This window comes from Dryobates pubescens, chromosome 5 (genome assembly GCF_014839835.1).
Source record: "Dryobates pubescens isolate bDryPub1 chromosome 5, bDryPub1.pri, whole genome shotgun sequence".
In the NCBI taxonomy this organism is placed as follows: Eukaryota; Metazoa; Chordata; class Aves; order Piciformes; family Picidae; genus Dryobates; species Dryobates pubescens.
The window spans coordinates 28,716,257-28,781,453 of NC_071616.1; the positions used below are offsets into that span (position 1 = coordinate 28,716,257).

At 43.0% G+C, this 65,197-nt stretch overlaps 2 protein-coding genes across 2 annotated transcripts; one reads left to right on the plus strand and one right to left on the minus strand.

Moving 5' to 3' along the window:
• The first annotated feature begins 791 nt into the window (after positions 1-791).
• On the plus strand, positions 792-22,477 carry ASB2 (ankyrin repeat and SOCS box containing 2). The gene is made up of 9 exons (XM_009907287.2): positions 792-1,036; positions 3,034-3,138; positions 7,823-7,989; positions 8,653-8,808; positions 9,909-10,154; positions 11,775-11,946; positions 16,498-17,059; positions 20,746-20,899; positions 21,563-22,477. The coding sequence occupies exons 1-9, from the start codon at positions 792-794 to the stop codon at positions 21,697-21,699; spliced, it is 1,944 nt and encodes a 647-aa protein (XP_009905589.2). The 3' UTR covers positions 21,700-22,477.
• Positions 22,478-27,862: 5,385 nt separating this feature from the next.
• Positions 27,863-28,732, minus strand: FAM181A (family with sequence similarity 181 member A). Its single transcript, XM_009907290.2, has one exon. It carries the CDS (start codon positions 28,730-28,732, stop codon positions 27,863-27,865), a length of 870 nt encoding a protein of 289 aa, XP_009905592.1.
• Positions 28,733-65,197: the final 36,465 nt, after the last annotated feature.

The following is a 65,197-nucleotide window of genomic DNA, read 5'->3' on the forward strand; positions in this document are numbered from 1 at the left end:
TGGAAATACCCATGTATTTTGGATTGCCTTTGCCTTTTTTTGAGTTCACACTGCAGTGATGTTTCAGAGTCATTCTGAGACTGATGACCATGCCCTGATGTTTCCCTCTTCTTTCACAACCACTAGTTTTTAGACTCATGACCTTGAACTTCTTTCTGTGAAAAACAAAAAATCAGAAGTGAAACTGAGCAGTCTCATGTTGCTCTCCTAGCTGAGTGAAAGAAAGAAAGTACTTCAGGGAAGAGTTTTGCATGTTGCTTAAGGTATCTCCAGATAAGGTGGAAAAAAACCTACTCCTTGAAGTCTCTTTACAATTCATTATGGAAAAGCTGCTCTTGGAGAAAACCAGTAAAGAGACAAACATTTTTCCTTAATTTTCTGCAATAAAGCAAGAAATAAACCAAAATTAAACAACAAATGTTGCATCATTAATTTCAAAGCTGTATCTTTTTATCTTGTGAGCTGTGTTAACCAGAATAGATAAAAAACTGTGCTGCTTGCAGCATTTCCCTTCCCTTTAAAAAATACTGTGTAAATGAGTTACTCCTCTGTGATAGGGAGAAGTTAATTCATTGGGTCTACATGTAGATTTTAGTTGACAGTATTCTCTCCCTAGGGAAGGATTTCTGAAGAGTTTTCTGGTCACTCTAATCAAGAGGCAGAGCTGAAGGAAAACCACAAGATAGTTGAGTTTGGTTTTTTGTTTGGTTGGTTGGTTTTGTGTTCCAGATTTTGATTATCACTATTTTCTTTTACAGGAAAGAAGCGGGGGAAAAAGTAATAATCAAAAAATGGCTACAAAGACAGCAAACAGTCAAAGACAAATTATCGGCTCTGAGGAATACAGTCTGTACAGCAGCTTGAGCGAAGATGAGCTTATAAAGATGGCCATCCAACAGAGCTTAGAAGAGGACCCCATGGGTCAGCCAGCTGCCCAGAGCCACCAGAAGCCAGTGGTGGCTGGTTCCAGTGAGGTGGCCACCCCTAGGTGTGCCAGCAATCACCACCCACCCTACCACATCTACCCTTGGCAAAGGTGAGTGAGTGCCTGCCTGAGTTTCACCCTCTCAACAAACACCCTGCCTGGGAAGAGAACAACAGTTTCCCCTGTCAAAACACACGCTTTTGAGTTAGCTTTACTGAGTAGCTGCTCTCTGAGTCTGTCATTAGTTTTAAAGCTGGAGTCTGCTATAAATCCAATGAAGTCAACAATTTATACCCTTGTAGCAAAATGAGAATTTGTTTGATGTTATTTGTTTTAAACAGTAAACAAAATAAGAGGGGCACTGCTACAAGACCTATGAGGAGAGACTGAGGGAGCTGGGGTTACTTAGCCTGGAGAAGAGGAGGTTCAGGGGAGACCTTCTTGCTGTCTACAACTACCTGAACGGAGGTTGTAGCCAGGTGGGGCTGCTCTCCTCTCCCAGGCAACCAGCACCAGAACAAGAGGACACAGTCTCAAGCTGCACCAGGAGAGGTTTAGGCTGGATGTTAGGAAGAAGTTCTTCACAGAAAGAGTGATTGGCCATTGGAATGGGCTGCCCAGGGAGGTGGTGGAGTCATCATCACCGGAGGTGTTTAAGAGGAGACTGGATGAGACACTTGGTTTAGTCAATTAGATGGTGTTGAGTGATAGGTCGGACTTGATGATCTCAAAGGTCTTTTCCAGCCTGGTTAATTCTATTCTATTCTATTCTATTCTATTCTGAACGACAATAGCCCTGTAGAAGCAAGTGGCTCCTTTTTCCCATGGGGGGGAACATTGTACACTGAACTTAGGTTTCACCAGAGAGGGACCACAGCATCTGTTACAGGAAAACATAAGAGAGAGGCCTAAAATAGGTATATAAACTGGTATGAGCTGGCACCTTTAGATACTGCAGTCTTTAAAGGATGCAGTTATTGCAGATAAAGGTCTGATCTCAGGCACCCTGCTTTCAGCCAAGAGTGTCTCCAGATACCAAAGGGTGGTGGCATCCTCCTCCCCTGCAATGCTGGGCTGTGGGTTACAGAGACCTGCTGACAGTTTCAAACCCATTGTTCTCCTTTCAGTTTTTAAAAGGCAGATCTCTCAAGAAGGGAGGAAACAGGTTTCAAAGTCACCCCAAAAGAAAAGAAAAATATAATTTTAAACTAATTTTATTTTAATAAGCCAGGAGTAACTGAAAGGTTTTTTTCCCACTGCTTTCTCATAATTCCACTGTCCTCTGATGCCTCACTCATTACCTCCTCTGGCTCTTTGGCTTCCAAGGCTGGGAAATTGGGGACAATTTGATGAGCAGTAATCATGTTTCATGGATGCAGAATCAGGATGCTGTACAATAGGCAGCCCTCCTTCCACCAAAGGGTGTGGCTTCTCCGTGTCATTACCGTGGACCAGTACTGTCAACTCTGCCACGGGGACCATGGATACAGAGAACAATAAGGGCTTCTCTCTCCATTTGGTCCTGTTCTCCCTGGGGGGGCTTTGACACCTGCTACTTTGGCAAAAGGCATTATCTGCACTTCTGTGCATGAACTTGTTCTGCCTTTACCTCAGCCCAGCAGCTTTTGACCTCCCAGTGCAAGGAAAGCCTTTGCAGCTTGTTGCTCCAGATCAGTAGCATTGCTGAACTGTTCTGCCACCCGGGAGAGCTGAGCTGGAAATGGAGCTGGCACCTAGGGGACCCTGAGTCTTTCTCTGCCCTTGCCTCTGACCTGCTTGTGTGGCACTTTGGAGGTGATGAATGTCACCCCACCTCACCTCACGCCTGTTTCCTGCGTGGTGGTGGTAGGGTTAACCTCACTGTTGTCTTATATGGTCATTTGAATCCCCTGACGCTTCCTCAGAGGGCCAAAAATAATCTTGAGCCGAGCAAGCAGCTGAATCCAGCACAGAGCAAGCTGTGGCCATCTGCTTTTATTCAAAGCCCTGACCGGCAGGGTTTCTCACTCTGTCTCTGTGGATGTGTGCCTTTGTTTCTGCCTCAACATGACCTGTTTCTCCTACTCGGAGTATTTCTCTTTATTTCATTCATGTCATCGCCGCAGCAGAATGGCAGCCCAGCCGAGAGGCCGTGCTCAGCCATCCAGCTCAGGGACGGCCTGGGGGGTCAGGCGAAGGTACGACGGCAGCCCGTTCAGCACATCCCAGCCCATGTAAGTGCCTCTCTCTCCCTCTCTTGCTTTCCCCTGCAGTCAAAACAAGACTCTCTACCCACTCTTCCCCTGAGCCAGTTCTTCTGGGTGGCAATGGTGTTTGATGGGGGGAAGTAGTGTTGTTCATCTAGAGGTGGTCTTGCTGACACCTGCACCACAGTCTCACTGCCTTTCTGCCCTTCATTCCAACCTCCCAGCCACCCTGGACCATGCCCAGGCTCTTGAGAGCGATCCACCTCAAACCTCCCTTGCTCCCTTTCACCCCCTTTTTCTCTCTTCATCCCTCCAGTGCGCATGTCCTGGGGACTCTGGGTCATGCAGTAGCTGAGGTGACACAGGCAGCAGGAAAGGGATGCCTGTGCTGTGGTTTATTTATACAGATTGCCTCCTGTATCAACACAGTTGATGAGGCAGTCAGCTACTGGTAGTACCTTCATCAGTATTATCTTATAAATGTTCCCAATATGGTGTGCCTGATCTCAGAAATATCTGCATTGTCCTGCCACACTGAGGAGGGCTGCAGGGGGACTGTACCCTGTCTTGCCTGCCTAAAGAGGAAATCAGCTTGACTGACTTTGACCAATCTGGACATATTTTGCTGTTGGTAGGGACTGTAAATAAGCTCAAGTGAACACATTTGTGGATGAGGAAAACACACAGGCAAGAAGGTAGACAGAGTGCTGCCTTTAGGTAGTGGAAAAGTGTGGACTGTGATGAGTTTATTTCAGCTCTCTGTGGGGCAGAGTAGATGCCTGCACCTTCCTTTAACAATCACAAGAAGATAGGGAAATGCTGTAGGCAGCACTTCTCTGTGTCCTGCAGAAGACACATCCCTACGCCTTTTTTATCTACCCAGTCCAAATTCACTTTGTTTTATCAATATTACAAGTCCCTTCCTGGATGCATCATTGCAGTGACAACCCCTCCATCATTCTTTGTTCCATCCCTCACCCATATGTACAATCTTCCCCATCACACCCTGCATGTCTGCAGGCTCTGTCCCTGGCTCTCTACTGATGTTGCCCTCCCTGCCATTATGAAAACCTCTTTCTGCTGAAACATGAAGCCTTCCTCATCCCTGACACCTGCCTGCTCCCTCCAGCCACAGAGAAATTGCATCCTCATATTAAGTTCTCTCCACACCTTAGATACCCCTTTGCTGTTCTGCATTCAATGACTGGAGGGCAGGCTTTGCTTCTGCTGAGCGTTCAGTCAACAAGAAGGCTGGGATAAGGCTGATAAACTAGCCCTTCCCTTCTGTCAGGTGAGAACCAAAATGTGGCTAGGAAGCCACAGCAGAGCATGATGGCATCACTGTTTTATGTTCTCGGTCTCAGAGCCAGGCAGGGGTGATAGTTGGCTTCACCTGGGCCAAAGCTGTTCCTTCACACTGCCTGCATCTCACCAGGCTGCCAAGAAAAGAAGAAGCTTGCTGACCCTTTCTGTGTTCCACTAAACTTTTGCAGAACTCAGAATTGACCCCACCATACATTTCATCTGTGATGTGTATTTATTATCTTGACTACTGGCATTGGAATGCATTAATTCTTTTGAGATGCTTAAAAGTTTAAGATTTAATCAGATCTTCAGGCTTCCTCCATCATTTTAATACTAATTTTCTGTATATCTGGTGAAATACAATCCGAACAATGTGTTGGGTTTTTATAACAGCCAACTATGAGCCAGGCAGAAAACAAGGATTTCACATTGAGAGTCATTAAACTTTCTGTACTGATCTGGAATTTGCTTGGCTAAAGCATCTACAGCCTGGTCCAGCAAACCTTCTCATCTTACTCAGGAATCATTTAAGGTCAAGGACCCCAACAGTAGTTTGCTTCATTCAACATCTGAGGGCTTAAGCAGAGTAGTAACTGATTTCTCACACATTTTTAACCCTGCCAGAGATCCAAGGGACCCTCTGCTTTCACTGAGGTCTCAGATAACGTGATTCACCTTACCTTTGCTGTGTGCCAGCCCCATGCACAAACTGTTGCTGTTAACTAACTTCAACAAAATGCTCAATTTCAAATGCCTATATGAAAATCTCTTACCTACATGAAACTAGCAATTTTAGGTTTAGTTCCAGGGTATTCTAAATAATGTGGAAATACAGCAGTGACCTTGGGACCTCAGCCCAGCAGTTATCAGAAGGTCAGTGGATTCCTACTGGGTGGGCTGTGAACAGAAAGGCAGCTGCCTGCTCTCGCTGTTGTCTCCTCAGGAAAAATGCCTTGCTTTGTGTCCCATATCTCCCTTCATTCCAGTGTTGCTATTTTTGTGACTGGTGTCCTGAGATCACTGCTTCCAGCTATAGAGAAGGAGTAAGTGGCACTAAGTACTTTTTTGCCTATGAAATGGTGTCTTTTCCCATTCCTTGGCACATGCTTTGTTCACCTGTTCTGCTCCAAGCCCTGAGTTTAACCTCAGAGAAGCAGCTTGGTGAATTTTCTTTCAGTACAAATATCAGTGTTTATGGTATAGATTAGGTATCTCTGGGCAAGCCAAAACCAATGATAGATGTGTGAGTTTCAGACTGCTGGTCTGTTCAGGCCCTGAAAGGCAACGGAATCCGGTGCAGCTCCTGTAATTTGCAGCAAATGCAGAGATTGTACCAATGATCTGCTTTTTAAGATCTCCTGTGCTCAGCTGCTCATATTTTTCTGTCTCTGACATCACTCTGTTGTGGCATTTTAGACCTTCTGCCATAATCATAGTTTCTGGCTGTTCCCATTGTCACTGCCCTGCATGACCTTCACCACATGCTTTATTCCTCTCCTGAGACACAGACCTCCTACCCCAGTCTACCTACCATCAAGGCTGCAAGATTTTATCTTTAGAGCTAGTTCAAACCACAAACTCTCCTGTTTTCAAGTTCCCATTAGAACTAGAAAAATACTTCTTCATTTGTAGTGTTTTCTGTGCTGGAGCTTAGCCATTTAGTGCCTCAGAGTAAGGAAGGAGTGGTTGCCCTCTCCTAGCACAGATCAGCAGGAGCACAAACATGCTAGCCCTGGAAAGCACAGGAAACCACTATGAACAGAGCTGCTCCACCACAGGCAAGGATGCTGCCTGCACCAGCTGCAGGGTTGCAGCTGCCTGCCTCCGCTGCACTGTCTGTAGTGGCAGATAGTGGGAAGAGTGAGGCAGGGCCCTGCTGTAGGCACTGCTGATCAGTGGTATGGTGACTGTAAGGCAATGTTGTGATTCCTGCTGTGCAGGGACTCCCACAACAACTCTCACTGTTTCTCTCTGCAGGACTGGTATGCCTAGGTCAGCCCTGCTCTGCAGTTGCTTTTGCAGAGCTTGGAGAAATGGGTTGCTGTCCAGACTGCATGCTTGGAAAAGAGAAAGTTTGTCAGAACAAAACTCTCGTACACTGTTCCTCATGTCTCACTACCAAGTGGCGTGGAGCGCACTTCATGCTTTTTGCAGATGCTCACACTGAGCTTCTTTTTGAAAGGTTCAGAACTAAGCAGCACTAAAACCAGCTGACTTTCACTGAACTACTACTTTAATATTTTCAGTGATTCTACACATTTCAGTGATCTTCTACTCCGAAGAGGCTTTAAAATATTTCCTCCCTCCGTAATGTTTTTTCATTCCTTTAACTCCTTGCACTCCTCCACCTTGTGGAACCTGCCAGGGGTTTGCAGAGTTCAAACTCACTGGAGCACAAACCACTTCACCAGGTCCCAGTTGTGGTTCCAGAGGCCCCTGACTGTTGTAGTTACTTGGGAAATGCTAACTTGGCTAAGAGGTTCACAAGAGTGTATGTCTCAACAGAGCTAATGGGGCTGCTCCCAAGCAGTCTTCTAAAGACTCGATTTTCACAGGTATCCAACACCTAAAATGCATTACTGGGACACTGAAGACATATTTTTGAAAGTCTAGAATGTCAGAAGTGCTTAGAATTTCTGGACATTTAAGTCCTCAATGCTGAAATAACAGCTGGGGATCTCTGGGGCATGGTCTTGCAGGATAGCTCAGAATTTCATTTGGGTGGGGGGATCTTTTTTTTTCTTTTTAAGCCTCCCTGGCTGTAAAGAGGACCTCTAATGTTCACATGGTCTAAGTAAAGCTCTCCTTTCTTCATAGCTAGATTGGCTAACTTATGAACACAGGCTTGAGGAAGAGAAATAGGAAGCATATTTAAAATACAAGAACAACATTTTTTGAGAATTTCTGCTCTAGGGCCAAGGCACCTGCAAATCCAATTTCACATTTTCTTCAGGGATGTATGGGGCAATTCTCTCCAAACCTGACCTTATTTAAGAGATTTCATATGGAAACCTCTTGCCACATAAGACAGTAAATGGCAGGGTGATTTAAGTGTCACAACTGTGGATGCTCATGGCAGTGTACAGAGCAAGGGTGGAACAAGTTTCCTCCAATTCCAGATATCTAAAATAGAAGTGTTTATGTCAGAGATTGGTCATGCCTGCACTTCTCTTACACTCTGAGGAATGAGATCAGCACCTCCAGAGAATCAACTGATCTTTTGTGAATGGCAAAACTGGAGCCATAGCTCCACAGGCCTTGTAGCAAGACACCTTAGGGACACAAATACTTATACAGACTGCAAGGGTTCACTGTTTTGGTCAAATGATACAATGCTGCTGCTGCACAAAAAGATGATTCTCAGTAATGTAGAATGCAATAATCAAGATTTAATCTTGTTTTAAAGAGAACTTGACCCTGTAGTGGCAGCAATCAAGGATGGAGATGAAAAGGCAGTATGCAACATGATGAAATCAGGAAAAGACCTTTCTGAACCTAATAAGGATGGCTGGATACCCCTCCATGAAGCAGCATACTATGGCCAAGTGGGCTGCCTGAGCTTGTTGCAAAAAGGTCAGTGAAGTCAAAACTAAATAATTACAATGGAGAAAAGAAGAATATGAATAAAGTAAAAAGCAGTTAGAAGCAGTCCAGTCCTCTTCTGAGACTGCATGTGAAGCTTTTTTTTAACCTCTCTGAGTGTACAGTAATTTCACCTTCTTTTTGAGAATAGATTTCCAGACTGAAATCTCTAAAATATAGGAAATTCAGGAAAAAGCAATACCTGAACAGATCTTACCAAGCCCTGGATTTCTCACAGAAAAGCCTTGGAGCTCAGCTGTCAGCTGTTGTGATCTGTTTGGCTGCCACAGCAGAGAGCAATTACTTTACTTTCTATTAGCTGGAGATCCTGGCCAAGGACCTTTTGCTGGTGCCTGAAGGTGGTTAATTATTGTAGTTTGTTTTCAAACTGCTACTGAGGAAGAGTGGCTCAGCATCGTTCTGCACCACTACTGGCCGTAGCTGAGTATTTTAATCTAAACCAGTGGTTGATTTAAATACTTAATCAGAGTCATAGTAACTTTATAGTATATTCTTAGCTTACTTTGCTCATGGAAAAAGGAAACAAGTAAACAAAAACTCACCTAAAACTCCAAGGATTTTGAAAGGCGATGATGCCACAGATATTTGTGCACTACATGTCATAATGACTGTGGCCTCAACATTTCTTCACAGCATACCCCAGCACAATTGACCAGCGCACCCTCAATGAGGAGACAGCTCTCTACCTGGCTACCAGCCGGGGCAACCTGGACTGCCTGCTCACCCTGCTGCAGGCTGGAGCTGAGCCTGACATCTCCAACAAGGCCAGAGAAACACCACTTTACAAAGGTCAGTGCCTACTTTTACAGGGGTGTATCTTTTGACACCACAAAGGCAGAGCTGCAGGATTGCTTGTATAACATAGGGCTGAAACTCAGTGATCATCTCCCATTTTCTACCTCCCTCCAGCATCCTCTCTTTCCTATGTCAGATCTACTGTAGAATCATAGAATTGTTTTAGTTGGAAGAGACCTTCAAGACTGTCAAGCCCAGCTGTGAACCCAACACTGCTAGATCACCACTAAACCATGTCCCTAAGCATCACATCTTCACATCTTTTAAATATATCCAGGGATAGTGACTCAATCACTTCCCTGGGCAGCATGTTCCAATGCTTGACAACCTTTTAGTGAAGAAATGTTCCCTAATATCCAATCTAAACCTCCCCTGGTGCAACTTTTATCCTATCTCTGGTTACTTGGGAGAAGAGACTGACTGCCACTTCACTACAACCTCTTTCAAGGTAGTTGTAGAGTGATAAGGTCAGTGATAACCCTCAGCCTCCTTTTCTCCAGGCTAATCAATCCTAGTTTCCTCATCTGCTACTCATAAGACTTGTACTCTAGGCCACCAGGTTTGTTGTCCTTCTTTGGACACCTCCAGCACCTCAATGTCTTTCTTGTAGTGAAAAAAATATTTTCTTGTAGTGTACTACTATACTTGCCTACACAGAGCTTTATCTGCAGTCCGAGGGAATAAAACATGGATTTTGCACAGAATTTGGAAAGAAAGTGTTCATGCCATGTGATTTCTGTAACATGTTTGTTCTTCATAAATTATTTCCCACACTTTGTCAACTCCCTGTGTCACTGTGGTGTCCAGTTGGTGCAAATGTGACAGATTCCCCTCAGTACCAAGCTTGGCACAAGTCCTGCAGAGGACACTTAGCCTCTCTCAAGACCTGTGGCTTCACTGTCACATCCTTTACAAGCTCTAGACAGTGTCAGCTGGCAACAGCCTTGGCCTTCATATTGACCAGGTTGGACTTTTCGTCTCACTCACTGTGGCTTAATTGTATTATATTGCCTTAAGCTACATGAAATTGACACCACAACACATAGAATCTTTTCCAAAGCTCATCCTAATCACTTCTCTTTTTTCCAAAACAGCTTGTGAGCGCAAGAATGCAGCGGCTGCAAGACTCCTGGTACAGTACAATGCTGATACCAACCATCGTTGCAATCGAGGGTGGACTGCTCTCCATGAGGCTGTCTCTCGAAATGACCTGGAAATTATGGATATCCTTGTGAAAGGAGGTGCCAAGATTGAGTCTGCAAATGCCTATGGGATCACTTCTTTATTTGTGGCAGCTGAGAGTGGGCAGTTGGAAGCTTTGAGATACCTTGCAAAATGTGGTGAGTACAGCTGTGCCATTACATACTTTTATTTATTTAGCCCTTAATATTTCAAAGCTCCCATTAATTCTTCCTGTCTCATTTTTTCTTGTCACTGGAGACAAAGCTTACCTGGCAGAGGTGTCGAAATCCTGTTGCTCCAGGTGGCTGAATTGTGTAAGGTCTTTCAGAGAGCACGGTCTAGACGCATGTGCTTCTTCAGCATTTATTCATGGTCACCAATTATGGGAAGTAATATGGTGCTCTCTAACTGCATGCCTGTAATAGCCTAAAATCCAATCAGTCACAGAAGAAAACTGCAGGTTGTAATATATGGCAATAGTTGAATGTTAGCCAACCACATCTGCTCATGAACAGATGCAGTGATGGGCAAGGTTAGCTATCCTCCAGTAATGAATCCTGATGAAAACAGAGAATGTACTATTGTCTAGTTAATGGGTTTACACCAAGGAGAAGCAGACTCACTCTCCCCATATGTATATGCTTAAACATATAAACAGCAAATTTTATTCTAGTTTAAACTAAACCTACCATTTACTGCTCCAGTCATGTAAAACAGCTTTACAATAAGCACAACTTGCTTAACTACTATTCTGAAGCATATTGAATTTTTACTGAGGGCTAATGTCTTTAGTGTAGGCAAGAGATGGCTGCTGCACTTGTGACACAAGAACTGAACACTGATGAAGAAAACTTCTAAAGCAGTTAGTATGCCTAAGAAAGATGTGAGAGTTGGGGAATAAAAAATGCATTCTACTGTCCAGCTACCATTGCCAAGTCAGTTTTATGTGACCAGTTAGTCCATCATGTTGCCTACAATTTTAGAAGCTAGGCCAGAATGTGATTTCTGTTTCAACTTAGATAGATACTGAGATTTCATTAAAGTTCAGTTTTGAGAAACATACACAGGAGAAAATCCAATAAAACTGTCCAATTGTTTCAAGCTCTAAATAGATCCTCTGAGAATCCCAGCTGTGATATCACTGCATTGCTACAATAAGCAATATTCATCATAAAAAGGGTTTCTTTTTCATTTCTTTTTCATTAGGAACATAGTCCTGTGTTATGTTTTGTCACTGCAATTCTCCTGATGTTTCCAGCTACAACATTTTCAAAGGGCCAAATACAACACAGCTGGTTTAGTTTAGGGTGAGAGCACAGGGAAAATGTTCTCCTTGTCAGGGAGTTTTCATGATCAAATGGGAGATGGATTGGCTTCTTTATTGGAGTTTAAAAGCCAAACTCAGTGAACTGTTATTCCCACTTAGGATACACATTGCACGGCCTTCCTGAGGACACCATGGTGCGTTATAAAGCAGGTGAAGCCCAGGCTTTCAGACCTTAAATTTCTTGCACAGAAAAAGCAACATTCCAAATTGTGGCCAAAAAGTAGTAGGTCTTCTTTATTTCTTATGTTCACATCATATTAAAAGTAAGTAGAAAACTGTGATATCACTGTATATAACTGATATGACTTATCACTCTGATGTTACCTCATTCACATCCCTATCCAGCACATTTTGTAGTTCAATGTCGTGAAGATGAATGTGTCCATTCACAACATGTTCCTTCCATCTTATTTTAACCTCTTGGTGCTACAAAGATTTTCTTTCTTCCTAGGTGCTGATATAAATACTCAAGCCAGTGATAATGCCTCTGCTCTTTATGAAGCCTGTAAAAATGGACATGTGCATATTGTGGAGTTTCTTTTGTCCCAAGGAGCAGATGCTAACAAAGCCAATAAGGATGGCCTGTTACCTCTTCACATAGCAGCCAAAAAAGGGATTTGCGAGTAAGTTTTAGTTAATTTCATAGAGTCATCTTTTAGAGAAGATTTGGAAGTCTTTATTAAAAAGAGGATTTAATATCCCAGATCTAATCCTGAGAATTGTGAACAAAGGAACTGCAAGCTGAGAACAAGGCCTTCCACTTACAGACCTTGGGTTGGAAATTAGAAACTGAGGAGTGTGCTTACAGGTTGGGATGAGGTGAGAAAGAACGTGAGGTGCAAGATTCCTTAAGCTTTGCCAAGATATCATCTATTACAGCTAAATAATCTCAGATGTCTTGGAATTGGATTAAACTGAGCTCCACAAAATGTAATTGAGACAGAATTAAAAAGCAACTGTGTGTGAGGGGGTTGTGGTGTTAGACTTCAGCAGCTACTGCTACATAGTTTGAAAAAATTTTCCTACATGGGCCCACTGTGACTTTTCTGCCTAAGGATAATACGCTGCATTCATCTCTGGTGTATGCAGGTTTTATTAACAATAATTCAGATACTGACAGCAGGAAGTGGCTAAGTGCCACTCTAGGGCATTAGTGAGATTTTTGCTAGAATACAGTGTCCAGTGTTGGTATCTTCTCTTTCAGAAGCCTTTCAGGAAATTGGAAGGGCTTCAGGAAAGAAGTACAAGAATTACTTGTGGTCTGGAAAATATACTTTATTAGTCAGTAAATGACTCTTAAAAGTTAATAGACACATATACAGAGATGCAATAGTTTGTTTCTGAAATGAAATGTGTTTAAGATAGAGCTGAGCACATTCTTTAAACAGTGAGAAAAGTAACAGGGTAGATTTACCAGTCCTCTGAAATAAAGACGTTTATAGGAAGGGGAGAAACTCCACAGCATATAACAAAGGATATCCATTAGAAAGATGCTGTCTAGGGATGGGATTGTTGCACTGTCATGTGTATAGCGTTTACCTAGCTCTTTCAAGGCATGAGGCACGTTCAGCAGGCTTCTGAGCCTGAACTCCATAGCATTTACTTTTGATTCCAAGGCAAGTTTTAGCTCCTGCCTTTAACCTCTCACTACAGGAAGGGTGAGTGGCACACACCTATTTTTGCAGGACAGTCACATCTTGAATTGACAGATCCTTTTGGTAACTGTAGTGAATTCTTCTGACATTTTCTATCAAAATCCTTCCAGTGGTAGTCAAAGGAGAGAATACATCCAGCTGCAAAGGTTGTTTCTGGATAATAGAACTAACTTTGCAGAAAATTGCTAGAGTGAACTGTTATGTATTTCACTGTCTGAGGAATTAAAACCTTTGCATCACTACACCATCCCATAGCCTCTTTTATTCTAGCATTTAGTTATGCTTTGGAATCCCAAAGCTTCTCATGCCACTTTAATAGACTTTAGGTTATAATTTTCTGTAGCTGGAATACACTTGCCTCATTGTGCAAGCTGTGTATTCTAGAGGGAAGCCCAGTGTGAATTTATGTAATGGGCTTATACACTTACAGCATGTACATGAATAGTCTGCATAGACTAATGCAGGCATTACTAAAGATTTTCTCTGGGGTTTGAGTTACAAAGACATTTTCTTGAAAACAAACACAGTTTAGATGAGAAATGTGCCAGAGACAGAACCCATCTCCAGTTGCTCATTTTCAAAAAAAGTTCATCTGAAAGTATAAATGGACAGATATAGAGGCTGGACCAGCTCTCTGAATCTTTTACTCCTCTGATGAGAGACAAAATTTACATGGAAAATCTGCAACTGAAGTCCATCCTCAAGTTATAAAAGAAGGAACCTGATTCGGATCTCACATATAGGAGAGAATTCAGCCCAAACTCTGAGTTCCTTCACTTGTAAAAGACTGAGCACAAATTCTTGTCCACAACTGCTGCAAACTAAGTGAAGAAGAAAGAAAAACCGTATTTTATAAATATTTATTTAAATGACAAAGCTTTAGCCCAACTGGCTGATCATTCTTAATTCCTTTGGTATTCAGTAAAATAACACCCTTCAGGGTGACCTCTCTTTGTATTCCTGCAGATTTAATACGTAATTCTGCAGGAATTCCATGCTTCAACTTTTTGCCAGAGCATGAAGTCTCCCTACCATTAAAAAGCCAAGAATGTGGTCCCAAGGCTCAACCATCAAATCTTGCTGCTTGATGTTTGTTTATTTTAAATAACACCTTGTCAATATTGACCTGAAATTCATAAGGGTCATCTCATCGGCTGTAGGACAATCACGAGCAGTCATTTAACTCCTTCCACCTCAGAACTGAAATGCTTAGAAGGGAAGGCTTTGTGAAGTGTGGGCAGATTTATTAAGCAAACAGAAGTCAGTAAACTCTTGGCACACCCAAAGGATGCTCTGCCTTCTCCTCCATGTAATTTCTAACAAGCAGAAATCACAGAAGCAGGTGTCAGGGATAAGCAGAAACTCAGCCCTGTTTTGAAATGGTACATGAAGCTCAGCCCTGTGACAGACGTGGAATGTGGCCTGATTTGTCTGGCCTTGGCTGCCATAACTTGAGCTGCCTTTCCTTCTAGACAGACAGGAATCATAGCAGAGGTGGAGGAATCATATTACTGAACCAGCCTACTTTGAAGTATGAGGAAGAGAGACAGGTTCAAGCCACAAAATGAAACCCTGATACAATTTTCATGCTTCTTACTTTTCCTCCAAGAATAAATCTGGACTACAGGGAAAGTACTGAGGTCTAGGGCATGGCACCATTTGGATGCAGAACCTCAGTGTGGCACTGCTGTGGTGAGGTTGAGGTTCATCTTGCAGACAGAAATAATGTAGTGCCTCTTTAAGTCAGATGTGAAAAGCTGGCTGAAGCACATATGCTGAAGGGAAAGAACAAAATGGATCCTTAAATCTTCAAAACAGTTGATCACGGGATGACTAATGCTGGTACTTGGCATGGTGTCCTCTCAGTACTCTGTGCCCTTTTTGTTATTATGGCTCTTGCAGAACATTTGCTAATGATGGGAAGCTGCCAACTCACTAGCACCCAAACCTCCTGCTCCCTGGTGAGCCTCACAGCGCTAGAAGATTAGTGAGGTTGCTTGGAGCAAAAAAACTCCTTGCTTAATTCCCCAAGATATTTACATAATTTTAAAAATCCTTTTGTTTAAAAATAAGATGTAGAAGTAACCTGGAGACATGAACAGTCCATCATGTAAATAGGAACATAATCCTGTAAAGTGTTACGGATCTTCAGCTCTTATTTCAGATCCTGGGAGTATTGGAGGCTCAGTCTTTCACAGGATCATTCAGTACATCATGGACAAATGTGTTCCTGAGACTATCTTATATTTGGCTTAGTTCATTATGTAAATAAATGTTTGAAGGCCCAGTGTTGGGATCAGCCACTGTAGTCAAGCTGAAGATGTGCTGCAGTTTAATGGAGACACGCTACATGCTAGGAAACTGAGCTTTGCATGCTTCTATGTTAAGACAGCTACTGACTGCTAGGCAGAGGAGGCTGCACGGGAGAAGGAAGAGTAAGAGGTGTGCTTAGCTTACTACTTCCCACAAGCCCCTTTTTAGATATCCCTCTCTTCACAAGCATTACAGTAGAGAGCATGGGGATTTCCAGAGACAGGAGGCAGACTCAGGTTGGAGGTTCCTAATCTCTTTCTGGAAATAGAATATGGTGACTTGTCTGCATATACAGAATCAGCGTAGTGCCTTGGCTAAATCAAGGCAATGTTATGAGCAGGAAATGAGGGTTTAACCTATGGGGCTGGTCATGTGTGTCCAATGCCACCTATAAAGACATAAAACTGATCATGGACTTGTGACTGCAGAATTCCTGTACATTGTATACTTGAACTTTCATATTACACAATGAGAACACCTTGGTTTATGCTGCTGTGTTTAAGGTCACATCACACTTTCCAATAGCAATATTTGATTACTGTGGTTTAAAACTTGGCTGTACTTTTTTTTCTCCATGGGATAAAGCATGGAAACAAGCCTGGAAAGGATATTTTTTTCTTTTTATCTCCTCTCCTAATTGTGTTTTTGGCTCCTTGTGAGCTGGGATGGATGTTGATAGCCCCGTGGATTTGCCACAGCCACAAGCCACACAAAAAGGGCCTCCAGGATGAGGATCAATCCAGGGTAATAACTGAATTGTAAAATTGGTCAAGAAGGCCTGGGAACAAAATTTATAGTTTATCCTACCTAAGTCCTGATGAGAAAGATTTGGGTTCACCTCCTTTATGGTCTCTTCTTGTTACTGTGATCCACAAGGTCTACTAATGCCTTGTGTTGGTGCACTTCTCTGATGAGCAATTAAGCAACCCCAAAGGATGTGGGGAGATACAGCCTCTCTGCTGGCACTGTAGCCCAGAGGACATGACCCTGTTCCTCCAGTCCTACCCACAGCACAATGGAGATGCAGAACATCTAGGAGATCCTGGCTGAGCATCTGCCATTTGGGCTGTGAAAGAGTTGTTTCTATGCCCAAGTTATCCTGCTCTGTCTTATGGTTACAACCATGCAGCTATGCTTTGCTCTATGGTTGTAGATCCTCTAGATTCCTCAGAGCTCACTGCCATTCCCTGACTCTCCATCTGGCAGGATTGTCTCCATGCTGATCCCTGTGACCAGCCGCACCCGCGTCAAGCGTAGTGGCATCAGCCCACTGCACTTCGCAGCTGAACGCAACAACGATGACATCTTGGAAGAGCTGATTGATGCTGGCTACGATGTCAACACCACCCTCTCTGACGAACGGTCCTGCCTTTATGAGGACAGGCGCACCACTCCCCTCTATTTTGCTGTTTTTAACAATAACATCTATGCCACAGAGCTCCTGTTGCAAGCTGGAGCCAACCCCAATGTTGACCTCATTAACCCATTGCTCATATCCATCCGCCATGGCTGCTTGAAGACCATGAAGCTGCTTCTTGATCATGGAGCAAATATTGATGCTTATATATCAAGCCATCCCACCACATTTCCAGCCACCATCATGTTTTCAATGAAGTACCTTTCTGTGCTGAAATATCTCCTGGATCTGGGCTGTGACGCAGGTTCCTGTTTTGAATGTCAGTACGGAAATGGCCCACATCCTGCATTAAATTACAGACGGGACAGACTAAATGAACCCCAGCTCTCCAAGGAGCCAACCACAGTGCAGGTAAGCACTCCTTAGTCTACCTACAGTACTTCTGAGGACATCTTCTACCCAGGTATCTTAACAACTTAAATGAATTTTTTTCCAGCTTTTCTGTGAGATATTTTATTCCCACTTTATTTACAGAAAGAAAAAGGCTCAGTAAGCATCTGTGAATGTTCCAAGTCCATGTTCAATGACAGAATGATGGCAGGCAACAGCTGCTATGGCCCTAGCTGGAAGCTGCAGTGAATTACAGCCTTGCTGTCAGATCTACAGTGTTCTTTTCCTCTGGACCTGAGGTGCCAGGATTCATGACAGGCAGTGTCATGTGGGTGGTAGAATATGGGAGGTGGCACACGGACAGTAGAAATCTGCTTATTTGATTAGCCCTGTAATATTTGGGTTTGTCTGATACAGAATTTAAGCTCCTGGTTAAATTAAAAAGGTCTAGTGCTTCACTTTCTGAGAGTTAACTAGTGAATGTAAACATGTGCTATTTCTGAGTTTACTGGATAGGTAGCCCTGGAGAGAGAGCATAAATCGTTACAGTAGCTATATGGTTGTCCATTATATTTGAAGTTTTCTGAAAAGATTAGGAGATTTAGTTCCATGATTTCCTATTTTCAAAGCTACTTACAGATTTTACACATCCACATTTTACATATGTGTCTTTGCAGTCTTTTCCAAAGCACAGCTGGGCTCAGCTTCTATTGCGCTGGGATTGGACTCAGTCACTTACAGGACTTTACATAATCTCAAACTGTATCTTTTTCTGATATCTGTATGTTGACTTCTAATATATCTCAAACAAAATCTGACACTTCAATCAAAATTTGCTACCCTTCAATATGGAACACAGCAAGGAAGTTTTGCAAAGAATTAGGGAAGAAATAAATCAACTTATGTCTAGTTTAAGTGTGCTTTTGAGGGATTCAGAAGAAAGTGTCATTTAGCCCAAAGAGATGGTCACTAATAAATGTTCCTTTTTGATGTAAAGAATAAAAGAAAACACAAAAAGATTCTAGGAAATCCTAGGATCCTAGTCAGTCCTGTCTTCCAAAAGACTTTATTTTCCAGTAACATGTCTGAAAAACAAACAAAAAGAAATTTTAGAAAGAGGAAGGTAAGAGTCCATCAAAAAAATCACTTATCCCAAACAGAGCTTCTCCCTGAGAGTGTTCATCACAGCAAAATTGCTCCAAGATAACAAAGAAAAATTAACAAAATGTATCATCTCTAGTTCTTGAACCTTGATTTAGTAGCATGTAGAGTGAACAAAGGGCTGGAATGTCAAGGCAAGAAGAAAGGGCTTGCCTTTAGCCCTCTAGGCACTCAGAAATACTCCCCTTTTTTCCTTAATCAGACTATTTCTCTCTGGATGTCACCTAGAACTACTTTTAGTTTCTAACAAAACATTAGATCACTCAGAGAGTCATCACTCTACAATTTGCCCTCTACAACTACCTGATAGGTGGTTGTAGCCAGGAAGGGGTTGGTCTCTTCTCCCAGGCAACCAGCATCAGAACAAGGGGACACAGTCTCAAGCTCCACCGGGGAGGTTTAGACTCGAGGTGAGGAGAAAGTTCTTCACCAAGCAAGTCGTTCGTCATTGGGATGTGCTGCCCAGGGAGGTGGTGGAGTCACCATCCCTGGAGGTGTTCAAGAGGAGATTGGACGTGGCACTTGGTGCCATGGTCTGGTCATGAGGTCTGTGGAGACAGGTTGGACTTGATGATCCTCGAGGTCTCTTCAAACCTTGGTGATACTGTGATACTGTGATCACCTCAATGCCAAGATAACATGAAGCAGAGGTAGTGAAAGGCATCTAAAATTATATCTGTGCCTAAAGAGACATCAGTGAGGGACAAAAAAAATGCATACAGAGGGAAAAAAAAAAAAGCAATCCCTTCCCTTCAGTAGTGTTTTAAATTTGCTTCTCATTGCTAGGAATTTGGCTGATAAAAGTAAGGCTTGTGTGGTGTAGCTTCATCATATAGTTTTGGTTTATATTCTGAAATATATAGAATCTCATAAAACTATATCCTTTTCCACAAATAAGACCTGCATTTTTTATTTTCTTGCATAAGTCTACATAAGGATAATAAATCTCACTGAACGTGGAGAGTAAAGTATCCAACTGCCGCGAGAGGGCATTCAGGGGCCTACTGAGACTGCAGGCTCAGAGTCACCTTGTCCAGAGTCAATCCCATTGCCTCTAGTTGCAGGTTTGCATTATTTTGTTTCATTTTGCTGTGCTTCTTTTCCTGCAACATGTTTTGGAACATTTTTATTTCAGAAAACATTTCATAGAGCGAAATTGTGAATGGGGAAGAGACAAAAAGGCATGCAAGGTGTCTGGTGGAGGCAAAAAAGAGGAGAGCAGTAACATCCAGTGGTCTATTGCCTGGCATATGTCCTCATTTAAACTCTGTCAAAGTGGAGTTACTGCTAGGAGGTGGCAGTACAGATCCTCAGGTTGCATTTCCTGTGGGTAACTGTGTGGCAATGGCATATCCACATATCCTAAACTGAGCTTTCTATAAGCAGTCAGGTAGGAAACTGTAGGTTATCTGCTGGGATACTCCTGACGTTAATATATCTAATTTTCCTGGGAAATATTACATAGTGATGCTCAATTAAAATTAAAATGAATTTAAATCAGAAGAGTAGTAAACACTTCTGTGAATGCTGTCACCTCAAATAATCACATAGGAGCTTTAACTGAAAGAACTTTAAGCAGGTGCATTTTCTTTCCTGTTTGGGGATGAAGACAGTTTCAGTGACTAAGCTGATCAGTGGTGTTTAAGACACCATCATTCAATTGGCTTTGGTCATGTGTCTGAGTTCCTATCCACACAGCATGATTTAATTCACACTAAAGTTCCATACTGATGACATGCAGATAAATCCACAGATATCTCCATCATATGCAGCACCCTAACAGAGACAGATGACTCTTGTCTGGTACATATTTAGATTGAAGAGGGAAGGGAAGTCACTACTTTATTGAAATGAATCTACTTAAAGTCGGGTCCTTAAGTCTGTTCTCCATAAGCAGCCCTGCATACAATGTCTCTAAGTACTCTGCAGCTTCTGCTGGGGGCAACAGAAAATCTGCCTGATCCAAGACTAAGTAATGAAGATGCACTGTGTTAGACCCAGGTTAGTTCTCTTATGAGCAAGTAAAACTTCCTGGGATTCGTTTGTGCAGAAATGTACCCAGACTTGTTGCTAGTAAGGTGTTTGCTCCCCAAATGCAGGAGGTGCTGTGCTCTCCAGAATCACCCTTTTTCCCTACGACTCCTTTGAACGTAGTTGCCGCACAGGTCCTGAGAAGGGAAAGGGACTCAGCATGCTGGGTCACAGTGTCTTGGGCTACATGGACATTTCTGCAGCTCTGTCACTGGTTTGAGGCAAAACTCCTCTTCCCTCCTATTTCTGTGGAAATAGCATCCTGTCCATGCTCCAAAGCTAGGCCTTCTCCAGGGTTTTGTGTCCTGCTGTGGTTATAAAGAGGATATTCTACCTTCTGTTGCAAAAGGGGAAAAAAAAGCTTTAGCTAAAGTTTTCTAAAGGGAAACTGGTAATTCTGTCACAGGTGGTAGAAGCATGGGACAAAGAAAGCCATCAGGGTTGTTGCAATTGTTGCAGTTTCCACAGGTGCATTCACATCCCACTGACTATAGGCAATCTGTTTTTCCTTGAAGTTTTGTGAAATGGTGTCTACTCCAGAGATAAGTCGCTGGGCCGGGCCAATCATCGATGTTCTCCTGGATTACGTGGGTAATGTGCAGCTCTGTTCCAGGCTTAAGGAGCATATTGACAGCTATGAGGACTGGGCTGTCATTAAAGAAAAAGCAGGTATGATCACACAGGGGAGAATCTAGCACAAACAGTCCCACTGTGGGATTCAAAACCTCAGTCATCCTCTCCTCTTAATATTCATCCTCTATACTTGATAGGATTTCCCTGATGAGGCTGAATTTTATTTTGGACCAGGTATGAAGCACTAGAAATTGCTGTGCTGTCACTGACTGATGTTAAATGTACACCAGCTGTGGATCTGCTCCATTGGGAATGAGCAATGCCAGTGCAGGAAGGCCTATTTGGCTGCACCCGGAGTGCAGTCAGATCAGGGCAGGTAGTAGCGTGACCATCTCCACAGCAGCCCAGCAGGCACCAGTGGCTTTAAAGCCTTTACTATTGTCCTGCTTTCCTAAATATCATTTCCCTTAGGATTCAAAGTCTTTCACAGGCATTATCAAAACTAGTTTTCTGGCACTGAGCTAAATTTGGTACATATTACACTTGTTTTCAGCACCCCATCCTCCAGCTCCAGTTCCTTCCCTATGCCTCAGAGTAGGTGATCTGCCCCCAATGCCAAACATGTCATCCCTCCATTACAAAAATGCTCCCTTTTTTTCATTCTTCCCTCTCCTGTTTTCCTCTGATCTGGCCTAGCTAAGCTGTCATTTTCAAGTTTAAACCTGCTCTGCTCATGTTTCTCACCTGCCTGTCTTTCAGAGCCCCCACGACCTCTTTCCCACCTTTGCCGCGTCAAGGTACGAAGCCTGGTTGGAAGGAACCGCATTAAACTTCTTGACACCTTGCCTCTCCCAGACAGACTGATTCGGTACTTACAGCATGATTACACACAGTGACCCCAGGCACACTGGACATGCAGCGGCTTCCCAGCATGGCACTCAGTGTCATCAGCATGGCACGGATGCACATCATGCACAGTGGGGAGGAATTGCTGCTGGCTTGGTCAAGTGCCCTCCAATAACTAATCTAAGAGAAATATGCTTCTAAAGCACGAGTGAGAAGAAAATGGAGGAGACAGAGAGCTAAACATTGGTCTGTTCTTAAGTTTTCCAACAGAAAACACATGTAGTTCAGCTCACAGTTTAGTCTGAAAAGAACAAGACATGAAAGCCAACACTGAAAAATGAGTAGTGCCGAAGCAAGTATCAGTGAGGAGTTCAAAGGTGTCCTGCAGTGTGGTGGAGTTTAGCATCCTTGCTGTGATCACAATTCGGAAATTGACAAGCGTCAAAATAGTTAGGAAAATAATCACATTTCCTTCACTGTCTGAGATTTTTGTTTTAGTTTTTATAGTGGTGTTTGGATTTCTGCTAAGTGTGCTGGTTGCTAATTGTCCAACACTTTGACACCGTTCTTGCTTACACTTTTACTTTCATTTTTGGGATCTTTCTTATTGAATACTTGATTTCTAAACATTCAAATCTCAGAACGTTTTTATAGACTAACATCCAGAAATTATAATTCCTTTGAAAGACATCGAAAAGTTTATTGAAGAAGGATGCAAGAATTGTATTTGCATGCAGTGAATACAGTTCTTTTTGAATTTTATTGCAATAAGAAGTAGGCAAAATTCTGCTTAAGAGAACTTCTTGGACTGAGAATTTGAAAGCAACTCTGAACTCTTTTTATTATTTTTTTTTTCAGTGTAAATTCAAAGTAGCTGCACTGTAAACGGTAGCTTTACTCTCTTACATAGCTAGTGTCAGAACAGAGCAAAGCCCTAGTAAAGCAGGAACAGAAAGTGTAGGAGAGAGGTAAAGTGTGCAGGGAGAGGTAACGCTGCTAAACAAACTTTATCCATTACTACCCTAGAAGATCTTGTCCCTACAAAATCCAGCCTCTCCTACCTCCTTGGATTTCTGTGGTTACAACAATACCATCACTGGAAGAAAACTGACTATTTCAAAATTATAAGTCAGGCTTTGAGATTTATGAAAACAAATACCCAGAATTAGGCTTCTAAATCCTTATTGAGGTGTCTAAACAATGGCAAGTTGCGTTTGCCAGGTGTAGTTCCACTTAATCCAATGGGACTACATGTGGTGTAAGGTATTACTGAGGCAGAATGAAAGTCTTGGGATTTAGCCCTGCACCTCCTGACTCTGGAAGTTTGAAATATCTATTAGCTCCCTTAGACACTGATGAATCTCATCTTTTTTGAAAATTAGGTCACCTATTTACAGCTCAGATGCACAACTGATTTATGGCAGCTTAACAAGTTACCATCTATCAGCTGAACCTCCATAATTGTCCGTGAAATTCTTTTATTGAAGTTTTTAACAAGTCACATTCCCTCACAGCTGGGGAGGCTAAGGAGCCCATGAACTGTTACTGACAGTGACCACAGCTCAGTTGACAGGTGTGACTTGCTGAACTGATTTCATGAATGCCTCATTCCTGAGTAGACACCTAAAGTGTGGATGGAAGAGCTTAAATCTGGAGCTACATCATTGCAAATCTTATGCTAGAAGCACACTCATTCTTACCTTAGGTGACAAAGGAGTTGTGCACTATGGTTTGTTTGGATTCCCCACCAGAGACCTGACAGATTTGATTTTGTTTGTTTGCCTGGATACTATCCATGGAATCAGATGGAAATACAAGTAGGGAAAATGCATTGCACCAAGTTTTATTTGTGTGGAGTTTTATATCTTAATGCAGAGCTAAAGCGAGTTGCACACATACAAGTCTGTCTGGGCACACAAGGTCAGTTTTTGTGATGGTTTTGTGTGAGATACCTTCAACACTCAGGATATGATCAGAAGAATACAGCTGCAGGCACTCTGTGGGCACATAGCTGTGCCTTTCCCAAATGCAAAGGAAATTGAAAAACCAAGTTTCAGTTCACACTGAACAGTGATCTTCTTGCAAAGCTTTGAAAAGTCAGATGAGATTCCTCTACTGCTAAAATTTCATCCAGTGACGTCCGTTACTACCAGTTTACAATCTATCTCCTTGTCTCTTACAGCATGAACAGAGAATTGCTTCAGGTTGGAAAAATACTGGGTGGAGGGAAAGGGATGGGAAGCAGGAAATCTTTAGACAGTTTTACTAATAAAGGCCCTGTGTTGACAAGCAATAGTTTGACAGATAGAAAACTGCCCATGGAATTTGTCCCACTTTACAGGACTGAGCAGTGAAGGTCTGGGTCTTACTCAAGTTGATATAAATTAGAAGACGCTTTCCCAAAATTAAATGAGTGTAACAGAGCAGAGTCACAGAGGGTGATGGATAAAGGCTTAGCTTGGTGGAGACCATTTACTTAAGCGCATGTTTAGTGTGCAGTGACAGCCATGGAGACCACTGGCTGTTAAAAGGATTCACAATCACCAACTGCATGTATAACCACAGGGGTGGGATTTCATAAACTATCTCAAGCTGGGAATTTCCCCTGAGCCAACATTGTTACATACACAAAAGTCTCCTAAGATGCAATTTCATGTTATTTCCTTGGAGAAGTTCAAAATCAGGTCTGAGTGAAGCAAATAAGGAAACTCCATTTCTTCTTTCAACCAAGAGACCTTCATCTCTCTTGGGAGACTCATGTCCTGCTTGCTCTCAACCATCTGTCCTGAGGGGGAAAGTCACTGAGCTGGAGAGCACTGGTCTGATGGGAACATCATGCAACTGCTGTGTGGGCACACTGTGCCCCAAAACTGAGGAGTCTGTTAGAGGGGGAATCTGGTAATTACACTGTTATTCAAGTCCATTCTCCCTGATCTTTACCGCAAGTTTCACACAGTTTACATTTATTTGCACTAAAATGGAGCCCACTACCTCCCTGCTCATGGATACAATATTTTGTACGCTGTACTGAATCTGCACAAATTCAATGTGCATTTAATGCATTTATCTAGAAATTACTGTGAAAAGACAAACACCCAAAACCCAAACAAACCAGGCTTTGTAAGCAGATCAGTAGTTCTAGTGTAAGGTGAAGAAGTGGCTTGTTTTTAATAAGTGTGCTAGATAGGCTCCTTCAGAAATAACAACTTTATGTGAAATGTTCTAAGAATGGTTCATGACCAGGTTACTGTACTTTTTTTCTGTTCTTTTCTTTTTCTTTTTACTGCAACAGGTGCAATTCACTTGAAGTCCTTGTGCACTTTTTTGATTTTTATTTTGTTTTGTATGAAAGCTTTTTCACTTACCTCTCCCTCCCTGTTATTTATAAACGCTACTGTGGTTTTAACAGTTTAAATTTGCATTGTTCTAGAAAATAGCAGCTCTCGAATGTCGTGTTTCCATCTTTCAAACAAAGTATGAATAGATTCTGATGGGCTAGCGGATGTCCTGAATAGCAACGCTGAACAACCAAACACACCAAGAGCCAGGACAAGTCTGAACTAATGAAATCTAACAGTTAATAATTTTTATGTTAATCTCAGGGATGAGAGAAGAGTAAGTACTGCTAGAGAGGAGACAGAGTTGCTATTCTTTGAAAACCGTTTGGAAAGTCTCACACATCCCCATTCAGTGATTCTGAATATACTTAACAATTGTCTTCTGTTCATTTGTGTTTTACTTCACGGCTGCTCCGGTTCAGAGCTACAAGCATGGGCCACCGCCTGCCCTGAGCTGGGGAGGGTAGTTCCACATCACAAAAGATTTTAAGGATTTTTTTGAAGTTACATGAGCTTAAATCTGAGGGTACGCGCATAAATATCTGTGCGTCAGAGGTAATTTGGAACGATCTGGTTCAGTCCTTCATCGTAACTTTAAAGAAATGCTATTGTACTATATGGAAAATGTACAGCAACATATATTTAAATAAAAAACTGTTTAAACAAAAAAAAATAAAATAAAGAATTTAATATCCAAAAGGTAGAAACTTAATTTTAACTCTCTTCTTTCTCAGTATTTATTCAGAAATTAAATTCCTACAGAGGCTGTCCTCTTTGCCAAGTGTTTTAATTTTGATAGAAATACATAATCTGCTGCAATACACAGCACTTTCAAATGTTTTTTCTGACTTCATGCAGGAACTCTTGTCCACAGCAATCACTGCAATACCTATGGTTCATTCCATGACCTGCTCTGGTCACTCAGATAAAATACATGGGAATGCTGCTTTGCACTGACAACGGAGACTGAGACAGAGTTCTGCATTTAGCTTCATCTGGATTATAACAGTGTCACAGAGATATTGATGTGACAAAGCACCCCTATTCCCATCTAAAAAATTCCTTGCCTACAGCTCTGCAGTTCTCCTCCCATTTTCTTTAAATGGGGTTACTGCCTCTGGTTTCTGTTAAGTTTCCTTGTGGATTTTTTTTTTTTTCTAAAGACAAAAAGGGAACTACATCTAAGTATATTCATATTTTCACTCCTGGATCAAGAGCTTATCTGATGTCTCAAAGCCTTAGTTCAGCTCTTTGTCACATTGCACCCTGCATGTTATTGTAGGTATGTGCTACCAAAGCCACTTCCTGCTCACTCTTGTATCAGAGTAGTCTATACAGGCTTGATACAATATTAAGTGCTGGCATCAGAGGGAAAGCAATAAAAACCATCTCCAAGTCTACTTTTGGCCTGCTGGACTAACACATTACAACCAGATGTACTGTGAAGTTTCAGGAGAGATGAGCTACTTTTAGCTTGAGAGTAGTTCATATTCTACTGAAAGTTGCAACCTGATTATATAGCACCAAGTCCTATCAGGAGATCCAAAATTATAACCTACTATTGCTTAAAATATTTTTTTCATGGTTGCAATACACTCAAAAGAAGTGTTTCCTGGTTTTCCCCTTATGGAGATGCCCAAAGTCATAGGGAGCTACACTAGCTAGAGACCAAGCCAATCAAGGTCACTTTTTATTGAATCCCAGAAGTCTCCATTAGCTTCAGCAAAGCAGGTTTAGTTTACTCAACTATAGCTGAATAGAGACATAGGCCTGCAATATTAAACCTTTCAGATCCCATGTTATGTGCTTTAGAACCACTTTCTTTATGGGATTAAGAGAAATAAAAGTTTTTTAAAATCCCCTATTAACTTTTCTAACATCAATTTGTTACAAATAATTGGGAAGATACCAGGGAAATCATTTGCAGCCAGGTCTTGTGTTAGTACCTTAAAATCAGGCAAAATAAAGAAGTCTGTGAGCCAGGAACCAAGGCAGGCTACTTTATACACTTTTTTCTGCTATCAAATTTTATGGTTTTATACTCAACTAATACAATTTCTCATTTGTTCTGCTGATACAAAACAATTCCTGATGTGGAAATTCACTCTGCTTCCATCTGCACCAACTTAACACTAGGTAATTTCCCAGCCCCAGAAGAATTTACTTTTGATTTATGTCACTCCCACCAGTTACAAATCAAACCTGTGTCTACCCAGTGGGGCAAAAATAAACAGACTGTATCTGCAGAATCACCAAAATAAAATTATCTCCTTTCTTCCCTTATTTTTCTCTTTTAATTGTCTCAGTATTTACATACAAAAAAAGACCTTAAATCTAACCACAAGTGTAGTTTCTACATTAAATAATGTCCTTCCAGTCTCTTGCACAGAAAAGGAAGTGACCTGAATATCTTGACTTCTCTGGAATTACTTTAAAGTACAAAAACCTCTTTGAATGGATTTAATTCATTTCATTTTGCTGCCACTGCCGCAGGGCAACTCCGGAAAGACGTTCCCACATGGAGGAGGTCTCCTAGGTGTTACAAGTGCAGCTATGAATGGCTCACAGCCCCACTCACCGTGGCTCAGACAATGCCCATCAATGAAAGAGCCTTGGTTTGCCTCATGCTCCATGCCACTGGCTTCATAAGACTTATTCCCAGCTTCTACCCATGTACTGAGAGGAGAGTGGAGCTCAAGTTGCTTCACAGCAGTTACTAATTCACTCCAGCTGCCTGTGAGGAAGAGGGTGAGATTGTTGGCCTCTTTCCCCCTGCCACTCCACACTGCCAGCAGCTCATGCCTGGTGTCTGACCAGGCATTTCAGTTTACTCTCAGGAGCTGTTGTGTCCAGCGTGACTCCAACAGCCCCTTGGCTAAAGATAGCTGAAAACGTTGAATATTGGTGGGGCAACAGTGGGTTTAGTGGGGATGGGTTTCAAAACCACAGGTCGGTAGAGTTTCTGCCCCATGCCGTCAGCCTCCTTGCAGAAATGTGGCATCTCCACGGGCATCGTGGCTGCACTCTTCCTCCACAGACCCAGCCCTGGGAAGGGTGAGGGTGGAAGTGCACCTGGGGGCTGATAGACCCCTGGCCCAGGGCAGGGGAAGGGGCAGCAGGTCCATGCACCCACCTGGCCTGAGAGGACCCCAGCAGGGTCCTTCTCCCCAGCATGTGGGGCAGGCTCAGGGGAGCTCTCTGGGCCAGCAGTATCTGCGCTCTGTTTGCTTTTCTTCCCCTCATAGGAAGGAGGGTCTCTAGGGGCTGGGTGCCCCTCAGGGCCAGAGGGAAAGGCCCTGGTTGGCAGGCTCTGGGCTGGCCTTGGCTCTTCCCAGAAGGAGGCAGGGAGCTGTCGCTTCCTCATGGGCACCTGATCCGGTCTGGCGGCCTCCGGATTTTGCTCCTGCAAAACATGTTCCCCGGTGAGACTGTCCTCCACCTCAGCTGTCTGCAGCATCTTCTCAGCAGCAGCCCCACCATGGGAACTGAGGTCAGGTGTCTCAGGCTGGGGGCCACGGCCCCGGTCCTCTGCCCCCCTGCGCCAGCCACACTCAGGGGTTTTGCTGGGGTGGCATCGTGGAATCCGAGAGTACTTCTGAGAGAAGCGCTTGAGCTGCTTTTGCAAGTATTTTCTGTGGTCAACTGACCGGCGACAGGGAGCCGATTTATCCAGAGCCGCTTTGATATCACTGGAGGCCAGGTTGACAAAGTTCAGTAGGGTTTTTACCTCGCTGTCTGATGCCATCTCACTGAACGTGCTGTGCACAGCTTCCCATTAAAAGTTTATAATCCACCTTTGGATAAACCTTGGCAAACCTGCGAAACACAACAGACAGACTTAAGAGCAAGAAACCTCAGTTTATATAGCACCACGCAAATGGAGGGTGGGGAGGACACAACATGTCAGGGCAGTTCTCAGCCACACAAGTTTTCCATCCGCTTGCCTCTGCACTGGCAAAATCCCGGCGGAACTGCCCTACACCGCGGCCTACAGCTCACTGCCCTACACTGCTGCCCCAATAGGCACCAGCACAAGGACCGGCTCACGAATGTCGGCTAGCCTGGTGCCTAATCTTGTTAGCGCCTGGGTGGAAAGAAGCCGGGGCAGCCGCTCACGCCTCCCTGCAAGCAAGTGCGGATACTCACCCAGCGCGGGATGGCTTTTCTCACCGGTGCTGGTGGCTGCGGCGTCGCTACGGAGGAGAGCCCCTTCCCCGCTAATCTTGTTAGGCAGGTTACACACCGCCAGCCTCAGCGGAGACAGCCAGAGCCCGCCAGTGTTTGGACGCAGTTTAGCAAGCACTTGAGCAAGCTGAATGAATATCGACTCCAGCGAGTTCGGGGCTCTCCCAGGCCAATCAGAAGCCACTTTGCCAAATACAAAGCATCCCAATCAGGCATCAGCCTCCCCTCCTCACATTCTTTGCCATCACAAATTATCACCATGGGGACAGCCACAGAAAGACAGCTAATAAATACAATCATTTCTCCACAATTTCTACCATTCTCCCTATCCTCTTCACCCTTATCATGGCCCTTTAAAAAAATGGCACGATCCAAAGTGAAAATGCTGAGGATGAGTTAGTAAAATTTGGACAACCTTTTCTCTGCACTCACTTCTGGGGGCTGACACTAACCATGCTTCATTGGCACAGGACAATGTAATACAGGGAACTAGGCTAGCCTACTTTTAACTGTTCCCCATCAGAGCTTTTTTTTTTTTTTTTTTTTTTTTTTTAAGGGGAGGATGATGTCAGAAAAAGGTAGGAAAGGAACAAATCTCTAAAGAGATGTGCAGATATCCATGGAAAGGGAGCTTGAGCGCTCAAGAATCTTGTCTTTATGTTTGCCCCCTCAATTGAGTTACACAAAAGCTGAATTACCCATTCAAACTACCCGGACAAAAGGATGGAGTTGGATAGTACTCTTGCATCTGTAGTCAAACAGTTAGAGACTTAAATCGAGTCGTCATGATGGAGAAAGAGTTAGACAAAGCCCATAGAATTGCCATCAGCAAACATTTTCCTGTGTCATATTAGTGGGTCTCCATGACTCCCCCTGGCCTGGAAACAATAGCACAAGTTTGCACACTCGACTACTGTCACCCTGCCAACGCTGGCAAGGAGCAGAAACAGGACAATCCTTTAAGGGGAAAGCATGCCCACTGCAGGGAAGGTAAGAAGAGAGGGAAGAAAAGGCGTGTGAAATGCTAATTGAGCTGCTTCCTTTACTGATCCAGAGTTATGCGAGCCCTCCGCCTTCTCACAGGCTTGTCCCTAAGGGATGGCAATAACTTAATAGCATGGTAAAACTGAGAGCTGGAGGGAAAGGAGAGTAGAAGGGCTGTCCTTGGTGTGCGCTGGACACATGGATGACACAGAGCTGGTGGTGTCCTGTCTGCCAGCCTAGGGCCTGCTGCCTTCCCCTCTCCAACCTGCAGCACTTAGGGGATGAGAAGAACACATGCAGAACACATGCAACTACCTTCAGAGACATGCTACCAGCTCTGGACATGCATGCCCTGGGAAAAGCAGGGACTGAAGTCCAACTTATTTTGCAAGTAAAATCTACCTAACTGATGTGAAGCATCAGAGGACTGAGCACTTGAAAACAGCCACATTCTACAGGTATTTTACCGTATTTCTAGTATTCCAATTTTCCTCAGAGAAGGAGACAATCCAGACTGATCCATTATATTGAACTCTGGGCAGAGGCCACTGGCCCTTCAGTGTCCTTGCACTGCTGCATTCAGTGCTGTCATCCCTGTTCATACAGTTTCTAACAGTCTGGCCTGAGCCATATATATGCTGGATCTCAGGCTCCCGTGTTTCAGATCTAGGGAGACACCAGGGACAGGACATACTGCAGCAGAATGTACTGCAGAGTCTTTGGGACCATGGTGGGCTGTAACACGGTGGCTGATTTGCCACTGCAGACATGCCTCTGCTGGCCTAGTTCTGTTTCAGAAACATTTCATTTGCCTATGAGAACTGAGGCAGCTAGTCCTGACTGCATCCCCTATCATCTGCCTCATGTCAGCCTCAGAATCTCCATGCAATCTTCTCCTTTTGGAAAATTGGGGGGTGGGTAAGATGTCAATTTCCAGTGATCTGCTTGACCATCCCTTCTGAGATATGCTACCCAGGGCCCAGCTTCTCTGTGACCTGACACAGACCTTTCTGTGCAGCTGAAGCTATAGGGAGAAATTTTGTCTAGCTCATTGAACAAGATGCACACCAAGAGATCACATCTGTGTTCGCGGGAACAAACTGCCTCCTGTCTTTGAGCTTTTGAACCCAACCCGGACATCATATTGCACAGTGGAATATCCCAGTAGAGTCAGTTCATTGCCCAAGGGGGTGAAAGGGAGAGATAGAAACACAAGAGACAGGTGCCTGGGAGCAAAGGATTGTCTCAGGATGTTAATGAACTGTGTCCTCAGAGGCTTGGGAAACTCAGGCTATGTATTGTGAGACCCTGTATTCAATCACAGGAGCTCAAGACCCCTGTACTGTGCTCTGAGACTGGGAGCTAGTGGATCAGTTAGATTGAGGAGGGTGCATATGGCTTGTCTGCTTACCAGGGAATAAGGGAAACCTGGCATCCATCCAACACACCCACTACAGAAGCCCTCTCCGAACTCCAGATTCCAGTAGTGACTGTCCCCTCCTGGAAGGATGCTTGCCCAGGACATGGCTCTTTGGACACCACATGGCAGCAGTGAGGGGCTCCCTGCTCTCTGCTCCAGCATCCCTTTTCCCTGCAGCTGGGTAACGGTGGGGAGTCAGAGGAGAATGAACTGGTGAGCAGAATTTAAAAACCAGAGCAACCCACCCCTTCAAGGTCAGACTCAGGTTGAGCTGCACAGGGTTTTCTCTAAGAGGCCACCGGAGCCCTTTTGTTCCTCGCTGCTCTCACCATGTTCATCCCAATGTACATGTGAAAGGAACAATTAACAATAGGGCACTCTTCTCCTAGGATCCAATGCACTTTGAAGTGTCCACCAACCAAAGCCTCGAGAATGATACATCATTTTCCACTGTGAACATGTCAAAGCGTTACAGAAATTGAAAAAATGTCTCCACATGCCTTCTCAGCATGCAGACAGGGACCAGCTGGACAGCCACTTCATATCCGACATCTTACCCCCTGACAGATATCTTCTTGGGAATTTTTGGTATAAAAAGTTTTCTGACCCCTTTTTTTTTTTTCTCTTTTTCTCTCTTTTTTTTTTTTTTTTTTTTTTTTAAAGAAAGCACAAGAAGGGTTAGGGTTAGGGTTAGGGTTAGGGTTAGGGATAGGGTTAGGGTTAGGGTTAGGGTTAGGGTTAGGGATAGGCTTAGGCTTATGCTTAGAATTAGGGTGAGGGTTAGGGGTTAGTGTTAGGGTTAAGCATTAGGCTTAGACTTAGGGTTAGGGCTTAGGTTTCCGGTTAGGGTTATGTTTAGGTTTAGTGTTAGAGTTAGCGTTAGGGTGAGGGTTACATCTGGATTTCTTAACCAGGGAGTATGCTTTTGCCTCACAGCCTCCTCAGTGCTACACCTGCAATTGACCAGCCCTTGGTGGTGGAACAAGGTGCAGGCAACCCAGGCGGTGTTGCCTTGTGGTATCCCTCTGCAGTGTTTGGTCACGGAACTGCATTTGAACCACTCTCCTGTAAGGCAAATTTGTGAGCTACATCACAACACTGACCTTTCGCCTGCCTCTCTCGTTGCATTTCCAGATGTGGTATCTGCCCACCAGTGCTCCTTTGCTTAAAGCAGCTTTGCTAGGTGGTGTTTGAGCAAAAAGGGTGTCTTTGATCTCTTTACCCTTCTCACATTAACAGGCCACAAAGGCTGTGATATACCATGTTTCTGTGGCATTGCAGTTCTAGCTCAGACTTTGTGTAGCACAAATAACCTTTCCTTGTTTGAAGTACTTTGTACACAACATTGATACAGAGAATAAAAAAGAACCCTAACTACAACTTCTCTCTGTTGAGAAACAAAGTTAGAAAAAACATAGGTCAAACCAAAACAATTCCCTTCTAACTTACAATGACAGATAGAAATAGCCGATCAACTACATCCCTGATCTCGGACCAGATCTTCAACTTTCCTGGTAGCCTGCAATACTGGAGCTCTTCTGTACAGCTGTACAGCTAGATGGCCATCCAAGTGCTCCTTCTGGAAGAATGATAGCATGAAGGTTCAGTGTCCAGCCTAGCTGGACTGAATTATCCACTCAGACGACCTATCAATAACTCAAGAGACCTTTAAATCTCCTCTATGCTGTTTGTTGTCTTCACTCATAATTTTAGTGCTATTCATACTTTGGAAAACTCAGTCTCTTTTTCTGTAAGCATCAGCTGGGCAAAGAAGCAGCACCAGCTTGTACCAAGTTCAGTGTAATTCCTCCACTGCAGTTTCAGAAATGTCCTTCTCTAATGTCCCTTTAGTTTCAGAGGAGGAAAAGTGTCAGAAGGGCTGCAGCTGCTGTGGGTCACCCTGGGAACCACTAGAAAGTCTACTGGGAAATAGTGCCAAAAAAAAAAGTGAACGGCATACTGCACTTGCTAAGCAACCTGCAAACGAGAAGCCTTGTAGGGACAGCTATTCTGCAAGGTGGGTAGATGAAGAACCTTCCCTGAGAGGTGCAATGGTTATCATATGAAGAGGAGAAAAAGGTGCTTCTCTGCAGTCCTGGCTGGTGTCATCCTCACTCCCTGACAGTGCCCAAATGTGTGTCCCCTTTGCAATGAGCATCTCAGAGCTCAGCTGGTATGCCAGGGTCTGCCTCTCAGTGGGATGCATTTGATTCGCAAGGCTGTACTAACACAGGGGCTTGGCCATCATCTAGGGAAAACGACTGTTCGCTGCATCCTTTCTCTCCAGGGAAGAGCCACTTCCATCCAAGGCGGGAGGAGACATTTCTGTCCGTGTGCCTCTCACAGGTGCACGGTACTTTAACCACGAGCCGCACGGCTGGAGGGAGGAGCACACATATCCCGATAAACCAGCAAGGTGCGGGCCTGGATCACGGCGTTTCGGGAAAAGAATGCAGGCACTGACTTGCAGCCTGGTTTCACATCAGCCTGGTTTCACATCAGCCTGGTTTCACAGGCCAGCGGCGTAGGCATGGCCGCTGTGCTCCTGGGAACAGTCGGCGGTCGGGGGCTGCCGGTGGAGCCGTGCCGTGGCGCGGCGCAGCCGCTAGGGCGCGCTGCGGGATGCGGCTGGGGCCGGGCTGGGCAGGAGCTCGAGGCGTGCGCTGGCTGTTTACCCGGCCCTGCCCGGACTCCGGCAGCCGCCCAGGAAGAGGCATTGCTCCCCCAGTGCCAAGGCTTTGGTTGTTATTTATATCAAATCTAGTAGGGGAAACTCCCTTTCTGCCTTCTCACTTTTTACGTCGTGGTGCCGAGTGCATTTGGGAGCGCTCAGTACTACATCTGAAACGATACTCGGTAGCATAAGCCATGGCAAGCAAACATCCGCCTTGTGTTGGGGAGTCTCTAGCCAAGCTAAAGGTTCAAAGATGCCTGAGCAGTTTCACAGCTCCCTCAGTTCAGTCGTGTCTGAGTGTGCTCAGCACCTTCCAGGTACTCAAGCCCAGGTCTTTGGGACCAATCGTGCATTCATAAAGCATCAGGAAGAGTTCCAGGGGAAAATGGTATTGCAGTGCATATTGCAATCCCAAAGCCAACATAGAGGAAAGCATCACTGATCAGAATCGATCTCTGATAGAGACTGAGTGTTTTCTACAACAGTTTTGGGCTTGTTCCTCCCACTGAAGCCAAATCTGAACTGGGCATGGATTTCTGTAGGTTCCAAATTAAGCTCATTCACAATTCTGTAAGAAACACAAGACCTGGGTACTTGGGTCAAATTAGCATTCTGCTTGTCCAGAATATCACAGTATTTATATCCACTGGACTCCTATATGTGGGTATTGATGGGAGGCAGCTGAGTTTGGTATGTGCTTCTGCAGAGTGTAAAGGACCTAGACCAGGAGACCAACGTACCAGAGAAGGGAAAGGGGGAGGGGGAAGGGAAAGAAAAAAAAAAGAAAGAACACTTACTGGCTCTACTACAACCTCCTCAACCGCCTTTTGCAGAGAGAATGCTAATAAAGAAACAAAATGAATATTTTGTACATAGCAATAAGAAGATACTGTCCAAGTTGGGTGACCAAACTAGTATTTGCAGGTCTGATGCCATGACTATCATCCCCCAAGGGATCTAGTACACAGTAAAGTCTGTTTCTGTTGCACAAAATAGATTGGTGCATCATGCTGCCAGGCATGCGCAGAGCTCCACATGAGAGACAGTGGTATTGGGGAGCCCTGGCCTGATCCAGCATGGGACCACAGAAATTAATCCAGATGGATGATGCACTCACAAAAGTCTATAATCTGTGACTCATGGTGAATGAGAAGTGTTTGCAGTTATTTCTAATAGTAGCTTAAGTGCCTATTACTTGAAGTATGATTTGCACCTTAGCAACGAAATCTAATAGGCTTTTATATCTCAGGAAGCTTTTATATCTGAGGAGGCTTTATACTTAAAATAATTAGAATTGTTATTATTTTCTTCATTAAGTATATTGTAGAGCTGGGCCACGAGAACAGCAGAGAGTGGTGCATATGATACTTTGGCTCAGCTTTGGCAATCCACAATTTAGCAATTGCTGTTTGTAGAAGGATGACAAAAAATAAATGAGATCAGTGGCTTAGCAGTTTGCCAACCTGGCTGAAAAAAAAAAGCTTTGCATCTGCTTATCAGAACAAGATCTGTAGACCATAGAGCTCCCTGCCCTGAGGGTAAATGGGAAAAGGAAGGGTCAAAACACAGCTTGCTATCCTGTTAGGTGCATCCTTCCCACCTACAAGAAGAAATAAAGTAATGTATGTGTGTTGCTATAGATCCCAGTTCAGGGTTACACATAAGCACAAGCTTATGTGCAAGTACACAGAGATGAGCACAGACTTACTCAAATGGAGTCTTCTCAATTAACATTTGATTAGCAGTGGTGAGTTCCCTCTATTCCTGCCTTTTTGGACCAAAGTTCTCAGAAAGACGTTACTCCACTGTGTTACATGCTCAACAGAATGCTATTTACAGCAGCCCAGGTGTGCAATGCAATATATTTAAAACAGTTCTCCAGTTGTAACTGGTAGAATTTAAATTTTGATTACTGAATGAGTCCCCAGGCCAGAGCTGGTGGAGAAATCACCCTCACCCAGGTGTACAGGGCCTTCCTTTTATGGATCAGATGCAAAAGGTTGACCACTTTCATATAAACAAGTCTTTACATATGCATTATTCCCAGAGCTGGACCTTTGAATGCAAGGTAGGACATCTTTGGTTGAAGAGAAACACACTCAGCCTCTGGAAAGAAGATCCTCTTGGATAAATTGAGCTGCATCAAACCATGAGGACAAGATGGCATTCAAGTGTGCTAAATGAGCTCAAGTACAAAATTGCTGAGCTACCAATGCAGAACTTACACCAATCTCCACCCCAGGGAACCAATGTGAGTAATGTGATAGGTAGCTGTATGAACAACAGAGTAAGTAAAGCAGCATTTCCTCTGGACTGGAGGCATATTTATCAGAGCAGTGCCCCAAGGGCTTATGCTGGGATCGGTGCTGTTCACTGTCTCTGTATGTGGCATGTCAAAGCAGGCAAATACTGGCAAAGTTTGCAGATGATATAAAATTATTCATAATAATCAAATCTAAAGCTGACTGTTGCAGAAGGAGCTTATAATACTAACTGACATTGAAGTGCCAGATGAAATTCAGTATTGACAAGTGCAAAGTAAGGCACTTAGGGAAAAAATAACTCATACATCTGCAGTGATGGGCTCTAGATAGTAACACTCAAGAAAGATCTTGGATAACTGAAATTAAGGTATGAGGTTTCTGAAAACATCACTTATTGCCCTGCAACAGTCAAAAGGCAAACTGAATAGTAGGAATTGCTGAATGAGAGAACACAATAAATTATAACAGAAAACAATACTAGATCACTGAGATAACTTTAGAAAAGATGTGGAACAGGTAGCAAAAAATAGTCAGAGTTTTGGAGCAGTTTCTTTTTGAGGAGAGACTAAATTAGAGCTTTTCAGCTTGGAAAAAAAACTGCCTGAGGGAGCTGATGTAAAAGTATGAAATCACCAATGGCAGGGAGAAGGTATGGAGGACAAGATTAATCTGTGTTTCTCCAGTGCAAGAATTAGGGGTAATAAAATGAGTTATCATACAGTATGTTTAACCCATAGGGAAGGAATATTTTACATTATGTCAGGTTTGATAGGGCTCTGAGCAACCTGATCTACTTAGAGATGTCCCTGCTTACTGCAGATGGGCTACACCTTTAGAAGTCCTTTCCAACCCAATGTATTCTGTGATTCTGTGATGCATTGAATCATGAGACTTGTTGCCAAACTATAAATGAGTTTTCAAAAAATGTAGATAAAATCATACCCTAAAGGACCATTATTAAGTTGAAAAATCCACCTTCAACTTGTAGCTCAGGGACTGCTGAAAGTGCTGATTGTCATAAACCTGAAGAGGATTTCTGCAAGGTACAGATCACTGTATACCTCCTCTGTCTGTATCCTTCCTTAGATATCCATACAGGCAGTCATCTGAGGTGGGATGCTGGACTAGAGATACCTTTCATCTCATTCACCAGAGCATTTGTTATCTGAAGGAATAGGAAAAGACATCCTAGGGATGATTGTGCAGTGTGAGACAAGAAAAGGGTGTATTGAAACTGTGTGAAAAACAGTCTCATTTCCTTCCACCTACTATTTACAAGTTTGTTTGGGGCTGTTCTGCATTCATAGAAATTTTGGTTTGATAGTCATGAAAGGAAGTCTGCAACTCAGATTTACTTATGATGCTTTTTTAGAAGAAGCATGAGGTTGCTCTAAGGGGAGCTATCATAATTCAAAGTGTCATCCATCATGAAAAAATGCATTATTTTTTCCAAGAAGATTTTGTTTTGTTTGCTGTCACATTGTGATGTCAGTCACAAGATCATTATTTACACCAGAATGTAGAGTCCTGTCAGTTTTGAAATTAGCCACATGCCTGCTTACCTCTGAAGCCTCTTTCCAGTGTAGGTGGAAGTCAGGTTGACCCTTCACTTCAGTACACATGAGCATGTGTATGCTTGCAGATTTGGGGGCTGGGAGAAAATCCAAGCCAGACAGAGAGACATAAAATTACATTCTTTTTTGTTTGCTGCTTTGCACACCCCATCAAGTGCCTCATCCAGAACTGACTACAGGGTCTAAGGCATAAACAAAATAGGCAAGTGTTGAGGGCAGCATACCACTGGCAGCAGACAGATGTGGGCCTAGTGGCAGGAGCAGCCCAGCTTCATGTTTGTAGGGCAACACAAATTCAATTTTGCTCAGCTTGTTGATGAGTCTTGAGCTTCTCTGACTGGAAAAACAGGGGAGGGGCACATTCCCATTTGAGCTAGAAAGCACAGAGTCTGGGCTGTTTCTGCTGTCCCATTTTATCCACGTAGGTATCATGACTGTATTTGAGAGACCACATCTGATACATAGCCAAAAGACAAAGATTTTGAGATTTCCCAGGAGGGAGGCAATTGCTCATCCTAACCCCCATGAGCCTTCAGGTACTGCAGTGAAGCGTTTGGTAAGAATATTAGTTCCTTTCTGCTCCAAACCACTCAGTTTGGATAAATGCAGTAGGATTGATCTGTACTGTGCATTCCTTAACTGAGTTACAATTTATAATCCTCCCTGGAACAGAACATTTACATTTCACTGACCTAGTTGAAAAAATGCATTAATTTTAATTTATGTAAAATTCTTCCAAAAGAAGAGTGAGAGGAGAGAGGCAGTGTCTTATTTGCAGTGCTTGCCTGCTTGGAGCTAAAAGTAAAGTCCAACTTTTTAATCAGGATCTTTGAAAATGCTAAAGCGTTTCAATGGGTGGCTTGTTCATATAAATCCAGACACATTTTTATTGCCTTCCATTTTAGCTCATGGGCATGAATGAAAAAAATGTGCCATCTCCTCTCCAGTGAGGAGTGCCTCTCTTCCGCTAGGGACCTTGGGGCAGTGGGGCATGTGGGACAATTTAACTAAAGAGAAAAAGCATAGGATTCACCCAGACAGATCATTTCACCTCTTCCTGTTGCACATCTCTGGGGAACTTTGCCATTGGGGAAGGAGGTTAATGGTGCACCTTCCTACATCTGCTGACCTGAAGAGCTCAGAAAGCATGGTTAGACCACAGCCCAGCTACAGTGCTGCAGTGCCCACGAAGGAAAAATGGCTGGTTAACATTTTTGAGAATTGGCTGTGTAGCCCAGTGTTTGGCTGTAGGGTCACTTCACATATCCCAGTAAATAAACCACCACAGCTGCATTTACAAAAGGGTCAGAGTGGAGGGTGGGTTTTAATTGCTTAAGCATAGAAAAGTAGATGGAAAGGTGGCTCATGTTCGAACTCCCTTTAGTAAGAATTACCTGTGGGGATTCCAACCCAGCAATGTTGTTCCTACTCCAGGCAGCTGGCCCTGTTTCCACATGGGAGGTTATCAGGGCAAGGAAGTTGTAGGAGACATCATTATTTGCTCAGCAGGCTTTTTGGCTGCTACCAACATTACCGCAGCCAGTGTGAAAAAAAGCCAGTTCAGGAGCTTTTCATACTAAAACAGGAGCACAATGATGTCTAGGTATTGGGTTTTCCTTCCTTTCTTAACTACCTCAGAGAGAGTAAATTCAGGGCAGGTGAGTGTGGGATCCTTTATCTGTGAAGACTCCAGCCCAGTCTGCCTTATGCTGGCAGCACAGATGTGGCCGAGAGGACTCCTCATTTCCTGCCCGAAGCAGGAGGTGTGAGCCTGAACAATGACACAGCTGCCCACAAAAGCCTATATGCAAGCTGAGGGAGCAGCTCAGAAATCCACCGATCCAGGGAGATGTTTGTATTCAGATTGTGCCATGAGCCCTGCTCCTATAGCAGAAACATCAAATATAGCCTATACTCACACAGTGCTGCTGCACACCATGCAGTCCTTGACAAGAGTTGTCATGTAAACACAAGAACCCTAACATGAGTAAGCAAGGGAAACAGTAATAGAAATAGTTACATGCATACAGCACTGGTGTGACCCTTACATCTCCATACTGTGTAGTACTTCTGGTATTTTCTGTGGTTCAAAATAGTTTCTGTTACAGTTCCAGGAATGACAAAAACTTCCCTTATAGGTTGAAGTGTCTGTGTCTAATGAAGATATCCCAAGGGTTGCTGATGTGTAAGGGCAAGAGCCATCATGCTTTTAGGAGGCCACTGCCCACCTCACATGGGTTTTTTTTTCTTGGTTGCTGGTATTTTTAGCTTACAGTAAAGCTCATTTCAGATGGAAAGCACTGTAGGTGTGTTGCACATTACTAGTGGAAATGAGATGGTGTGTCCTGAATGTGCGTATCTCCATCTGTTTAAGGACACATTCGTATTGCTGAAGAGGAGCAATCCCTACACTAGACTGCAGCTGCTCAGAAAGATGTAGTATTGTAAAATGCAGTGCAGTGATTTGTGACAGTAGAGAAATTCATCTTTTTTTCTGGCCAAAAAGCAATAATTTTGTACTCCACCTTGTGCAACATTAAAGAAAAAACAAAAAAAAAAAATCTATTATGTAAAGTAACCTTTCCCTGTTCTCTAATAAATAGACAGCAGGAACATCAGGGGTACAATGTCAGACAGGTATAAATAATGAAAGGCAAGGAACACGGGAGGATGTCCAGAAAAATAAGTACCCAAACAGCTCCCAGAACATTTCCAAAGATACATTTAGTAATAAAACAAGTGCAGCTGGACTTTGACAGTCTTTAAAAACAAAAAACATTTTGAGGGAGAGAAATGGCTATGCAATGATACAGCTTCCACTAAAAAGACATAATTAATAAATAAAATAAATAAGTGGTATCAGTGAACAATGTTCATCTTTCTGTGCAAATGAAGATTTGGAGGACTCGGGCAGAACAGAGGGAATTTTATCAACCATTCTTCCAAATATGGAAGTGTTTAGAATAGATCAGAGTTGATCACTAGAATGAGTAGCCAAGGCTTGGTAAAAGAAATGTTCTTCCAGCAGAGTCTTTGTTTTCCATGGAATTTCACATGATCTTCTGAAATTTGATTTGCTCATTGTTTGTAAGTATTTACTGTTATTAAACTAGTTTGTTTCCAGAATCAGCATGTTAAAGGCTGTCAGTCTACTATGTCACTCTAAGAGGAAAGCTGCCAAAAGGATTTATGACAGAGAAGGTTGTTCCAAGATTATGAACAGGCCTGGTATTTTGTGAAATCTAGTGGCCGTCATATCCAGATACTTGCCAAGAAAAGCAACACAGATATGTGAGTGTCCCAACTCTGTCAGGTAGGATTGCTTCAAATAGGTGTGGACCACTGTGCCTCCAGACTGTGTTCTCTGTGCAGGGGTTTCTACCAGTGCAAGCAACTTGGCAGACCAAACTGGAAGTGCTGCTAAGTGTATTTTGAAGGAAGAAGAGATGGATCTATCAAGAATCTGGAAAGGCTTATTATATCAGATTAATCTATCTACTGTGATCCCATAACATCTAGGAGCAAAACTGGCCCTGAACAATTTTTGTTGTTTAACTTTTGTGTGCCACCTTTAGAACAGGCTTGGTTGAATATTACCAAGGATTTCTGGCATGGTTGCCTCACTGGCTTAATGCAGAAGCATTAAGCCCTTCTTTCTCTTCTTGCTGTTACTTTATTTTATATTTTTGCAAGCACACTGGTCAGAAAGTCCTTGAGAATAAAACAAGGGTTCTTTTCTCTCTAAGGATTAGCCACTAATTATCCAGTTATGATTTCCTGGACCATTTAGGCAACCTAAGTTCCAGCTAATGGGTTAATTCATTTTATGTCAGTTCAACTGTGTCACATTGTGTCATTTTTATTTCTTGATTGGATGAATGAAACCTTTAAAATGGGATGTAGCAAGTAATGAATACCCTGTTCATACAGTAAAGTGATTCTTGGTTTTGTGTGTGACTGACTGTGCAAACAAGATTACATCCAGGCCAGTGCAGCCAGCCACCACGGGGTGAATGCAGCATGCCAGCTGCACAGGGAATAAGTAGAATTTGAAAATGTCATTGCAGACCTGGTCCAAATGCTCTGAATGAAACATACCCCTTTCACAAAGCTTTTGAAGGAAAAAAAAATGAAACATTAACTGGCTCAACAAAATGATAAGCACCATTATCTGTTTTGGTTTTTTTCTTATTTAACAGTGACTTTTCAAAACCCATCAAACATCTATTGTCGCTGTCGGGCTGAGTCTAATTTTATTATCTGAATGCCTTTCCCAGGAATAGCCATTGCCAAGAATGAGTAAAAACAAAAACACGAGTGAAAAGAAATATTTGTTTATATATATATATATATATAAAGTTAATTGAAGAAATGAAAACTGAAGAAATAAAATAGTTTTTTTTTGCAAAACTGCTTTTGTGTTTTGATGTACCAGCATGCCTATCAGCCATCTTTGCAACTGTAGCATACAGAAGCCTTAGCATACCAGGACCTCATCGTCCTTTGATTTAATCTTCTGTATGACCTGAGCTTCAATCATGAAAATTTGTTTTTCCAGTTATAAAAAAGAGTGAGGAATTTTCTAGAAATATCTGAAAAAGTAACTAGTGTATGGATCAGGAACCTGGATGAATCCAGCAGTGTCTGGGGGCTTTCACAAATATTTACAAACACCGTTTGCAGTGTGCAGACACCCCTAATCACCAGCACAAAAGCCGCATCAGCCTGGTGTTTAGCAACTGCGGTGAGCATTAAGAGTCTGAATGCTTGTTGGCTCTGGAGAGATTGCTTGGTAGTGGGAATATTGATTTGCAGGCAGAAGATTTAGATAATCTGTTTCCAGGAAGGCTTGTAGAAAAAAGTAAGTTGTGATTGCTGTGTATTTGACACGAAAGAAGGCAGCAATTTGTTTAGTTGCATCTGCATTTTACACATCAGAAGCTGAGTAGCTTTCCCTTAAAAACTGCCAGACTTCATACTGTTATACTTCAGGCCGATGGAAGCAAGGCAAAGGAGTGTAGAAATTACGTTTATCGGTGAAACTGATACAGTCGGAAAAAGCAAGTAAGCTTCTAAATGCACAGATCATTCTTTAGGTCTGAAATAGGCATCAAGCTTCAAGCTGAGTTTAATTTAGTTATGATAAGTGATTAAACAGTGATACTTAGTAATTAAGTGCAAAGGCTGGTTGGTACCCATGGAGCAGGTGAGTGGAGACGAGCCATGATACAGTCCTGCAACCCAGAAAGAAACAGATAACTCTGGAACAGCTTTGTGAGGAAAAGACAGAAGATTACTATATACCATGAAACTGTTGTCTTTGCTGACTTGGTAAAACCTAGTCCCCAACAAAGCTGTATTTTTTTTAGGTAGGTGAGCTAACTTGTAGAGTACACATAATCACCTGGTGACAAAGAAAATGGAGCAAATGCTTCACAACACTATATTAAGCAGATGATGTCAAATTCATCTGATCAATGAAATATATCCAAGCTGTCTGATACGTCTCTCAAAGGCTGAGATGATTATTTTGGGGCATAATGAAAGAGCAGTAGTAACATATGTGGCTAGTATTGAATCGATTAGGAACTTGCTGTAAAGTTAGACACAATAAGCTCCCAGTGAGTTTGTCTGTCTGTCTGCCCCTGTGTCCCAGGTCCTTTGGTGCTTTTGTGCATTGCTGAGTCTCTTCTAGCTTGAAGTGAATTGCTTGAGAGGCTTGAAATTAATTGTTAGAGAGGTTTAAAGTGCTCTGGGTCAGGACTCCAGGTCTCTCTCCTGATTCTCCTGATCCTTTTCTGCTCACCTGTCCCAGAACTACTTTCTCTATGGGTCCTTCTTTTTGTGTTTTCTCCTGTCTTAGATTGATATGCTGCCTATCATCGTCTTTCTAACAGCTCTTACTTAGAAGTAGAGGAAAGTAGGATGTTTCACCCACAGTTTTATCTTGCTAATGGGAATTATCTGAATAGAATATTAGCACTAGCAACACCCATTTACCATGAAAAAAGTAAGCTGCAAAGTGTCAGAGAGAGGCAATGAATGAACCAATTCCTAATGGCTGACTGGCCTTGTTATTAATATAGACATAATGGCATTAAGCTTCTCTATTAAGTCAGTAGACCAGGACTATTGGTTATATTTCATTTATAAGAAACAGGCTCATTTGTCAATTATATTGTAAATCTTGGTGTCTTTAGCTGCCTGGAAAATGCAAGTTCAACAACATCCCACGGAGGATGCTGCAGAGTTTCGCTCTAACAGCTTGGTACAGAAAGAACACATGCACTGGCTTGTGATTCCTTCTTCCCAGATTAAGGGAATAAAGTGCTTACACCCATGCAGATTTTGAACCAAAGTTCATAACTGAAAGCAAGCTACTAAAGTTGTCTGCTTAAAACCTTCTGCCAGAGCCCACCAGACACTGAGTTACCTGAATGTGCTCATCAGTCACATACTGGTATGTAGCTGCAATTTTGGAGTGCCTGATGGGGTGAGTTGAAAAGTATTAGAGCACCTTCCTCGTACCTCTGTGCCCCTGGTGCAAACACTGAGTCAGTTTTCCATCCTTGCCTGTTACTGGGGCATAGACCTACTGGAATCCATGATGTGGGCTGCTGGCCACCCAGGGGAAGCAGGGCAGTATCACTCTTATGGCACTTGAGTTTCTGAGTATGCTGGGAAATAAGGTTACCCCAAGGATGTTCTTGGACAGTGAGGAAAGCAAAATGCAACCCATGCTGTATGCAACAGCAAGCACACTGCACAGATGTCTGAGCACCCAGCCTTGCCCAGGTCTCAGGAGCACTATTGTCTTCCCCTGATGTGCACACAGCTGCAGGGTTTTCAAGTATGGCCTGTCTCAAGAGGCCCGTTCAGGAAGGAAGCAGATTCTTCTTCCCTCTTGGTTTAATCTCTTCAATTTTGTGATGTTTGGACATCTAGGAGCTGGGAGTCCAAGGGCATACTGTATTTTCATGTTTGGAAATCTTGTGTGAAAGAGATGGTTAATGATTGCCCGGGACGGTAAAGTACAACAGCAGAGGGAATAGTTGGCTCTGACATAAATGACAAAGACAAATGCAGTGGTGGTTGGCAGAAGGAGATCATTTCCCGTGCCAGCACCCTCCCTTTGCCATTGCTTGGGGGCACCAGACCACACACAAAGCTTTGCTGGGCCTCCTCAGACCTCTTGGATATGCATATTGTGGGGATGTTAAGGGATGCCCTCCTCTTACTATTGCTAGCAAAGAATCCTGGCCCAGATCCTCGCAGCTACTGCCTAACCCTCATTTAATCTCAGTAGCAGTAGTTTCACTCGTACCTTTCCTCTTTTCTGTCAGTTGAAACCCAGGCCACACTAAACAAATGCAAACCCTTTAGGTGCCTTTGGGGTCCAGTTCTAGGGCAACCCCCAGAAAAGACTTTTGCCTTTTCTGACCCTTGAAATACCGGTTCACCTTTCCCTCATGCAGCAAAAATTATGTTGAACAAGTGCTGTTCTTTGGCTACTTTGGGGATTTTCATCTGTCAGAGCTTAAACACTTGTAAGGGTGCCGTATTCTCAAACAGGAGATCCTTGTCGCTATCTAATTATCATGGGTTATCTGGTTCAAGCTAGCCTCACATAAAACACAAATAAACCAATTTATTCACAGCCTCAAAATAATGAATTTACAATACTTGCAAAAGATGTAGGAGAATAAGATAAAGTTGATTTCCTACCTCATTTAGTTATGCTAATATTAAATTAAGAATGTCTCTTTCCCTAGTACTAGTCCAGAGATATCAATATCTACTACCAATCATCCTGGTAAGATGGCCTGAAGGGACAATACTCCCATGGCTGTCTCCTGCTCAGTCCTGAGCCCTTTACTGCTGTTTCCCACATGCTGCAGCTGTTTTGCCACGGTATGGGTGGGAACTGAAACACCAGAGTGCAGCCAGCAGCTGAACGCATATGAACGGCAGCTGCTCTGCTCCTCAGTTAGGAACTTTTCAGGGCAGTATGCAGGTTTCTACAGCTCAGCTTTTATATTTTAACACCTGGGTGTCTTAGAACTATTGCAGATCAGCCATGGTAGCTTAAAGTGACAGAAAATGGACATAGGCAGGAAAGGTTACTAAGAGCTGTGATCTCTGGGCTGAATCAGGGCAGGACAGGGCAGCATACACATCCCATTACCAGGGCTTGCACCAGCGCTTCAGTTTAGTGTGACAGAGAGTTGTGGCTGCTGGTCACCTCTCTTCAGTCTCAGTTTGGGCCAGAGGAGGTTGCTCAGATGCAGAACCCAGGGTACTTCAGATCAGAAGACTTAATTATCTCCAAGCTCTCTCTACTGCACGTATTGTATTTGAATTTCCCATTTAAAATTCATTTGGGTTTGGATTTTCTTTCTGCACAACTTCAGGCAACAGCATTGGCACAGAACATGCTCTCATCTGGACACAGCCTGCAGTGGCTCAAGCACTAGACCCCAGACCTGGCTGCCATGGACCCTGCCTAGCTCCCAGCCCATGCTCTGGCGGAGTCCTAGCCTTTGGGATGGAAAAAAGTGGAAAACTGCTCACACTTCATACATGGGAGCAGCTGCCTGAGCTCAGTTCATCCTCATGAAATTTGTATCCCCATAGTGCTGCTGAGACCTACTCTTTGCCAGATATAAGACAATACTAGTAATACTACTAATAATATATGAGGAGACAACTAACAACATTGCTGAGGCAGATCCACTTGCTTTTCTGCTTGTGAGGTCTCCTGAACATTGCCTGCTTCTCTAAGGCACACACTAACTCCTGAGAGGGGAGAACACACTTTTGCCTCCTAGCCAGGAAAGAACAAAGATCTATTCCCAAGGTCCTACTGGGATAAACCCTCTTCCAAGGGCATATTGGAGGTGCTGAGCAATAGGAAATGGCCCCATGGTGGTAAGGAAAGAGTGGGCTCTGGTAGTTGAGCTGCTCTGTAGAAGGTCACAGCCCTCATAGTCTGAGGAGCAGAAAAATCCCACGAGTTTGTTTCCTGTCTGCGTTGTGGAGGGGAAGTCCTCAGAATTGCAGACTTGCAGCTGAGAACTAAATTAAGCTGGACTGGCCTAAGACTGCTCCCATCATTGGCAGAGAGAGGTGGGGGCTGATGGCACCTAGCCCATCCTTGATCCCAGGTGCCAAGCTCTCTACCTCCAAAATACTTTGGATGGTCAAAGTGCCCTTCACCAGACCTTTCTGCTGTGACAATTGCAGCCCTTCAGACTCACTACTGCCTCTTCACATTTGCCATGACTACTCCAGCACACCCCAGTCCATGGACATCTCCTCTCCATCATGATAGGTCTGCTCAGGACCCTCAGCCAGGCTTGCCAATCCCTGTCTGGGGTCAAAATTTCTGTTCTGGGGTTGCTTCATAAAAGGGCAAATGGGGAAAGCATGCTGCAGCCTGTGCCAGACTGACTTTTTGTGGCCCTTTGTACAGCAGCTAATACACCATGTGGATAAAGTCATTGTGGGTGAAGGAGAGCTGTGACAGTACTGCCCTCTCCTGTGCCTGGGGAATCACGGATGGTGAACTGGCTGGAAGAGGTGGCTCTAGAGCAGGAGCATTAGGGCCTGTGCACACTGCTGTCAGCAAGAGCACTTCCGATCACGTATGGCCCGTGGCTGTTTTGCAGGAGTAAGCACAGTGGATGCAGCCTGGCACATGAATCACAGAATCTGCTTTCCCGTGTAATTTTATCAGCCGTAAATCATGAGTCACAACCGGCTGTGCCAAGATTTGAGTTCTGTGCAAGCCTACAGACAGCATCCACATCTGGAAGACCCAGACTTTGGAACATTTGAACACAGTCTCTAAGCTGTGTTGTCCATAGCTTAGTCAAAATTTTACCCTCAGCAGCCTACTTGAAGAGATCATCTCAAGCATAGCAGATCTCCCAGCTTACACATGCCCTATTACTATTCTTTTGTACTAGTGGCATCCAAGCCTTTCCAGTGTCTTTCAACCACAAGATGAAGAATGAGAAGAAAGGAGTGCTCTTTTTCTAGACTTTAAGGAAAACATGCATTTCTCAAACTCAGGCAGGCTGAAGTCACCATGCACTTCAGATGCCAGTGTCCATCTTGCAGGTAGATGGATTCAGATGAAGCCTTGCACATGCAGTTGAGGCTGACACTTGTCCTATGATATTGAGAGGGAACAAGGCCAGGATATCTCTTGCAGCAGTGGCACTTGGAGCTGGTAAAGCAGCAGTAAAACCTGAGGTCCATGTGGTGGTAAGCTTGCCCCAGAAATCTGGTTAAAGTCACCTTGGGTACCCCTATACTGCAAGGAGGGCATGTCAAGATCTTTCAGCCTCTTTTGTAAATGTAGGGGCCTCAGCTTGCCCCTCCGTCCATGCTCTGGTTGCCTCCTATCTAAAAATGATTGTCCCTTCACAAACTCCTGCTCCCCTCCCTGCCACTGCCCCTTGCTTACAATTCAATAATAACGGACTAATGGAACACAGCACAATGGTAAGTGCTTAAAAGATTTTTTCTTTGTGTTTTCATTTAAGACCTTTTAGTATCAGCCAGGGGTTTCCAGCCATCATGCTAATTTATTTAAATGATTTATGTGGAAAAACAAGAAATTCCACAATACCTCTAAGACAGCTCCTGGAGTGTGGCTGTCGCTGGCTAACACTGCCTCTGGGAGCCGAAGCATTCATTTACACCTTGCACTTCACATCTCTGCAGGGGGGTGATTACCCCTGATAACAACACCCCTTGCTAGGGATTTTAAGCATTTCTGCTTGAACAAATATGAAGCTGCATGGAATAATTTTAAAAGCCCAGTGCACAGGAACAACATGGGAAAGAATTATTTCAGCAGCGCTCAGCACTGCAAAATGAAATGACAAGAAAAGAAACAAACTCCAGAAAGTATTTCCTCAAAGTAAAACTGAAGTATACCTAAGAACTTTACAACAAAAACTCAGGGGGCAAGAGGTCAGATTAATCTGTGAGAACAGTCAAACACTAGATGCTACTCCATTAAAGCTTCCAGAAGCACTGAAGCAGCTACATTTTTGTTCCATAAAACTGTGGCAAGCCATTCCACAAAAACAAGCCATGAATTTAAAGGGTCACCATTGACTCTAGAACTGCCTGGTTTATCCATTTGCAGAGAAATACTGCCAGTTACACAAGACTGCAGTGTACTAAAGGCTGATTTATTCCATTTTTTTAAGCCCTTGAGTGAGAATTGCCACTCATTCCTCTCTGGACTCAGAGTGATGTCTCTGCATGTTACATCAATTTGCAGCCTTAGACTCCAAACCCCATCACCTTCAGCTTTACTGCAAATGTCTTCCCAATGTCAATAATGTGATGTTTGCAGCCATATGACTTCCTTGTCTATGTGCATGGGGGGAAGAGGACTTTGAGACACATCCTTCTGTCAGTCGTGAATTGCCCAAATTGAGTCAAAGCAATGTTCAGTGGTTTCTGCCTTGCAGAGATTGGGTGCAGGAACATAGTTTGGCAAGCTGGCTCATCCCTGGGTTGGGATGCTCTGCTCACACTCAGGGCACTAGGGAGCTTTGCCGTGCACCCACAGATACATGGGCAGAAGTGTGTCTCCAGTCTAGTTGTGGTGACACCTCAAACATCACATCAGAGAGTTCTGAATGGAGTTTGGTCAGCTCTCCTCTATGCATATGTGTTTTCCTCCCTCATGTCATAAAAACAGTGAGTAAATTGTACCTTCAGGAGGTGGCTGTGACTGTTGGAGCCTGGAGAGTGACATTATGGTAGAAAAGGCATGAACAAGAGGCTCTCCTGCCTGCATGAGGCACTGCATCCTCACTGGCCCTCTTTCCAGAGCATCAGTTACCTGGCTGCTGGGACACAGAAAGTCAAGCATCAACACAGAGAAAGCATTCAGCCTTGCTTTGTTTTTGCAGTTGGAGCAGCTAGCAGAGCACAAGGAATAGTCGAAGATCTTCCAAGTATTCAAACAAATGCAAAGTTGTTTTCTCCTGGGGACCACCACAGAGAGCACAGAAGGTTGAGTAAAGCAGCAGCTACAATGTCTTGCTGCAAACTGCACCCAAGCAGGAGATCTCCAGGCCACAGACAGGGAGCATATGCCTGAGGGAGGGAGGCCTGCCCCTGTTCTCCTGCTCTCTGCCAGTTTAATGGGACTGCTGAAGCTTTGTGCTACAAAGAGCAAGCCCTGGTGTCTGCCTAGAGGGTAATGTGCCCTGAAAGTTGTGAAACTGCCGCAAGCATTTGTCGTGTGTCTCTCCCCATGACCTACCAGCCTCAAACCCATTTCTTCATCTCTGAGAAATGTCATCAGAACCAGCAGCAGTAACCTTGCTAGATAATACCTGTTTCTCAAGGCCACTTCTGTTGTGAACAAAGTTAAATAACCTTCCTTCTGTCTGGGGACTCTGTCTCTCAAACACTCAGGGTTCAGGCATTTGTTCTCATTATACTCCATAACATATTCCACCAGTGCAGGCTTTCTCAGAAGCAGTAAGTTTATCAGACTCCTTCGCTTTGAAGAAGCCATGGGTTTTGATAAATAATAAAAAGCCCAACTCAGAAATAGCTATTAATTATTCACTGGAATAGCAACTACAACTCAGTTGCCTCATGTCCCAAACTAATGCCCCTATGAAGGAGAAGGATGGGGTGTGGGAACAAAATAGAAAAAAAGGCAACCAAACAAAAATATAAAATAAAAACAATCCCTGAACTGATTTCATTCGTTCCACAGTTTACTGAACCCGTGGGCTCACAATACTGTTTCAATTCAGTGGCACCAGAGCTATATGTTTACCTCTGTTATATTCCAAGTAAGTGAGCATGCTGTTACCAGGTAAATGAAATAATTTTTGTCACCAGGGCAAGTCAGTGGAGGTCCCTGATGATTAAAGAAGCCATGTCAAGGTACACCAGCTGCAGTCCAGCCTAGATTACTCAAATTAGCTTTTACAAGAAAGGAGAGCTCTAAACAAGCTCTAAATTCAGCTGCAGGGACTCTGGGACTGCAGTCAAGCTACAATGTTAACTTGGAGACAAATCAACAAAGGACTATCAAAGCACACAACATGGAGTACTAGTATAAAAAAAGGGTTTGATGTTTCAGCACCATTCTCCTCATAATATCTCAGTGCATACCATAGGCATGAAGAAACAAGAAACCCCCACCCCCTGTGTCTATCTAAGCTCATGCCCATTAAAGAACTCTGGATTTATTGAACTACAGTAGTGACAGGCAATACCTGCCAACAGGCACGGACTTTTTTTTTAATAACCTCTTCTGCATGAAGCTCACACACCACTCTCTGTGCTTTCTTACCTTCCCAAAGGAAATACAGAAATCCAGTTAGTGGCTTCTCTTTGTTTCTGCCTGGAGTCTGATTCTCCCCTCATTTACACAACTCTAAATACAGACTAATTCATTTGAAGCTGGAAGAGTTTGAGGAGATCAAAAGACATAAAATAAAAGAAGAATTGGTCTCTCTATAAGCAGAGACTCCCCAGCTGGCCAGATTCTGATTCTGTTGATTTAGTGGGTATTTCCCATTGAGTTTACCAAGAGTGAGAGGAGCCTTTTCATTCAGTTATATTATGCTTGCAGACAGATCTTCTACCAACTTTGTGAAACTCATGTTGGTCTACAGTACCAGAAGGCTGAGGGTTTGACCTTTTGTGTGCTGGCATAATTCAGCAAGAATTTGAATAAATAGGCAAAGTCCAAGTTAGGTCTATTATTTGCAATGATAAATCTATGTATTTATTGCTGATTGCTGTTTTATAGCTTGAATTGGGCAAATCACTAGCAATAAAATATTATTAGGCCTCCAGATGAAAGTTTGATAGCTGATAGACAGTTTGAAATATTAATGGGTGCAATTAAATGGTAAAGAATTCTTTGAGGAGATATCCTAAGGACAGCTCTGGCCAGGCATCAGGATGAAGTCAATAAATAGGTGTTGAATGGATACGAAGCAGAAAAGGAAGTGGGCCTTGCTATTAGCAGAGTCTGTTGATTCAGATGCAGTAAAAGAAATTATGCTGTCAAGAGGCTGGATAAAAACCTAGGGTTCTGGAAAAGAGGATCTTAGGTATAGGAAGGGCTTATTGATTTCATAAGTATCATATTCATCTGTGAAATCTACCACCTTTACATAGATTTAAGACTCACAGATGCTTTTTTACCTTTTAAACAAAATCAGTCTTTTCTTTTTGAAGATTAATAGCTGTTGGAAACCTCAGTGACCTTTTGGAGTATGAGCTGTAAAGAAGGTACAGAAGTTGAAACTAGAAACATGATTTATAGAGCTGAAGGTGCTAAGTGATGTTGTTCTGTTTGCACACAAGGCAGTATCTGACTTTATCTTCCTTTAACACACCACAGCCTACAAGATACAGCACTTTCCTCTCACCATGCTATGTCCTCAGCATAGATAACACTGGAAATGATGGCTCTTAAATACTATTAACATGGCCTTAAGTAGTGTGGCATACCATGTTTGCTTTGGCCAAACCAGGCAGAAAGTCAGGAATGAAGCAAGCCAGTGTGTCTAGCTGAGATGAGGTGCTTCTGCTGGTGGAGCCTGGACAGACACAGCCGCTAAAGAGAAGCCCTGCTAGGAGGTATATGGTAAATTCATACCCACAAAAACATTATAAAATAACACCAGCAGTGCTTTGGTGTCCAGTTTGGAAGGAAACCATATTACCTCAGATTTGATTGAATTTCTGCTGGAAAGTCCATATAATCATCAACTTCAAAAACATGTCTGTAACACAGAGACAAATTGCTTACAATAGCTTTGAGCAGTTAAATTCTTACCTGTAGCAAGACTGAAAAGAAATTTCTCACGGTGCTTATTATCACTTTCCTGTGTAGCACTAGAGACAATGCTTGGCTTTAGCAAGTCTTTGGACTCCCTGAGTTGTAGTAGTTACCCTTTCCAAATAGCTGGAAGCAGGGCTTGCTGTATCCCATGTTGCTCTGCAAGGACCTTTGGGAGCTGGTCACAGGCAGGCCGACATGGAAAAAAAAGGTTGCAGAGATCTGCAGGACATCATTAACTTCAGGTACTTTATCAGCACATACGACAAAAAGCAGAACTTGCCCTCAATATTCTTTTGTTTTCACATGAAAGGGATAAATTATGCTCCAAATATGTGTAAGAGGCTTTTCAGTTATCTTTCTGATGCAAGTTACATCATTTTGCATTATTCACTAATTATATGCAGCTTTAAAAGTACAGCAGTTGTTAAGCAAAGCCTATATGTCAGTTCTCTCCTCCTCTGAGAACATCCAAGTAAGCAAAATGAAACAGCTTTGTGAACAATCCACGCTGAGCTGCAGCTCAAGAGTAGAATCAGTCTGGGCTTTAGAAAATTTATCAGGTATTTGAAGATACAGCAATTAAATAACTGGGTGTGACCAGCTCAGCACCTGGGTGTATATCTGGTCATGTCTGGCACATACATCCTCTCCCTTTGCTAGTTGTTTATACTTAGGACAGTGCCATCATTACATTTACCAAGCGCTTCAGGTCCATTAGACAACAGCCCAGTGTGAGATCCACCCCCAGCTCTTACTGCACAACATGGAATAAGTTACATTTGATTATGGCAACATGCTGACAATGCCAAGATTAATGAATTAAAGATGTAAAACAAAGAATGCTTAATGAAGTCAAATTATGAGTGATTGTTTTAGGAGGTGGCATTTAGTATTAAGAATAATCATTACAAAATAAATCCTCTACCCACCTCTGCCTGGGCTCTTTGTAGAGGTGCACAGCATTTCCGAAACATAGTTGAACTGAGGAAACACAAACAGTCAAAGTATCTGCAAAGCAACATCAGTCAAATATGGTATTACTGTTTCTAAGGAGCAGTGATAGGAGTGTACAGGGCAAAGAAGGAAAAATATCATGACCCTTTGCCTTGTAAATTTTACAATGATGATGGATACAGACCATCTGGGGGGTTTGCTGACATTAAATCCCAGCAAACTGGCTCCTTTGCAAGTTCAAGCTTTTTGTATGTCTATATCATAGCCTGGGATTGCAATCTACAGCCTTTAATTTAATGGTAGGTTTGGTCTATATTTTATTATAGCCAAATATCTTAAATTATGACAGAAGACCTCTCCAGAAGGCTACTAAAAGCACTTCCTCAAAATAGTAACACTGCCAGATGTCTGAACATCTGAGACGGGAAGGAATGTGAGGAGTCTTTTCACCCAGTCCCATCTATCTCTTTGAAAGTCTGAAGTTTTGCCAAACTCACCCATTTCTTAACTCATGGAAGTTGTGGAAGATGTGGCTATCTAGAGCGCTCCTTCTTCCTCCTGTGTTGAACAACCTACAAGGTTGTAATAGGACTATAACATCCCTAAGTCAGGCCTTGACCACACATCAAAGGGCAGAGTACAAAAAGCAGCTGCCAAAACCGGAATAATCATTGTCAGCTCCTTCTCTTTGCCAAAAAGACTATTGATTCTCTGTACTTGCTCCTGTAACTTGGCTGACAGGTTCATAGGACAGAAAGAATCTCATCTGACAACGGTGCTGCTTCAGCCAGTTGTTCTTAATAACCCTGCCAAGAAAAAATTATAGACAGGAGCTCAACAAAGCAGGAGGATTTTTTAATATTTTTTTTGTGTAAGAACATACCTCAGGACAGTTCCCTTGCATATCAGTTGTCTCATATTCTTTTTCACAAAGCTGCAAGAATGCAGTCTTTCTGGAATATTTGATGGGTAAGAAATTATATATGAAGCTGGGGGAAGGGAACACGTAAAACTGGCTGCTCTGTGTGTTCCCTCATGCAGGAGCAGCTGTACAATACCACAGGTTCTTAAATCACGACCTGGACTAACCCATTCCTCCTTTAAGTTAATTAGAAAACTCTTGCTGATCTATATGGAGATTATATGCTTACCACAGTCAAGGTCTGGCCCTCAGTGTGTCCTCTTTCCCTAAGGCCATCACCTTGTTTGGCTGTAATAACCATGTGCACATATACTTCTTACAAATTAGTAAGCAGGTCCTTCCACACGATCTCTCTGCTTTGCCAGACATCTATACTGTGATCTTCTCTTTAAGACACCCTACAAAATCTGTCACAATGCACTGGTAGTTAAAGGTAATAATGATAAAAATGGAAACAAAGGTGACTGCTTGGATGCTTAGTGCTGTGGTGGAATATACATCAAAAGAAGAAATAAGGCATGCTGAATATAGGATAGCTCTGATTTCCTGTACTTTAAAACTACACCTTAAATACCCTCTGTTTTTGAGCATGGTCTGTAAATTTTTTGCCTCTCACTGTAGTGAAATCCTTTCCACCCCTTATCTTTATGTACACTGTATCCTCCAGAGAATATTTGGGTGGAAATGCCAACCAGCACAAATTGTCTTGCAGGCTGGCAACATGAGCTTTGCAAAACTTTTCTGAGAGCTATAAAGAGGATGCCCAGCAAAAATAGGTTGATATCCAAGATAGCATCTACACATGCTTGATATGTGACTGACTATGGCAATGCTGCAGGATGAAAATAGAAGCTTCTCAATTTTACTCATCTAAAAGAAGCAGAACTTCTTTCCCTGTTTTCAAAGAACAGAATCATAGAATCAATCAGGTTGGAAGAGACCTCCAAGATCATCCAGTCCAACCTATCACCCAGCCCTATCCAATCAACTAGACCATGGCACTAAGTGCCTCATCCAGTCTTTTCTTGAAGATCTCCAGTGACAGCGACTCCACCACCTCCCTGGGCAGCCCATCCTAATGGCAAATCACTCCCTCTGTGAAGAACTTCCTCCTAATATCCAGCCTGAACCTCCCCTGGCACAACTTGAGACTGTGTCCCCTCATTCTGTTGCTGGTTGCCTGGGAGAACAGACTGATTCCCACCTGTCTACAACCTCCCTTCAGGTAGTTGTAGAGAGCAATAACGTCTCCCCTGAGCCTCCTCTTCTCCAGGCTAAGCAACCCCAGCTCCCTCAGCATCTCCTCACAGAGCTTGTGCTCAAGACCCCTCACCAGTTTCATCACCCTTCTCTGGACACATCTGTCAACATCTCTCTTGAATTGAGGGGCCCAGAACTGAACAAAGTACTCAAGGTGCAGCCTGACTAGTACAGGGGAAGAATAACCTCCCTTGTTCTGCTGGCCACACTATTGCTGACACAGGCCAGGATGCCATTGGCCTTCTTGGCCACCTGGGCACACTGCTGGCTCATGTTCAGCCTACTATCAACCAGTACCCTCAGGTCCCTTTCTGCCTGGCTGCTCTCCAGCCACTCTATCCCCAGCCTATAGTACTGCATGGGGTTGTTGTGGCCAAAGTGTAGAACCCTGCACTTAGCCTTATTAAATCTCATCCCACTGGCCTCTGCCCACCCAGCCAGCCTGTCAAGGTTACTTTGCAGGGCCCTCCTACCCTCCAACAGATTGATACCTGCTCCTAACTTGGTGTCATCTGCAAACTTACTGATGATGGACACAATCCCCTTGCTCAGATCATCAATAAAGATATTGAACAGGATCAGGGCCAGCACTGATCCCTGGGGGACACCATTAGTGACTGGCTGACAGCTGGATGTGGCACTATTCACCACCACTCTCTGAGCTTGGCCCTCCCGCCAGTTCTTGACCCATTTCAGAGTGAATCTGTCCAAGCCACGACCTGACATCTTGGCCAGGAGTTTGCTGTGGGGGACAGTGTCAAAGGCCTTGCTGATGTCCAGGTAGACTACATCCACAGCTTTCCCCATACCCACCAGGCAGGTCACCTGATCATAGAAGATCAGGTTGGTCAGGCAGGACCTAAATCCACGCTGGCTGGGCCTGATCCCTTGGCCATCCTGTTAGTGCTGTGTCATTGCATTCAAGATGACCTGTTCCATAATCTTGCCTGGCACTGAGGTCAGGCTGACAGGTCTGTAATTCCCTGGGTCCTCCTTCCAGCCCTTCTTGTGGATGGGCATCACACTGGCCACCTTCCAATCATCAGGAACCTCTCCAGTGAGCCAGGACTGTTGAAAAATGATGGAGAGTGGCTTGGCCAGCTCATCTGCCAGCTCTCTCATTACCCTAGGACGGATCCCATCTGTTCCCATGGACTTGTGAGGATCCAAGTGTCTCAGCAGGTCCCTTAGTGCTTCCTCCTGGATTACAGGGGGACTATACTGGTCCCTGGCTCCATTTGCCAGTTCAGGAGGCCACTTGTCCTGAAGACAATCTGTCCCACTATTGAAGATTGAGGCATAGAAGGTATAAAGTACCTGTGACATTTCCTCATCTTTTGTTACTATATTCCCCTCTGCATCCAATAAAGAGTAGAGGTTGTCCTTGCCTCTTCTTTTGCCACTAATATATTTATAGAAACATTTTTTATTCTCCTTTACAGCAGTGGCTAGTCCAAGTTCTACATGGGCTTTTGCCTCCCTAATTTTTTTTCCTGCATGACCTAGCAATGTCCTTAAACTCTTCCTGGGATATCTCCCCTTTTTTCCAAAGGGGATATGCCCTCTTTTTTTCCCTTAATTCCTTTAGAAGCTCCTTGCCCATCCAGTCTATCTGTCTCCCTTGTCAGCTTGTCTTCTGATACGGACAGCCTGTTCCTGCACCTTCAAGAGTTCTTTCTTGAAGTAGGTCCAGCCTTCCTGAACCCTTTTGTTTTTTAAGGGCTGTTTCCCAAGGAACTTACCAAGTTAGTTCCTTTAATAAGCTGAAGCTATCCTCCACACACTCTAGGAACCTTATAGACTGCCTCTTCTCTGCAGTGTTAAATTCCCAGCAGATGTCTGGCAGGTTAAAGTTGCCCACAAGAACAAGGGGAAGTGATCTTGAGGCAGCCTCCAGCTGCTTAAAGAATAATGAATCAACCTCTTTTTCCTGGTTGGGTGGTCTATAACAGACTCCAACCATGATGTCAGCCTTTTTGGCCTTCCCCCTGGGAAGGGACTCAACCTGACCATCCTTAATCTCTACTTCCATGACATCCAGAGCCTCCCTAATATGCAGAGCCACTCCTCCACCCCTTCTCTCTCGCCTGTCTCTCCTGAAGAGTCTGTTACCATTGCTAAAACACACAGGTGAAAGTCGTGTTTGCTTTGAACTCTTAAGTCTTTGGTATTTTGGGGACAGTATTAGGTAGATAATGTTCATGAGAGAACTTAAGGCCTCTTACTTTGGTCTTCTACAGCATATATTCAATACTGGAACAAAAAGCCAGCAGCCTCGCTGGTGAAACATCACAATCTTACAAACAACATGACCCTGTTAGGATTCTGGCAATGTAGTGAATAGGGAGTAATCTTTGAACTATGAGACTACAAGGTGTGCCCTGCTAGTTTTAGGCCAGGGTTTGGAAGCCCCCTGGAGACCAAGTGTTGCAGGAGGAGAATTCAATCACTAAGCTGTTTCCAGGTTGGATTAGGCTGAAATGCATTCATAGAATGTGCTGACAGGTTTGCTCCAAGCAGGAACCAATTAAAAAGAAAGGTCATTTGTTTCTCCACATGCAAATCTAATTTCTGGTTATTCTTCTGGATATACAGTATAGAAATTATCCTACTTTAATAGATAGGGGTGGGTCCTAGTTTGTGCCTGAGCCTCCCAGTACTAAGCAACTATTACTCCCTTTTTCTCACCCAAAAGTCACAGGCTGGTATATTAAAAATAAAGATACCATTCTAAAACATTTTACTTTCACTTTGTTGAAAAGTGGTTTCTATCTAATAGGACATAGTTCACATACAACCTTAAGAGGCCTGTGGTAGAAACTATTAAATACCTCAATTAGAAATGAGATGGAGCAGTCCTCTCAGGACCTTTGCTCCTTGATGTTCTCACTGTCAGTGGAAGAATAAATAAATGTAAAGCTTGTCAACCTAGCTAATAACTCCCAGAGACAGAGGTTACGATTACACAATGAAAGTTAGCCCATATTTCACTGATGTTTTGCTATTAAATTTTCCTCCCTGAAAGGCTTTTAATGACTGGGAGAAAAAAAAGAAAATAAAAAAAAAGAGGGGACAGACTCAACACAGATGACCCAGCAATCTGGGATACTCTGGGAAGCTGATTTAGGTAAGAATGGAGAAACTCTGGTTTTCTTCTAAAGATTTTAATTCTTTACCCCCATCATTTGCCTTCTACTAACTTTCAAGTAAAAAGGGAGATGGATGTTTCTTTATGGACCAAAGTGAAGTAGAAATAAATAGAAAGGCACATTGTTCAGGGATTCCCAACAGCTGCCCTGTGAGGGTAGGTTTACAATCTCTTTGCAACACAGAAGCAACCTAAAGCAACTAAAAAGGCCAAATCTGATTATTTGACCCCTGCTTGAAAAAAATATTAATCATAAAATGTTTTGGGTTGGAAGAGACCTACAAAAGTCAGACATTGGAATGGGCTGCCCAGGGAGGTGGTTGAGTCACCAACCACGGATGTGTTTAAAGGCGGGGTACGGTTTTGGAGTGAACCTTGTAGAGTAGAGTGATTGGTTAGAGTTGGCGATCCCAAGGGTCTTTTCCAATCTGAATCCAATCACATTTTCTGTGATTCTGTGATAGTCAAACCCCTCTGCAGTGAGCAGGGAAATCTTCCACTAGACCCAGTTGCTCACAGCCTTGTTGAGCCTGATCTTCAGTATCTTCTGGGATGGGGCCTCAACTGGGCAACCTATTCCAGTGTTCCACCCCCATCATGTTAAATAACTTGCTTCTAACATCCAATGTAAATCTACTCTTCTCTAATTTAAAACCATTGCCCTTCATCCTATCACTACAGGCCTTTGAAAACAGTCTCTCCAGCTTTCTGTAGGCCCCCTTCAGGTAGTGGAAGGTTGCTGTTAAATCTCCCCAGAGCTTTCTCTTTTCCAGGCTGAACAACCCCAGCTCCCTCAGCCTATCCAGCCTCTTGATTATTTTTGTTGCCCTCCTCTGGACCCACTCCATCAAGTCCATGCCCTTCCTATGTTGAGGGCTCCAGTGCTGGACGCAGTACTTCAAGTGAGGTCTTTCCAGAGCAAAGTGGCAGAATCGCCTCTCTCAATCTGCTGGCCACGCTTCTTTTGATGCAGAGCCACGCTTCTTTTGATTAAATGTGTGGAGTTAGAACAGCTCTCTGGCACTTTTTCCACTTAGTGCAGACCTCAGGAGAGCTTCACTGCTTTTCCTTTGCACTCTATTTTATTCTCAAGGTCACATACCACCTGCCTTGTAACCGCCAACTTCTACACTTCTGCTCATACCACTATATCACACTGACAAGTTGGTGTGGTAGTTCCCAGCGTGAATGGAATGTGTAACCCCTTAAATATATGGTTTGATGACATTTGCTTATGTATAAAGTATATATTTAAATATGGTTTCAGTGATCAGTTTGAATTTGAATTTGTAATTTATAACATTAAATGATGGCAAAGTGCTTTTTCAAAGTGCAATCTAGTGAAATGACTCTATTTCAACAAGAAGTTGATCCTGTGATTCACTGAAGGGCTTCTCTCTGTCAGATTTGCAGTTACACATATTTAAAATTGAACCATTTACACATATTTTGCTGTAATTGAAGTTATCCAGGTTATAAATTCTGAGCAATTCCCAAGCTTGTGCTGAGTAATACCAATTTTAGGATAAGAATATTTCCTTTTGCACTAAAATGCATTTTTTTCTGCAACTTGCATCTTTAAACTCTGAAATTTTCCCCTTCACAAAATGCAAAGACTTCCATTTTACTTGTGTCTTTTAGGGAACACTGAGAGGTAATATTGTTTTTCTTTCTTGTCTCCAATGAGCAATTGCCTTTGAAATTATGTAAGTGCAAAGCATGAAATGATTGTTTGTGAGTTTACATACCTCTTCCAAAAGGTGTGGATATGCCAAGCCAACCCACTCAAAACATATAGGGTTTGGGGTTATTTCCATATTTAGGTATTTTATTTGGGGTACCTGAAAAAAAGCCTGTTTCAAAGGGTGGATTTTCAGCTTGATATGCGTTCTAAATAAGCATGTAAATCTACACATGCAGTGTGTGTGCACCTATGTGTTGAGCTCTCTTAGCACATGACTAGTTCCTGCTGTAAATGTCCCCAGTGCTGTGAATGGAATCAAAATGGGTATCCCATCTCATTTGGCTGTCATGGTATTGAGCTGTACTGGGTCACTTCCTAGGCCAAAGCTTCTTCCATTCAGAAGATACAGCATCACCCACTTGAGCATCCTCTGTAAGAGCTAAGATTTTTTTCCTTGCTGTAAATTCCACCCAGTCTTATTTCTCCTAACTGTTCATCTGAAGGCTTCAGATTTTTCTCACTTTTGGATCTATTTTTAAAACCTTTTTCATTTTTGTACCTATGATATATAATCAGCACTCACCTGACAGGAGAGTGTACTCAAGATATGTGAAAAAGCAGCTTTAAGACCACATGATAATGAATTCTCTTAATCCCAAATGTACAGGAGATACAGAGCAGGGCCCACAACTGTAGAGAGCATTAGTGTCAGCAGTTTAGAAAGAATTAGAAGGAAAAATAACATTCCATCCTTGAGGAAAAATCCAAGTTCTGCATAAGACTAAAAGGAACAATTCTGTAGGGAATTGCTTATGAAAGAGACACTTAGTACAAAATAAGGAAATCACTAGGCACTGCAGAAGGATTATATTGATAAAAAATAGTCTTCTGAAATATCAGAACCCAAAGAAGAGCTCAAGTAAAAAACACAAATGGAAGTAAGCAAGCCCAAACATAGGCAAAACTCCATCTTTCATTTGAAGCAAAGATTGTTTGTGATCAGACTCCCAAATAAGACAGATGCTACATGCAGTTGGGAACATTGGAAAAATGACTGATAGCTATGATCCATAACAGTGCCAGATTTATTGACCACCTGCTGTGAGAACAGACCTTTTTTTTTTTTCTTTTCTTATTTTTCAGCAAACCCTCAACTCACCATTTGTGCAGTTTCTCCTGTGCCATTTTCACAATTTCCTAGAAGACATGATTAACCAAGATGCCTCTGCTGCTCCATTCCTGCACACTCACCAATCAGTGCAGTATTAATAAGACACCAGGTGAGACTAGTGAACCTCCTGGTGAGCTATTGAAAGGGAAATGAGCATACTAAAAATATTTAGAAAGATTTATTTGATTCCTCCACATGCAGTTCTCTATAATCTATCATATTAGCTCATACTTGTTCTGTTTTATTTTAGAAGGGGGATTTTGACTCTTTTCCTATAAGCACATCAGAGGTTTGGATCTATGATGATTATCAGTGCACTTTAGTCCCTGTGTTTAGCTATTTGTCCTATGTGGTAAACTAGCAAGCATCTCCAGTTGTTCTGCTGAGCATAGAGGGGCTGAAATGATATATATAACAAGTGTGTATTTCTTGAACAAGGTTACAGTGTTCTCTTCTTTGCGAGGATGTATGGTGCCAATAAATATCCAGATATATGAATGGGCATGGTGCTCAGGCAAGCAGGGGATTGATTCTTATTTTTCTGAGCTGCAGAAGAAGCCTGGTCTGCTTTGCTAAATTGCAGTGAAACAACCCCCTCATCTAATGGTTATTTAATTAAATACAAAAGGTCGCCTTGGAACAGGCAGGTTTTCTGTGAGAAGCTGCAAGCGAAATCAAACATGACATTTTGGGATATTCATCAAAAGCAGCTGAATGAATGAATGTCTGAAGATAAACACCAGTTTTTCTTCAGCATTTCAATACCTAGGATTAGAGACATGACAGATATTAGAAATAAAAAGATTGTCAGGTTTCCATTGCAAATTTCTGTCAAAGTGATCTGTTTATTTGAAAACTTGTGTATACTCAGTGTTACAATGGAAAGTCTTACAAGCATAGCAAGAGCCCCAAGGAGTTGTTGGATGTCGTGTATGGAGTAACAGCAGCTATTTTTTGCATGAAAGTACCTCACAATCAGTCACAAAGTGCAAAATCAAAATATGTAGGTGAACACACAGGTAGTGGACGAGGGTGCCATTTTGGGTGATCCAGAACTGGGTCTCTCTCATGAGTTTAGCCAATTGAATCTGCTGCTGATATTCAATACTATGCTGACATCATGCCAGCATCAAAATCAAAGCACTGGCTGGAGGAAATTATCATGGGGCTTGAAGTTCAGATTGTAACACGAGGGGCTTCCTGTTCGGTTTGTTGCTTCTAGTTTCTGGTTTTGAAGTGTTGGTCTTTCCTCTGGGCTGGCTGTGAGCTTAGGGGGTGAGGGAGTCTTTTTGTCACTGTTTTCTGCTGCTGCTTTTGTTGTGCTTTCCTGCAAAATAGGCTAAGGTAATTGTGTGCATCCTGTCATCTCATTAAAGTCCTTATCTCAACCCAGGTGGTTTTTTGTGTGTGTTCACAAAAACTGAACTGAGGGGGGTGGGTGGGCTTGTGAGAGTGGGTGGTCTTAAACTAGGACAGGCTCTTACTACATTTGCTGAACAAAGTAACAAGATGCTGACACTTCTAAATGGACACCAGAATTAACTGCAGCACAATGTATAGAACGGTTTATAACAGCAAGTCAAGATTTTACTATAAAGCAACTTCAAAAGGGCCAATCCTAGCCAGACTGAGATGGCAGTATTTATCTAGCTACCCCACAGGTGATGTTAAAATAGAAAAATGAGTAGACTCATGTGTGCTTGGGTGGAAAATCATCTGAAAATGTAAGGAGTCAGACTGGTACTGATGTAGTGTAATACAGAAGTCAGAAATGGCATTCACAGAAAAATATTTTGGTGAATGGATGCATCAGTGGTTTGAGATAAATTCCAAAAGACTCAATGAAGCTATCAATAGCTGTCTTTGGGAATCTTGATCCTTGAATGTGGAGAGCCATTTTTACTGAGTGGTTGTTTGGTTTTGGGTGTGGTTTTTTTGGAAAGCAAATACATTGATACATAGTTATCTAAGTAAATACATAAATAATTTGTTTCATCCAAAAGAGGGCTGTGGGCATACTGTATTTGTTTCCAGTAAGCATAGAATAAGAGTTTAAGAACCTGTGGAAAGAAGTAAGAGGTGAGTATTCCTGAAGAGGTGGGTACTCCTGAAAGAGGGAGGCAGGCATTGCCTGCCCTGTGTATTGCTTACTTCCTTTTTACTGCTCAGTCCTAGTTTCATAGGACTTAAACCCAGACAGAGATTAAATATAACTTTTTAAAAAGAGTTTAGACAAACTTACTGAGCCTGTTGCATGCAACAGGACATTATTTAATTTTTCAAAGGTGATTTATCTCCTTTATGTGGCTGGAGCAATCAATACCCTGCGAATGAACTCCATGCTCACTCATAAAATAAAATCCACATTAATCTCAGCTATCAGAGAAAACTGGAAATTTAAACAGGGCAATGAGTGTTTGGAAACAACAGCTCCATCACCATCAATGTAGCACTGGGCAGACTTCGTGGCAATGCCAGCTGAGTTCAGCTGTCAAAAGGCCCCAATGAACTGAGTCGTGGGTCACCTTCAACAAGGTAGAATAGGAAACTTCAGGTGTCCATGAGCCACACGCAGATCCTGGAGAGCACTGCAGGGAGTAACCATCTCTGCTTCAGGAAAGAGATCAGTAGGAAAGCAGAATTTCTTGTCAATAGGAGGAGCAAGTTACTGAAGAAATGGAAGAGTGACACAGAAAACGTAGCAGTCTTTAAATTTTAACACAAGGCATTATTGGTCTTCACAGGTCAACAGAATTGAGCAGGTTCACCTTGGCCAGTTGATGTGTATGAGTTACAGTTCCATATATGCTATGTATAAGTTGTTGGAGCTCTGTTTTTCTTCAGCCAGCCCTCTGGACAGACACATTATTTAAGTCTTAAAAACCAAACCAAACCAAACAAAACCAAACCAAACCAAACAAAACAAAACCAACCAAACAAAAAAACCTAGCTCTGAGAAATCTCATACATAACTAAACGTATAGGATTCCCTAGAAGATGATGCAAGTCAGATGGCATGGCTGGTCATTCCAGGTTTGAAAGCTAGAGTTAAGGAGGAGAAGGAAAGCAGAATACATTGCTATTTCACAATTTTAGGGCAAGTATTTTTACTGCATCAT

Bases quoted from the DNA above. Each gene is read 5' to 3' on its own strand.
- ASB2 (XM_009907287.2), top strand. From the start codon at position 792: ATGGCTACAAAGACAGCAAACAGTCAAAGACAAATTATCGGCTCTGAG. The intron at 10,155-11,774 runs GTGAGTACAGCT...CTTTCTTCCTAG, and splicing joins GAGATACCTTGCAAAATGTG to GTGCTGATATAAATACTCAA. The intron at 20,900-21,562 runs GTATGATCACAC...CCTGTCTTTCAG, and splicing joins TGTCATTAAAGAAAAAGCAG to AGCCCCCACGACCTCTTTCC.
- FAM181A (XM_009907290.2), bottom strand. From the start codon at position 28,732: ATGGCATCAGACAGCGAGGTAAAAACCCTACTGAACTTTGTCAACCTG.